At 37.2% G+C, this 72,089-nt stretch overlaps 1 protein-coding gene across 1 annotated transcript; it reads right to left on the reverse strand.

Moving 5' to 3' along the window:
• Positions 1-16,042: 16,042 nt before the first annotated feature.
• LOC114261921 (protein DETOXIFICATION 53) lies at positions 16,043-17,461 on the reverse strand. Its single transcript, XM_028202253.2, is given in 1 exon segment — positions 16,043-17,461. A coding segment is annotated over 1 exon segment (1,419 nt).
• Positions 17,462-72,089: the final 54,628 nt, after the last annotated feature.

The raw sequence follows: 72,089 nt of genomic DNA on the forward strand, positions 1-72,089 counted from the left end.
GGGAGTCGTCGCCCTCGACGAAAGCATGGGGGCAGGGACGTCAAGGGTCATCCAAAGTGATAAAAAAAAGAAGAAAACGATGAAAGAGGCGAGTAAGTAAGATCAGCGCATGGCTGGAAAAAAAATGAAGAGTTTTTTTTTTTTTAATGTAAATATTGTTATTTTAAGTTTGTTTTTGTTTTCTTCATTTCGATTTTTGTTTTCATGTATATATATATATATATATATTTTTTTTAAGCATGGAAGATGAAATTTCAAGTGCAGAAAATAATAAATAAAAATTAAGCCAAGTGGCAAAACAAAAAAATAATGGAAAAAAAATAAAATAATGGGAAGAAAAGAAAAAAAAATAAAATAAAAAAATAAATAAAGGAAATGAAACCTATTAGTGAAACGGAAAAAAATAAATAATAATAATAAAATAAATGAAATTAAGCGTAATAGCAAAAAAAAAAAAAAAAATCAATGTATGCAAAATTAAATTAAGCTCAAGATGCAGAACAAAAATACATAATTGTGAATAGCAATCTGTTAATGATAATAAATATATGAAAGACTTGACAACATTCAACTGATAAAATGTTTCCATATTAATGTAACAAAACACATAAATCATTTTAACAAAAATTCAAGTTTCACAGTCATAACAAAACTTTTTAAGTAGAAATCGACATTCCAAACTCGCTACGAATAAAATTAAAGCGATCTTCACTTAGGGTTTTTGTGAAAATATCCGCCAATTGCTTGTCGGAGTTTACAAATTCAAGTACAATATCCCCTTTTTGAACACGATCTCTTAAAAAATGATGTCGAATTTCAATATGTTTTGTTCGTGAGTGTTGAACCGGATTTTTGCTTAAATTGATGGCATTAGTATTATCATATTTAATAGGGATATGATCATAATGCAAATCAAAGTCCTCCAATTGTCGTTTCATCTAAAGTATTTGGGCACAACTTTCGGAAGCTATATATTCAGCTTTGGCCGTTGATAAAGCAACATAATTTTGCTTTTTGCTAAACTAAGATAGTAATGAGTTACCAAGAAAGTGACAAAGTGCCACTGGTGCTTTTTCTATCAAGTTTGCATCTGGAAAAGTCAGCATCTGAGTAACTAATTAAGTCAAATGCAACACCTCTAGGATAAAACAGTCCCAAATTTTGAGTGCCAACAAGATATTTAAAAATTCTTTTAACAACACTAAGATGTGATTCCTTAGGATTTGATTGATATCTAGCACACATACAAACACTAAACATAATATCGGGTCTACTTGCGGTTAAATAAAGAAGTGAGCCGATCATACCTCGATATTTTGTTTGATCAATGGACTTACCTTTTTCATCATTGTCTAGCTTAATGGATGTGCTCATAAGTGTTCCAGTTATTTTCGAGTCATATATACCAAACTTTTTGAGTAATTCTTTTGTGTACTTAGCTTGGTTGATAAAAATCTTTCCTTACATTGTTTGATTTGAAGTCCAAGGAAATAATTTAGCTCCCTCATCATGCTCATCTCAAACTCACCTTGCATACACTTAGTAAATTCCTTACACAAGGTTTCATTAGTAGCTCCAAATATAATGTCATCCACATATATTTGCACAATAAGTAAATCATCATTTTTAGTTTTAACAAAAAGTGTTATGTCAATCGTTCCTCTAGAAAAATTATTTTCAATCAAAAATTTACTTAATCATTCATACCACGCACGAGGTGTTTTTTTTAAACCATATAAAGCTTTTGATAGTTTAAAAACATGATTTGGAAAAGCATGATCTTCAAAACCTGGGGGTTGTTTAACATAAACTTTCTCATTTATAAAATCATTAAGAAAGACACTTTTTACATCAATTTGATAAAGTTTGAAATCTCTAAAATATGCAAATGCAAGTAACATGCGAATGGCTTCTAATCTAGCAACCGGAGCAAATGTTTCATCGAAATCAATACCTTCTTTTTGATTGTATCTTTGTGCAACAAGTCTAGTTTTGTTTCTTATAATTATGCCGAATTCATCAAGCTTGTTTTGAAAGATTCATTTGGTACCGATAATGGTATGATCTTTAGGTTTTGGCACAAGTTCCCACACTTTGTTTTTCTCAAATTGGTTAAGCTCTTCATGTATAGTTATCATCCAATGTTCATCGAATTTGGCTTCTTGAAAGTTTTTAGGCTCAATCTGTGAAAGAAAAGCCAAGTTACTACAAATGTTTCTAAGTGAAGAACGAGTTTCAATACCTTTTGTAGGGTCACCTAGGGTTAAATCCTTAGGGTGATTATGAACAAACTTCAATTTTCTTGGCAAATCGTCATTGTTTCCTTCTTCTTCTTGAGATGGGAGAATAGATTGTTTAATCTCTTTGTTCAACTTACATGGTTGGTTCTCTTTTTTGTAGATACTTGAATCTTCCACATTTGGTTCCAAATCTATATTATCACTAACAATTTGCTTTTGAGCAGAGATGTTACATCAAATGCCACATGTATAAATTCTTCCACAACAAGAGTTCTTTTATCAAAAACACGATAAGCTTTGTTAGTTAAGGAATAGCCAAGAAAAATTGCTTCATCAGATTTTGAATCAAATTTACCTAAGTTATCCTTACCATTATTATGCACAAAACATTTACAACCAAAAACATGCAAGTGACTAATATTGGGCTTTCTATCGTGCCAAAGTTCATAAGGAGTCTTTTTGAGATTAGGTCTAATTAATGCAAGATTTAAAATATAGCATGCGATGTGAACTGCTTCGGCCCAAAAATATTTAAGAAGATTATTTTTGCAAAGTATTGATCTACTCATCTCTTCTAAAGTTCTATTCTTCCTTTCTACTACACCATTTTGTTAAGGGGTTCTAGGTGCTGAAAAATTATGTCCAATACCATACTCATCACAAAACAATTCAAATTTCTCATTTTCAAGTTCTCTACCATGGTCGATTCAAATATTAGTAATAAGAAAACCTTTTTCATTTTGAATTTTACGACAGAGTTTTGTGAAAAAAGAAAATGTTTCATCTTTGTGTGCTAAAAACATAACCCATGTAAATCTTGAATAATCATCAATAATAACAAGACAATAATGTTTACCACTTAAACTAGATGTCTTTGAAGGACCAAATAAATCCATATGCAATAGTTGTAAAGGTCTAATTGTGAAAATATGAGATTTTGATTTAAATGATGTTTTAGTTTGTTTTTCTTGTTGACAAGCACTACAAAGATGATCTTTTTTAAATTTAATTTTTGGAAGTCTAATGACCAAATCTTTTCTCAAAAGTTTGCAATTAAATCCATATGAGCATGACCAAGTCTTCTATGCCATAACCAACTATTTTCATTATTAACCTATACACATTTAACATCACTAGCATAGAGATCATTAAGATGAAAATCATAAATATTATCACAGCGATTACTAACGAATAAAGCTTTATGATCATTTGTGCTTTCAATTGTGCAATGTGATTTATCAAAAATAATTCAATTACCTTTATCACATAATTGACTAATACTAAGTAGTTTATACTTAAGTCTATCAACAAGTAAAACATTTTCAATAGAAGGGTTAGGAGAAATATCGATGCTACCAATACCGATGATTTTTCCTTTCTTGTTGTCTCCAAAAGTAACAAATCCTCCCTCTTTCGATGATAGTTTAGTAAAGAATGATTTATCTCCGGTCATGTGTCTAGAACATCTACTATCAAGGTATCACTTCATTTCTTTAGCTTTGGACTTAAAACAAACCTACAAGATGACAATCAAGTGTTGGTTTTTGGTACCCATAGTTTGTTGGGTCCTTCTTAGTTAGTTTTGTTAGATCCCTTAACAATCAAAATCTTTTTAATTCCCATGTTCATATCCTTTTTGAATGGACAATAAGATATATAATGGCCTTTCTTTCTACAATAATGACAAGTAATATGAGGGTGTGTCATGAGAGACGCTTTTTCAAAAGTTGTATTGAGATTCTTTTGTTTCTTGATAGGGTCATATCCATTACCCGCTTTATCAAAAATACATTTTTGATTTCCAAGAAGTATGTTGAGATTATCTACATTTTACAAAATTTTTAAGTGTTTTTGTTAAATCATCAACATTGTTTTTTAAAGTAGTTTTCTCATTAGAGATAGTATCAAAATTATTTTTCAAAATAATTTTTTCTTTCTTTAATTCTTCTACATTAATAGATAAAGATGCAACAGATTTCTTCATCACATTATTTTTGGCACAAACTTTTTTAAATTTACTTGATAGTTCATGGAATGCACTTTCAAGCTTCATAAAGAGTAGTTACATCATCTTGAGTAAAGTCTTCATCTTTAAGAGCCATGAGACATAAGTTGGCTACTTCATTTTCAATTTCATCTACCACAACAAAAAAAAACCTTTGATAACAGACTGATTTTGTCTTCAAACATCAAATTTTCGTCACTAAAATGATCTGCAACGAAAAAAATTTGTCACCATGTTCGTGGCCTATACGTCATCGCTGAAAGTACCTGGTGACGAAAAACAGTTTCGTTGCCTATTTTTTATTTTTGGCGACGAAATGTTTCGTCTCCGAATGTTGAATTTTTCGTCCTCTATAACATCAATTTCGTCGCCAAAACTAAATACTAATTTATTTTAATTGTATTTCACGACGAAATATTTCGTCACCAAATAGATTTTAGTGACGAAAGTTTTCCTCACTAACGATATGGATTAAGGTGACAAAAAAATTGGTCACCAAAATGAGAAGAAAAGAAAATTCTTCAATGACAAAAAATATTTTGTCACCAAATTTTTCAATTTAGCGACGAAATATTCAGCAAATGTAATGAAATTATTTGTTTGGTATTATATCATTAGTGACAAAATTATTCGTCATGGTTTTGTGAAAACTAACAGCGACATTTTTTATTTCGTTACTAATAAAAATTAAAAAATTTGAAAATGAGAATACTATTTTCTTCTAAATTTTTTTCTTTTCAGTAACATTTCCCTACGCATTTCAATAACCTGTTCAATAAAATATCTATTACAAATCAATACAGAAATATGTTCATTTTCATAAACATCACAATCGAATTTCAGCAATATCCACAAAAATGCAATATGAACTGCATGCGGATTATAAACATGTCTCCTAATATCAACAGAAAACGTCTACTAATATCCACAAAAATATAATATCAACCGCATGCGGATTACCAAACACATCTCCTAATATCCAATAAAAAACATGTCTACTAATATCAACAAAAATAAAATATCAAGGGTGGATTACCCAACATGCCCTGTAATACCAACAAAAATAGAAAATTTACAACGCAACCAAAATACATGTAAGGTAATATGAACAAAAACACAAAATGAGCTACCATTCGCCCTCCAAATTACCAAACATGTCCATATCAAATCTCAAATCTGTAAAAAAGTGAAAAAAAAAAAAATACAAGTTAGACAATTATTATCTTATCCATAAAATATACAATTTAACATGCATTTTTTGAATTAGTTTTCAAACCAGGAGTCTCGTGCTAGTTCCGTAAGTTTCCACAACTCACATTGGTCCCTCTCGAGGTGTTTGAGGTGTTCCCCGGGCCGTCTCGTGGCTGTTGCACGATTTTCGCATCCGGTGGCTTATTTTCAAGCTTAAGTGTGAAAAAGCGCCTTTTTGGACTTAGTTTTCAAACCGGGAGTCCCGTTCTAGTTCCGTAAGTTTCCACAACTCACATTGGTCCCTCCCGAGGTGTTTGCGGTGTTCCCCGGGCCGTCTCGTGGCTGTTGCACGATTTTGGCATCCGGTGGCCTATTTTCAAGCTTAAGTGTGAAAAAGTACCTTTTTCGACTTAGTTTTCAAACCGGGAGTCCCACGCTAGTTCCGTAAGTTTTCACAACTCACATTGGTCCCTCCCGAGGTGTTTGAGGTGTTCCCCAGGCCGTCTTGTGGCTGTTGCACGAATTTGGCATCCGGTGGCCTATTTTTAAGTTTAAGTGTGAAAAAATACTTTTTTGGACTTAGTTTTCAAACTGGGAGTCCCGTGCTAGTTTCGTAAGTTTCCACAACTCACATTGGCCCCTCCCGAGGTGTTTGAGGTGTTCTCCCGGCCGTCCCGTGGTTGTTGCACAATTTTGGCATTCGGTGGCCTATTTTCAATCTTAAGTATGAAAAAGTGCATTTTTGGACTTAGTTTTCAAACCGGGAGTCCCGTGCTAATTCCGTAAGTTTCCACAACTCACATTGGTCCCTCCCAAGGTGTTTGAGGTGTTCCTCGGGCCATCCCGTGGCTGTTGCACGATATTGGCATTCGGTGGCCTATTTTCAAGCTTAAGTGTGAAAAAGTACATTTTTGGACTTAGTTTTCAAACCGGGAGTCCCGTGCTAGTTCCGTAAGTTTTCACAGCTCACATTGGTCCCTCCCAAAGTGTTTGAGCTGTTCCCCGGGCCGTCTCGTGACTGTTGTACGATTTTGACCTCCGGTGGCCTATTTTCAAGCTTAAGTGTGAAAAAGTACATTTTTAGACTTAGTTTTCAAACCGAGAGTCCCGTGCTTGTTCCGTAAGTTTCCACAACTTAGATTGGTCCCTCCCGATGTGTTTGAGGTGTTCCCCAGGCCGTCTCATGGCTGTTGCACGATTTTGGCCCCCGAAAGTCTATTTTCAAGCTTAAGTGTAAAAAAGTGCAATTTTGGCCTTAGTTTTCAAACCGGGAGCCCCGTACTAGTTTCGTAAGTTTTCACAACTCACATTGGTCCCTCCCGAGGTGTTTGAGGTGTTCCCCAGGCCGTCACGTGGCTGTTGCACGATTTTGGCCTCCGATGGCCTATTTTCAAGCTTAAATGTAAAAAAGTGCCTTTTTGGACTTACTTTTCAAACCGGGAGTCCCGTACTAGTTCCGTAAGTTTCCACAACTCGCATTGGTCCCTCCCGAGGTGTTTGAGGTGTTCCTTGGGCCGTCTCCTTGCTGTTTCACGATTTTGGCCTCCGATGGCCTATTTTCAAGCTTAAGTGTGAAAAAGGACATTTTTGGACTTAGTTTTCAAACCGGGAGTCCCGTGCTAGTTCCGTAAGTTTTCACAACTCACATTGATCCCTCCCAAGGTGTTTGAGGTGTTCCCCAGGCTGCCTCATGGCTGTTGCACGATTTTGGCATCCGGTGGCCTATTTTCAAGCTTAAGTGTGAAAAAGTACCTTTTTGGACTTAGTTTTCAAACTGGGAGTCCCGTGCTAGTTCTGTAAGTTTTCACAACTTACATTTGTCCCTCCCGACATTTTTGAGGTGTTCCCCGGGCCGTCCCGTGACTGTTGCACGATTTTGACCTTCGGTGGCCTATTTTTTAAGCTTAAGTGGTTTTCGAACCGGGAGTCCTGTGCTAGTTTCGTAAGTTTCCACAACTTACTTTGGTCCCTCTTGAGGTGTTTGAGGTGTGACCCGGACCGTCTCATGGTTGTTACACGATTTTGGCCTCCAATGGCTTATTTTTCAAGCTTAAGTGTGAAAAAGTGAATTTTTGGACTTAGTTTTCAAACCGGGAGTCCCATGCTAGTTCCAAAAGTTTCCACAACTCACATTGGTCCCTCCCGAGGTGTTTGAGATGTTACCCGGGCCGTCTCGTGACTGTTGCACGATTTTGGCATCCGATGGCTTATTTTCAAACTTAAGTGTGAAAAAGTGCATTTTTGGACTTAGTTTTCAAACCGAGAGTCTCGTGCTAGTTTCGTAAGTTTCCACAACTCACATTGGTCCCTCCCGAGGTGTTTGAGGTGTTACCCGGGCCGTCTCGTGGCTGTTGTATGATTTTGGCCTCCGATGGCCTATTTTCAAGCTTAAGTGTGAAAAGGTACATTTTCGGACTTAGTTTTCAAACCGGGAGTTCCGTGCTAGTTCCGTAAGTTTCCACAACTCACATTTGTTCCTCCCGAGGTGTTTGAGGTGTTACCTGGGTCGTCTCGTGGCTGTTGCACAATTTTGGTCCCCAAAAGCCTATTTTCAAGCTTAAGTGCGAAAAAGTGCATTTTTAGACTTAGTTTTCAAACCGGGAGTCCCGTGCTAGTTCTGTAAGTTTTCGCACCTTATGTTGGTCCCACCCAACGTGTTTGAGGTGTTTTCTGGGCTGTCTCATGGCTGTTGCACGATTTTGGCCTTCGATGGCCTATTTTTGAAGCTTAAGTGTGAAAAAGTGCATTTTTGGATTTAGTTTTCGAACTGGGAGTTCCGTGCTAGTTCCGTGAGTTTCCACAACTTACATCAGTCCCTCAAGAGGTGCTCGAGGTGTTCCCCAGGCCTTCTCGTTGCTGTTTCACGATTTGGAGCCCGATAGCATATTTTCAAGCCTAAGTATTGAAAAAGTGCATTTTTCTACTTAGTTTGCAAACCGGGAGTCTCGTGCTAGTTCCGTAAGTTTCCAAAACTTACATTGTTCCCTCCTGAGGTGTTTGAGGTGTTCTCCAGGCCTTCTCGTGGTTGTTTAACGATTTTGGCCCCCCGATGGCCTATTTCCAAGCCTAAGTGTTGGAAAAATGCATTTTTCTACTTGGTTTTCAAACCGCAATACTTTTTCTACACCTTAACTTCATGCATAGAAGTTTTTAAAAAAAATCTTCAATCCATGGAAACTTAAAAGAATCTAAATACCGAAACGCGTCTGAATGTTGAAGGGAACACCTTAACTATACTAATAATTTTGGAACATAAAATTCACATAAAGATGAAACTACACATTATAAACTCCATTTTTAATAGAGAAAAAGGACATGTATACTTACTCATGATCTACACTGATAAAAGTTGTTTTTAAATTCTTCTTCCGGTGAGGATTCAAACTCACAAAAAGAAATATTAGATTTGACGTATATGCTGCTACACATTTGCAGTCAATCACATGATATAAGATAATTATCACATAGAAACAAACAAGATAAATGGACTTTTATCTAGATCATCACAATTTTGAAAATCTTTCTGGATTTTAGTTTCGATACATAATGTTCTGCCATTTCTACCCTTATAACCTTAATTTTCCCAGCCCTAAGTTTTGCTAAACACCTGTTGATGTGGCAGATATAATGATAGTTTAGAGCTAGTGCTTGAAGGCCTATAATATAATCCATGAAAATGTCTCTAGAACTCCTATAAGAGAAATTCATATTGACCAATATTTGCACAAAAGTTCAAAAAGACATACTTTAAATCCAAAATTTGTGGAGACAAGGTAACATTGAGCTTGATTCAACAACCACTTGACATACTATGTCTCCTCAGACATGAGGATGTGTATCTTTAAGATAATTCACACAATGTAGTAAGAATAAATAAAATGCTCAACATATGTAAGGAAGAACCATCACTTTCTGGAAGGCCATTCTAAAGAGATCATTCTATGAAGGTATATATATATATATATATATCATAGAAACCATAATTTGAAAGTTAAAATTAAACACAAGCTGCTATCATGATTCACTAATGTTCATTCTGCTCAACTTCTTCCATGAAAACGTAGCTCATGAGGACTAACTACTAGAAAGAAGTTTCATACCTATGCAAAAAGCTTGGTCATCTAAAAGTTTTCCTTTTGCTCTAAACCAATACCTCAAATTGCAACAAAAATAATTGTGTTCCAATGAGGTGCAAATGTGTGGACATATACATGTACACCTAAAAATAACCTATATATCCAAGACATTAGGAAAAAGAAGTCAAAAAATGATACAGAGAACCAGGGCTAACCTTGGAGGAGATTTAGTTTGATTGTTAGCAGTATTAGGTTCACAAAATCTTATCTCTATGGGCCATGGTACAAACTTTGCAGTGGTAGCCTTGTTCTGGTAAGTTCTGTTACACACACAAGCACTATCTTGTAGATAGTTTACCAATACAAAAAAATTTTCTTCTTCTTTTTTATTTTATTTTATTTTTTTATTTTTTATTTTATTTTTCCAGCTTTGTCTCATCGATGGAGAAGAGAATACAAAACCATTCTTCTACACCTCTAGGGGTTCAGTGGAAACCAAGGTAGGTTCCCAAAAGAAACCAATTCAATAATATTATTCCTCAATAGAGCCAACAACACTAAGCATAATTTTAAGTTCATAGAAGTTTTAAAAAAAGTTCTTGAAAACTGTAGCATGCCCTAAGAGGCATCTTCAATTTGACCCACATTCCTATGGAAAAGGCTCATAAACTTATGTAGCTATAGGTGCAGTTTTGAAGGTACTATTAATTTTTTCTAATTGTGTACTAGACTTCCTTACTAAAGCCCAAGATAGTTATGCTTGCTCAAGAGGCAGCCTTCAGAAAACAAGAGATTTATTAGAAGACATGTATTTTTCTTAATGTAAAGTGCACAGGAGATGAATTGACATTCTTTTGATAACATTGAAGAGTCTATTCATCAATTGAAAGGCCAGTTTTTGAGTTTTTTGTTTAGTTGGGTGACAACAAGAACAATAAATCCTTCACTAGACAATTTAATGTATTTTTTAGAGAGTTTGGATTCTTTAGTTGATGTATATAGGTCATATGACTCATACAGGCTTTCTGTTGTACCAATTCTGTACACATGGTTTATGCTCCCTTCAGACCTTTAATTATATCATTCACTTATCCAAGATTTTGAATTAAAAAAAACAAACAAACATAAAAAACAAAACAAAGAAAGCTTGTCCAAATTAAAGTCCAAATCATATCTAACACAGACAATAGCAGATGTGTCAATGTTAGCATACATATGACTTGTTTGACAAAGGAAACTCATACGAAAGTGAGCTGGAACAAGCAGAGACCAGGTTGCAGACTCAACAGCCCAAGCCACAGTGGCTGCAGCCTAGGCCACAAGCTCAGAACAGAGCAATATCAACTGCAGCCTAGACCATTTCTCACATATGTTGCTTGAATGATTCATGTACAAGCCTCTAAATACACCACAAAATTATATAAGTACTCCTAAAAATTCATTTAAATTACAGTCCCCTTAAAGTACAATTAAGCGAGTTGGTAATTGAGTATGTTTCTAGTTCGAATCTTATTCTATTTGCTCACTAGTTGATGGTGTGACTATTAAACCTCAAATTTATCATATGAAACGAGTCTAGATGAGTTCTCAATTTTAAAAAGAAAAGAAAACTTAGGGTAAAAGCCCTTAATCCATAAGAAATCAATTGTTTCAGTATTCAATCATTCCATGAGAAAAAGCCCTTAATCCATGAGAATGAATGTTAAATCAAATTACCCTAAATCCATGAGAAAATATCAGTGTTAAATAAAATAAATCCTAATTCCATGAGAAAATACCCTAAATCCATGAGAAAATATGTGTTAAATCAAATAAATCCTAATTCCATGACAAAATGACATAAATAGATGTTTCAATGTTAAATCAATGGGAAGTAGGTGTTTCAGTGTTAAATAATTAAGAAGTAGGTGTTTCAGAGTTTAATTAGAAGATTCTTCAGATTATAGAGAAAAAAAATTGAAAGATTCATACCTTAAACAAACCAGATTCTTCTAAAGTACAACAATGGTGAGCCCTGAGGAGGAGCAGCGCTTGGGGAAGAGGCAGAAGGAATGCCGTGTGAGAGAGAGAGAGAAAGGCGAGCAAAAGAAATGAAGGAAAGTGAAAGAGGATTGAGGTTGAGCATAAAGAACTGAGATTGAGCTAATTCATGTGTAGCAACAATGCTGTACAATTCTGTCCACAACTTTTAGGACCAAAGAGAGAGAGAGCAAATACTACACACACAAAAAAATTTCAATAATCAAAAAGCTTCTATATTAATGGATGAGAAATAAACCAACATAGATGAGCCAAAATATCAAGCTAAGATTAATTAAGAATAATTTTTACTATATATTGTTGTAAAAGCCTGAAGGAAAAGAATTTTACTCTTCAGTTTTAGAAGCCATAGATGAACAGTACATGAACCTGCAACCTAGAAATGACAAAAGAAAACAATTTTAATTTGCAAGGCAGAAATAACATTAAAGGAAAGGTACTTTGAGAGTAATATTGAAACATAATTCAAGTGCACAATATTTGCAGAAAATAACCGTCTATACTGACAAAGCAACAAATCTCTTCAAGTAGTCTTTAGCTAGTTTGGGTTATAGATCTTACAATCTTTGCAATGACAACATTAGCATCACTTTCAAATGAAACAGCAACTTCATCCAAGATTGGAGCCAAGTTTTTGCAGTGATCGCACCAGGGTGCATAAAATTCCAACGGAACTGTGTAACAAAACCTAACCACATATCAGCATGAATTGACTGATAACATGACAATCATTAAGATCTAATAAATTTTTCTTGGTTTCTGAACTCTAAATCAATTATACAAAAACAATCCAGAATTCTAATTGACATAAGGACCACATAAAAGGCCAAACACCAATCCCAAGTTACTAATATGGATACGAACAAATAAAATGTTGAAAAAACTACAGTTAATACATACCATTTTCCCCATAGTTGAAAACATTGTCCTGAAGGCTGTCAGCAACAATAAATTAATCATTATTTATAACTATATAGTAGTTGAAAAAGATTTATTATTAAGAAAATTAAAATAAATTCAGTAATATATACAACCTATATGGAAAGTCATATTCATTAAAAGGATTTAATTAACACAACACTGACATACCTGCCTTTGGGTTGAAGTAATTTACTACCACAAGCCACAAACTCCATGGGAGAGATCTAAGATTGAACTAGTTTCTCCAACCAAAAAAAAGAACAAAAAAACAAAACAATAAAGAAAAAACCTAGCCATTGTGACATTTTATCAAACACCTAGCAAACACAATCAGAACATCATGAGACTTTATAGCGTGTAGAATCAACAACAATCCATTCAATTCAATGATTATATTGGTTATAATATGAATATCATAATCAGAATATAGAACATGATAATCATTATATTTTCCATATTTTTTTCCCAAATTAAAATCATTCAAGTTGTTCATGGAACCTTCAAAGTAGAGAAGTTATAGAAATGTTAGAAGCAATGAATGGAATGGATTTAATCTCATCTTGACCCAAACGCGTCTAAAGACAGAGTAAGGGTAGAGAATGAGAAACGAGAGGCCCGAATAGAGAGAGGGGTAGAGAAAGAGGAACAAAGACTACAACTAACCTGGATTTCGTGGACGGTGCTGCGAGTTGGACGGTGTTCATGGAATTGGTGAGGAATAGAATTTGTCTCCAAAACACAAAACTACGTAGTTTTATAAATTGAAATATTTTGTGACAAAATATTTATCTTCACTAATAATATTTTTAATAGAGACGAAATTTTTTGTCACTAACTTGGTGGCATAATTCCCCCAAATTTTTTAATAGCGGGAAAAAATTTTGGTGACGAAAAAAATAAAAATAATGACGAAAAATAATTTCGTCACCTAATTTTTTATTATGTATGTAGATTTGTGACGAAATTTTATTTTTCTCTCTAAAAATGGCACATTTGGAGACAAAATATTATTTTCTTCACTAAAGGGTAAGTCTTTCGTGACAAAATTTATTTTCGTCATTAGTTTTCGTCTCCAAAAACACTTTTTGTTGTAGTGATCACTTGAACTTTCATCTTCACTTTCTTTCCAAGCTACTACTATGGCCTTTTTGTTTCTTTTGTAGTCTTTTCCATGATTCTTCAATTTTGGACAATTCATCTTCATATGTCCAAGATTTTTGCACTCATAGCAAATAATAGGCTCTTTCTTGTTATCTTTGTTGTACTCTTTCTTGAAAGGTCTTCTTCCTCCATAATTGTTTTTTTTTTTAAGTGCTTTTTGAAATTTCTACTAAACATGGTATAGTTTTCATCCTTACTGGAGTTTTCATATCCTTCTTCATTTGATGAGGCTTTGAATACAATTTCACTTTTCTTTTTGTTTTTAACATCTTTCATGTCCTTTTATGGTGATCTCATAAGTCATAAGGGAACCTATAAGCTCATCTAATTCAAGTGTGGAGAGATTTTTGGCTTCTATAATGGCGGTGACCTTTGCTTCCGAATTCTTTGGTAAACACCTAAGAATTTTTTTTACCAACTCACTGTTAGTATAAGTTTTGCCAAGAGATTTTAAAGAGTTTACAATTTCAGTAAATCTAGTAAACATACTTGAAATAGATTCATCAGAGTCCATTTTAAACAATTCATAACTATGAATAAGCGTATCAATGCGAGATTCCTTTACTTGGTTTGTACCTTCATAAGTTACTTTAAGTTTGTCCCAAATTTCTTTTGCCGAATCACAACTTGAAATTTTATTATACACCTTAGAGTCTAATTCACAAATAAGAGTGAGTTTGGTTTTAGCATTGGCTTGCAATAATTTGTGATCCCTCTCATCACATTCATCTTCAGTTTTAGGTACACTAATATTGTCTACTAATTTGATGGGAATTTTTAAACCTTTAGTGACAATAATCCATATGGCATAATTAGTGGCTTGTAAGTATAAGGTCATCTTATCCTTCCAATGACTATAGTTGTTTCCGTCAAACAATGGTGGCCTATTTGTGGCTTGTCCTTCAGCTAAGGTTGTCATGGATCGAAACTCCCAGTTGGTTAAATCTAAAACAAGAGTCTAAGCTCTGATACCAATTGTTACCCAAAAGATAACCTAAGAGCGGAGGGGTGAATTAAGTTTTTACAATTAAAAATTAATAATACCCTAATAAAAATTATGACTAGCATAATAAATAAATATAATTAATGAAATAAAAATAAATAAAACAAGTGTTTTAACAACTATGTCAGTTAATGATTTTAGTACAGTGAAAATGTGAAATATAATAACACCAATTTAAATAAAATAAAGAGATAAGGGAGAGAGAGACAAATAAATTTATAGTGGTTCGGTTTCAACTCGGCCTACGTCCACTCCTCAAGTTTCACTTGAGATTTTCCACTATACTCTAGTTTCACAGGGGTGCTAACAACCTCTTTACAAATGGAGCAATCCTCCACAGATTTTATACAGACTTTCTACGTCAAGAACACTGAGTGTACTACATTCTTACAAGGTTGAAAAGAAGGTGTTTTTGCTTTCACAGAAAGCTACAAGAATTATTTCTCATAGATAGATATAAAAATGAAACTCTGATTTTTCTGTAAACCTCACACAGGAAAGATGGGCTTAAAGTTATACGTCTCAGTGTATAATTTCTGAAAGAGGATGTAAACAAAAATTGAAGAACACTTCTCAGAGAATTTTTCAGAAAATAGATATGAGTGATTATAGATTAAAGAATATTTTCTAATTTTTTGTAACTTATTTACATTAAAGGCTTTGGTATATATAATGAAACTTATAACCGTTTATAGCCGTTGTATTCATTTGAATTTATAACTGTTTATAGCCGTTGTATTCATTTGAATTTATAGTCGTTTATAGCCGTTGTACTTCCATCATTACTAATTTGAATATCTTCCACTCCATTAATACAAATTTGAATATCTTCCACTTGAACCTTTTGAATCTTTTGAACTGCTGCTATGCTGGGCTGTTTGAACCTTTGTTTTTGGGCTGTTTGAACTCCTGATTTAATCAAATATTAAATACATTCTAACAACATTTAGGATAAAGGTTTAGGTGAAAAATAATGAGACAAAATAAATTTGATTCTATTTTTCTCTTTCAAATAAATTAAAACATAAAATCATCAAAATAAATGTTGATTCTATTTTTCTCTTTCAAATAAATCATCAAAATAAATTTTGATTCTATTTTTCTCTTCCAAATAAATTAAAAATATAATTAAATAAATCATCAAAATAAATAAATCTAACAATTTTATCTCGACCACCTTAGAATTTTTTTGAATCTGCACACTAATGAAAAATTGTACACTTCTTTGGCACATGATTGAGGAAAAAAAGAAAAAAAACACCAAACCAAACCAAGGCCTTTGCTTCCTAGATCATGAGTTTAGAACCAAGAAAACTTTAGACAGCTATGACTCTGCAATTTTCTTGACAAAAAAGATGATGATTTACACTGAATTATGTGTTGTACTTATATGGAGATCGAGAGATTAGGCGGCGACAAGGTCAGTTACCACATCCTCCTCTCCAGCAGCCAGGGTTAACTCCTCAGCCCTCTTGGCTTGGTGCCTCCAATCTGTTTGATACAATGTGTACAACATCATAAACACACATGAATATTGTGATGCTACTAGCCCCCACCATAGTCCCTTAAAACCAATATTCATATGGAATGCCAAGAAAACAGCAACTGGCAATCCAATGATGTAGAATGCGGCGAGATTTATGCGAACACCCATCTTGGGTCGAGCAGATCCCATGAGAGCTCCACAGGCAACTGTCTGGGGCGCGTTCCCAACTTCAGCAAGGCCTAAGATTGGAAGCGCTTGTGAAATTAATCCAAGGGTTTGCGAGTCATTAGTATACATCTTCCCCCAAACATTTCTTATAGGAAAAGACACACCCAAAGCGGTAAGTCCGTAAACAAAAGCAACGATAACTCCAATTATGGCTGCCCTTTGGGCACGACCTGCTTCGCCAGCACCCAACTCATGACCAACACGTTGTGACACGCTTAAACTTATAGAATATGGAATTACATAAATTGTGCCTGTTGTTTGAATTAACACCCCCATTGCCCCCACAGAAGATTGTGGATTGCTCAATAGGCCTCCTAGAAGCAAAATGATCTCATACCACCACCACTCCAAGCATACAGAACATACGCTAGGTATCGCGAGGCTGATCAATGGCCACCATCCTTGAAATGTAGAGATAAAAGTGGCGCCAACCCATGGTTTTAGAGCTACTTTTGACAAGGAAACGTAAATTAACAACCCAATGTTCATGTTGTACATATAACAAACAGAGCTCAAGGCAATACCTTTCACCCCTAATTTCAAGTAGGTGGCGAAGAAATAGTTAATGGGAAGGTGGAGGATTGTAGTACAAGTGGCAACTATGGTTGCCGGTGAGTTCAAGCTCTGTGTCCTTAAAAAGGACCTCAATGGGTTGACATGGGCATGGGCTATCAACTCTGGAATGGAGAACATGAGGTAAACCTTGGCGACTTTGGTGATAACACTGTCTTGACCCAACCAGTGGAAGACATGCTCGACATTAAGCCATAGTAGTGATATGGGAAGGGTTGCGAACAAGAGAAGGATGACGGTTTTGAGGTATGTCTGGCTAAGAACTGACCATCTTTTGGCTCCATAGGCTTGGTAGCAAATTGGGTCCATTGCCATAGACAGGCCTTTGATGACTGAGAAGCCTGTAATATTTGCAAAAGAAATTGCAAGAGAGCCTCCTGCTAGCTCAATTTTGCCCATCCTACCCAAGAAAACCACAGAAATTATTGATTTGGAGAATAAAAGCAAGCTTGTCATCAGTACAGGGAATCCAATCTTCCCAAGCATTAGCAACTCTTCTACCACCTACAAGGTATTAAGGAAATTTGTCACTAACATCATCAAAATGTTACATATACACACACACATGAAGACACAAACTGCAAACATGTAGTTAGTGAGTGTGGAGCCGGGACTATGTTATTGGGGTTGGAGGTGCGTAAGAATGACATTCAGGTTGGTGGATCGGGTTGAAGAATATTATCAAAGAGTTTATAGTAAATTTTAAGTTGATTAAATGATTATTAAAAAAAATTATTTTTTTGATAACTTGAAACTTTGTTTATAGGTTAGTTTAATCTATCTTTTTGACTCTTAATAGTTGTTCCAAAATAATTTCATCAAAATTGCATAATGAGCTTGCATTATTAGTTAGTTGCTTAAATAATTATTAAATATTATATTGTTATTTATATAACAACAAATATGGAAGTACTGAAATTATAACATTACCAAGATGACAGTTAATTGTAAAAATGTTGTTATGTATAAGATTTTGTATGAATTTTTTTGTAAGAATAAATTTTTTTAAGCAGGACCAGCATGACCCAACTCTATATGGGTACTTTTTATTGCTTTTTTATGGGCATCTAAGTTTAATTTAAGACATGAATAGTGTACTTGTATGGGTATAAAGAAAGACTTTAAGAACATGATCACTTGCACAAACATGCTTGAAGAAGACAGAAAAGTTATGGTCCCTTGCCATTTGAGGATTCCAACATCAAAATAAAAATCAGAAGTTCCTAAAATATTTAGTCTAAACTTTATTTTAAAAAAAATTAAAATAAAAATTGGGTCTTAAAGTCTGTAACCATTACTTCATTGTCGGAAAGCCTTTCACCAGATGCATTTATATGAAAGTAATGATGTGATGATCAAATTTTTATACCAAAAATTACGTATTAAATGCAGTGTTGTCATTGTATTAGTACAGTGGTATGCTTTAATGACAAATTAGAACATCTCCAATAAGGTGTTAAAACAATTGCCAAAATTAAACCTTGGTTAAGTCTTTCTAAAAATTTAATTCCAGTTTGTCAAACCTTATTTAAAAAAATGACAGGTAAATTATGTAATTGGTTCTTGTAGTTTATATGATATGTTAATTTGGTTCATGTTATTTTAATTTGCTCGATTTTACCCCTTAAGTTAACGGATTGTGTCATATTAGTCCAATAAATAACAATTGTAAGGTTTGGTGGACGAAAAGTTCTCGCGTGCTCAAACGATGTGTTAATTTGGTCCATATAGTTTACACAATGTGTCAATTTGGTCCCTATTATTTTAATTTGCTTGATTTTGACGGGGATCAAATTGACACAATCTGGAAACTATAAGGATCAAATTGACACATCGTTTGATTTTCTGTCCACCAAACTTAACCGCTGTTATTTGTTGGATTAATATGACACAATCCGTTAAATTAAGGGCAAAATCGAACAAATTAAAATAATATAAACAAAATTAATACATTATATAAATTACAAAGATCATTTACGTAATTTATCTAAAAATGACAATACTAAATTTGACATAAGATTTAACAATGTCGTTTGTGAAAACTCTGCTCACTGAAAAGATAGTTTTGATTCAATGTTAGACATTTAATGGACCAGAGAAGGTAATGGTCTCAATGTGCCCAAATGACATTTGCATCGGTAGAATAATATAGTTAAAATTTGACATTGCTAGTTTGACAATAACTGGTAGAGTTACTCTAATTTAATATAAAACTATGATCATCCTGACATGGAAAAGAGAATTAAAGAGAATCACTTGACTATTCTCTCAAAAACAGACGGAAGATGAGATAAAACTCAAAAATAACACTATATAGTAATATAATCACATGAATTTGTTACACATGCATAACTCTGACAAGCTTTAACCAGAACACATATTATATTCTTGATCATAAAACTATTTAGCGAATTACCACTAGTTAGTAATTTCGTCTTTTTTAGAAAAAAAAAAAAAAAAGTCGCAAGAAAAAAGAAAACTTAAATTGTTAAGAGTAAAAATAACAAAAAAAAAAAAAAAAAGAGAAAGAAAAAAGAATTTGAACAAATAACGATATGGCTGTAAACCTAGCATTTAAAAATAAAAAAAATCATAAAGACGGCTTTTAATTATAAAACTAACATTGCCACATTACTGAGAATAATTATGCACAAAAAAATTGTTATATATTTTTACTGTTTATGGTTTGTTTGGTTAGCGATTACATGGCAACCTTTTGTTCTATAATTCAATATTATTGTGGTTATGGAAAAAAAAAATTAATTTCAGAAAAAATAGTTCAGTGACTAGAATCTATAAGTTTTATTAAAAAAATTATAATATATATACTCAGTGCACCTTGGGTGACAAAAATTGGTGGTGAAAAATGGTGTCCTAAAACAGTAAACACATTGAGAGGGAGAGAGAGAGACAGAGAGAGAGAGAGAGAGAGTTACCTCGCTCGCCGGCAAATGATATGTAATAGAGGGGAAGAACTTATTTACACTTGTTGTCGTTGTTTCTTGATTGTGCTCTTCTTCCTTTGAGGCTATGTGGTTATCACCCTCAATTTCTAAAGATTCACTCATTGCTCACAATCTTGTTTGAGTTAGAGAGAAACACAGAGATGGAGAGAGAGAGAGAGAGGCAAAACTAGATAAGAGTTGTTGAATGAGGATGAGACATTGAACAACTGCAAGAAAAAAGAAAGAAAGAAAAAAAACACCCAATAAATAATGAGTACATATATAACTTAATGATTTAACCAAATTAAAAAAAGAAAAAGAAAAAAAAAAGTGCAAACCTTAATTTCTTCAAAGAAGTGTCCATGTTATTGTGGGGGGGGGGGGGAGGTTGGTCTTCAAGACTCCTCGAACATGGCATAGGAACAAAGGAAGACAATGAGAGAGAGAGAGAGAGAGAGAGAGAGAGAGAGAGAGAGAGAGAGAGAGACGATGCATTGGACATGGAAATCAATAAGCCTTTGATTTATAAGTTTATAACACAAACCAAACAGTACTTTGATATTATAGTGATCTCTCAAGTCATGGCCAATACTCTTTTTTTTTTTCCATTATTATTATTATTATTATTATTATTATTATTATTATTATTATTATTATTTTCTTTTTTTGCATTTGTATATACACCTCTGATTGAGATTGTCCTTTGTAATGGCTGGTTTTGAAAAGAAATGATAGATATATTAGGAGTTGCACAGTAAAATAATTACTCTACCGTACCATATCATAATATCATATTAATTTGCCCACTGATTGAATGCACTATGTTTGGATTTGTTTGTGATAAGCTGTAAATACCCTTTTGGACAAACATCAATAGGTTTTAATTTTTTTCCCAAATTTTCAAAAGCTGCCTATTCAGTCCCCTTATCCCACATCTTTGTTCATGAACCCTGGTTTTCTTAAGTATAAATGCCAGTCTTTTCTAGTTCAACTTTTATCGTGAAGAAAAACTATGCATCTCGGAATGTGCATGATTAGATTTAAACTTGGTTAGAATATAAGTATTGCTGACTTTGAATATGTTTTCGTGAACTCTCAAACCATTTTTGGTCAATTTATTCTTCTTATTATCATTATTTTAAAATCAATAGGAAAGTAAGATATATCACACAAGAAGTAAAATTTGAACTAAAACACTGTACTTAATCAGGAAGAACCTTATTTAGTAATACTAGAGACCAACAACTCAAACACAACAAAGCACTCAAAAAAATAATATGTAGTTTAGATTCATTTTAAATATAAATCTCAGCACATAAAATTCATATAAAAAACTTGATAAGAATGATGTGACATTGACATTATTATAAATAAATTCATCTTCAATGGTGTTTTATTGTGAAGTAAATGGTCCATAATGAGTCACATCATTATATATGAAAATTATGTATAAAGTTTTTTTGTCTGTATAGCATTACTCTATAATAATCGAATCTAAACAACATATTATTTCTTTATGATACTTTCCTATATTTGAATTCTTACTCTTTTCTTATTAATTATGCCATATTTTTGCTCAACCTCATAAATTGCATTCATATATTTCAGTATGGAGATTAGGAATGATAGCAATAGCTTAATTGTTTCCCAATGGCTTTGCCAAAACCCAACCTTTTAGTCCAAATTCTCAACCATCCTTTAATTTATTCCCAATTCTTTAAGGAAAATGCTAGAGGTCCCAAATTTTCTACCAAATAAATGACCAAATATCTCACATGGGTGTGGGACCCACAAAATTGCGGACCCCACACCCATGTGAGACATTTGGTCATTTGTTTGGTAGAAAATTTGGTGTCCCTAGCATTACTCATTCTTTAAATGTGCTAATTAATATTGACCCCTTTACTATGCAGTCCACTTTATACTATTATTGGCAACCAAATCAAAGTTTTTTTTTTTTTTTGTAATTTTTATTTTATATTATATATATTTGCATTTGCATAGTTTAACTATTAATAAGGAGGAAGAAGGAGAAGAAGAATTATACAACATAAATATTGGTGTGTTTATAGGTAACATCTTGAGGAAGTGTTGGGTACTTAACGACACACTATTAATACATTCTTTTGGGAATCCAAATTTCAACGTTCCACCAAGTCAATATGGGTCCTACTAACTATGGCTGAGTCAACCTTAGTTAAGGTTCAAATAATATTTGAAAAAATTAAAAATTTGATACATATTTTGTATATTTTCACACATTATTCATTTATTTCAATATATCTTTGAATACATAAATAAGGAAAATGATTGGTGGCCCTAAAAAATTTGCCCCTAATGCCCCTAATTTCCATTTTTGGAAACTGTTTTCTTTTTTTCTTTCTTTTTTCCTTTTTTTTTTTTTTTTTTTTTACCAAAAGTGGAATTTCGGGGCATTCGAGCCCCGAAATTTAGGGCCCTCAAGCAGCGCTGCATAAATAAATCTTAACCAACACCTAATGAATAGTGATTGATATTTTTTATTAACATAAAATTCTCGCACTATAGAAAAGTTATACCAAACAAACTCTATATATTTGAGCGAAAAACTAACCATTCATACAAATCTCAAACACTTTCAAAAAATCCCATTCAAGTCAGTTAGTTGCATACTTTGGTATTTATTATTATTTATTTTATTTTTTGCACCCTCGATATGGCCTTTAATTGAGAAAATGGAACCTTAAAAGACAAATGTGCTTCTATAAATTTGTGGACAGAGGCTCCATTTGGTAGAACTGTGGGAAAGTGATTATAACTTATAGCATAACAACTTGTAGCTGTGAACATAAGCTGATTTTTAACTTATAAATTAAGCTTCTCCTTCCCCACTCAAAGAATAAGTTGATTTTTAACTTACAAAAAGTTATAAGCTGTATTGTTAAATCGAACCAAACACATCAAAATAGCTTAAATTAAGGTAAAAACTGAAATAAACTGAAAATAAGCCCTACCAAACAGGGCCAGAGAGAGAATACTTTGATTTGAAAATCCTACTCGAATTAAAAATCACTTTGTCCCATAAATTTTCATATGTTTGTTTGTTTATGTTACTCATAAACATTGTTGAGTTGTATATTGTCGGTTGGGTCGGTTTGAAATGTAGATTGGGATTTTTAAGAGAAAAAAATTATTGTATATTTATATGCTTTTGCTAGGCCTTCTCCCTAGCTTATGTGCCTTGTTCCCTAAACCTCTACCCTAATTATTATGGGTTTCCTATTTTTCTTGGTATTTCCTTATTTTAAGCTCTCTCTCTTACCATCTTCCATTTAATGCAATATACCTAGAAAGAAAATTTGAAATGGAGTGATTGAAATTTTGAGTGAGTAGGAAAGATTTTTATGATTCTTTCATTGAATGAAGTTGGAATGAGATCTTAATATTCAAACACCTAAATGAAATTATTCAGTCATCATATTATTAGAAATAAGATTCTTAATGAAATACTCATTCTTGACCTTTGATTTCTAAATACAACCTTAATAAATATGATTAGCTAGATATATTGTTTTATTAGACTATATATATTTTTTCAAGATGATTAATCACTTTTTTAACCGTGAGAGGGAGGTTAATTTATTTAATTTAATAATGTAGCAATACATCATCAAAATACAAAATTAATGATCTATAAGTATCATGTCACTATAAGTTTCATAACTTCCCTTATTTTATTTTGAATTTAAATCAAGATTTGTTGATGTGGATTATTTATGATCATTGATAATGAAATAAAAAGATCTATTTTCTAAAGTTAAACCAAACCAAACCAAGCCTTAATCCCATCAAATGGGATCGACTATATGAATCATTCTTCTCTATGTGGTTTTATTAAAGGCCGTTACGTTAGTCAAATTAAACAGATCTATATCTCTATTTACAACGCTAGGCAACGTTAATTTAGGCCTATCCGGTTCCCTAACACTTCCATCTACCGTCACTGTATCGCATCTCTTTACTATTGTCTCTGTTAGACTTTGTTGAACATAATCAAATCACATAAATAGACGATACATATTAATTTGTGACGTTATCACATGTGAAATGAAATAATTTCATTTCATATTAGTCATTGAGTTGTAATTGTATATAATCACATTTTAAACCACATGCCGTACGGATTTAGTTCCAATGCAAGGTGAGAAAGAGAGAATCACATGGATTCTTTTTATACTATATATTAAGTGATGCTCACCTAGTCGCCTTCATTTCTCATATACTAGGTTGTTTCTTCACTACATTTCTACCCAAAAAAAGAAAAAATAAAAATAAAAATAAAAATAAATTGTCTAGACTCAAAACGGTTGACTAAATTTTTTAATTAGTAAGAACAAAAATTTGACCATATGAAATTAGATGTTTATAATCATGGATGCAATCGAAACAGAGCAGAATGATTCTCTCATATGAGAATTAGAGTTAATTTTGTCATTTATTGGGAGAGCATGTGATTCATATTAATTAATTTATGTCAAGCACTTGTCTTATTACACCTTGTTATGTGGGTAATTTTTTTAAGTTTTCTTTCTTCGTATTTTCGGCATCTCTCATTATGTGGGAATTCTATTATATTATTTATGCCTAGGGAGATGATCACCTTTAATTTTTCACTGTTTCTTACTTCAGTAAAATCATTAAACAAAAAGGATTGCTTGCTGTTTGCTAACAGGGCACCACTGAGGACAATCGTGTACCCATTCTATAAAGCACGGATACGAATACAACTTGGTGTGTTTGTAAAAAATTGTTGAAAATGGTTATAAATTTTGGGTAAAAATTAATTTTTTTTTTTAAGTTCGGTCTATTTTTTAGGTGGGCTCCGAGTGTCGATTTACTCGGGTCAAAGTGGTAATGCGTTCTATGCCGCGTTGTGATTCACGTGGTATATTTGATTGCTTAAAACTATTACCGAGTGAATGGAAAATTGAAGCCAAAGTGTGCTCCATGGAAATGGAGTTTTGGTGGAAATTCCTTAAGGTGGTAAATTGGCTTGTCCCACATTGATTTGGTGGGAAGTTTTGAAAGGATTTATAAGACATAGGGTGAGATACTTGGGGTGTGCCCCAAGGGGTACCCAAGTGTTTTAGAGGGAGAGGTTATGGGCTAGACCCATTGGACCCAAAAATCACCACACGCACGCCGCCGCTACCCGTTGGGTTGGGCTTCTAATCTTTTTGGGCAAAAAACATTTGAATTTAATTTTATTTTTTATTAAAATAAAATCCAGAATTCAAATTAAACTGGTTTGGATTTATTGTTCATCCAAACAGGGCCCTTCCTGTTTTTCAAACAGAATTAAACTGTTTTGGATTTATTGCTCATCCAAACAGGCCCTTCCCGTTTTCAAACAAAATTAAACTGTTTTGGATTTATTGCTCATCCAAACAGAGCCCTTCCCGTTTCTATCTGTTTGAATAAACAGATTCAAATCTGTTTAAATTTGAATCTAACAGGTTTCATACCTGTTCAATTCAAAACCAAAAGCCACCTTTACATCTATAAATAGACTAGCCTCCCATTTGGATTTCATTCCAATTTTCGTACTCCATCCTCTGCAAATTATATTCTTCATCTTGCTGCATATTATTTCCGAAAGAAAGAGTGTAAACACTTAGTGTGTTCGTAAGGCAAACAATTAGTAGTGCTGCTATTGTTTGTGGTAAGATCATTTCATCCTGGGAGATAGACGTCCAAATTCTGAAAGCACCGTGGAGAGGACGAATCTGTCTTAAGGACACAGTGTTAAACACTGGACTTGATCAGTAAAGTTATTCAAATAAATTAACCAAGTAAGTTGTTTAATTTTATTCTGCTTTTTATTTGTTTATTTAATCAGATTTTATTTTTGTTTTTGTAACAAAACAAAATCTGTGGTTTTATTTATTTATTTTTTTTATTTCGAGTTTGATTTTTGTAATCAAACAAATTCTCTCATTTTCTCTATTTCTTTTATTCTTGTTGTTGTTTTGTACACAACAGAATTTAATCTTTTTAAATACAGTGAAGATTGTCCAATAATCTTAAGACAGATTCCTTTTTGGGTATCTTCATTGTATTTAATTTTCTGTATTTTCAAATTAATATTCTGGTTGGAAAAACAAATAGTGATTTATGCTATTTGATAGATAGTAGTAATATACTGTCTCTTTTCTTTGACAACAACTAGTAGTACGATACTGGTGTCATTAACAATTCAGAATATTATTTGGTATTACAGAAAATTCTTGTGATATTTTATTTTTCTAGCTTTAGTAACAAGGAAAATAAAATTATTTTGTTGTTATAATTTATTTTCTGGTTTTAGTAACTAGAAAATTAATTTGAGTTTTAATTTTTTCTGATTTTTGTAATCAGAGATTATGGCTACTACAACTGAAACTGCATCTTGCAGTGGTACTCCTATTGTTACACCTATATCGGTCCCTATTCAGAACCATGTTCATGTACCAATCAATCATGGAGAAAAACCGGAAAAATTTAACGGTACCGAGTTTAAGAGATGGCAGCAGAAGATGCTGTTCTATCTTACAACTCTTAATTTGGCCCGGTTTCTCCATGAAGAGGCTCCAGCACTTAAAGAGGGTTAAAGTGATCGGCAAGTTGTTGCCGCTGTAGATGCTTGGAAACATTCAGATTTCCTGTGCAGAAACTACATCCTAAATGGCCTTGACAATATGCTGTATAATGTATACAGTCCTCTGAAAACAGCAAAAGAATTGTGGGATTCTTTGGAGAAGAAATACAAGATAGAAAATGCCGGCACGAAGAAATTTGTCGTTGGTAAATTTCTGGACTTTGTTATGGTAGACTCCCAAACGGTAATATCTCAAGTTCAAAGTTTTCAAATAATTTTGCATGATATTCATTCAGAAGGTATGTCTCTTAGCGAGTCATTCCAAGTCGCTGCTTTAGTGGAAAAGTTACCACCCGCTTGGAAAGATTTCAAAAATTATTTAAAACATAAACGCAAAGAGATGACTATGAATGAATTGATTGTAAGATTAAGAATTGAAGAAGATAACCGAAAGGCTGAAAAAAGGAATGGGAAAAATCCCATTGAGTCCAAGGCTAATGTGGTAGAACAAGTTCATAAACCACATAACAAAAAGAGAAAGTTTACTGGAGATGGTCCTAAACAAGGCGATAGTAGCAAGAAGTTCAAAGGAAAATGCTATAACTGTGGCAAAACTGGACATCGAGCTTCTGACTGCCGCCGCCCTAAGAAGGATCATGGAAGTACAAGTAAGAAGACCACCAATCAGACCAATGTAACACAATTGGATTACATCTCTGACGGAGTGAATGACATCAACCTTTCTGCTGTGGTGTCTGAGGCTAACTTGGTTGGAAATCCCAAAGAGTGGTGGGTTGACACTGGAGCAACTCGTCACATTTGTGCGGACAAGAAGATGTTCACTACCTACAATGAGGCTGCAAATGGTGAACAACTTTTCATGGAAAATTCTTCTACTTCTACTGTGGCTGGACAAGGGAAAGTGATCTTGAAGATGACATCAGGGAAAGAATTGACCCTCAACAACGTACTGCATGTACCTGACATCCGGAAGAATTTACTTTCTGGGTCTTTGTTAAGTAAAAATGGTTTTAGACTTGTATTTGAGTCTGATAAATTTGTATTAACAAAGAGTGGTATGTATGTTGGTAAGGGATACATGAGTGATGGTCTCTTTAAGTTGAATGTAATGACAGTTGTACCAAAAGTTGCTATGAATAAGAATAACACATCTTTTGTTTATATTCTTGAGTCAAATTTATGGCATGGTAGATTAGGACATGTGAATTTTGATGCTTTGCGTAGATTAATTGGTTTAGATCATATACCAAAGTTTGAAATTAATCCTAATCATAAATGTGAAATTTGTGTAGAAGCGAAACTAACTAAGGTTCCATTTAAATCGGTTGAAAGAAAAACCGAACCTCTAGAATTAATTCATACCGATGTATGTGATTTAAAATTTATTCAAACTAGAGGTGGCAAAAAGTATTTCATAACATTTATCGATGATTGCACAAGATATTGTTATGTTTATTTACTTAGAAGTAAAGATGAAGCCTTAGAAATGTTTAAACTCTACAAAACAGAAGTTGAAAATCAACTTGGTAAAATCATTAAAATGGTTAGAAGTGATAGGGGTGGTGAATATGATGCACCATTAAATGAATTTTGTGCACAACATGGCATTATTCACCAAACTACAGCCCCTTATTCTCCACAGCAAAATGGAATTGCTAAAAGGAAGAATAGAACCCTAAAAGAAATGATGAATGCCATGTTACTAAGTTCAGGCTTACCACAGAACTTGTGGGGGGAAGCAATATTGTCTGCTAATTATGTTCTTAATAGAATACCCCACAAAAAAACCAACAGCACTCCTTATGAATTGTGGAAAGGTCGATCGCCTTCCTACAAATACTTAAAAGTGTGGGGGTGTTTGGCAAAAGTTGAAGTTCCTGTTCTTAAAAAGACTAAGATTGGACCAAAAACAGTAGACTGTGTGTTTATTGGTTATGCTCAAAATAGTAGTGCTTATCGGTTTCTGACTTATAAATCAGAAATACCTGATATAAGTGTGAACACTATTATAGAGTCAAGGAATGCTGTGTTTTTTGAACATGTCTTTCCTTACAAGAAAGGACAGGAATTAAGTCCATAGAAAAGAACTTATGATTGTACACAAAGTCAAGAAACTAATGACAATCAAACAAAAGAGACTAGTAATAGTCTCGACCAACAGGATTTAACTAATGATGAACCAAGACGAAGTAAAAGAGCGAGAACATCAAAATTCTTTGGTCCAGATTTTCTGACATACTTGTTAGAAAATGAACCTCAAAGCTTTAAGGCAGTAATGATAGGTCCTGAAGCACCTTTGTGGAAAGAGGCTGCTAATAATGAAATTGAATCTATTATGCAAAATCATACTTGGGAATTGGTGGATCTTCCACCAGGTTCTAAACCTCTTGGATATAAATGGATATTCAAGAGAAAAATGAAAGCAGATGGTTCAATTGACAAGTATAAAGCAAGACTTGTAGTTAAAGGTTACAGACAAAAGGAATGTCTGGATTATTTTGACACATATTCCCCTGTGACAAGAATAACATCCATCCGCATGCTTATTGCTATAGCAGCGTTGTTTAATTTAGAAATACATCAAATGGATGTTAAGACAGCTTTCTTAAACGGTGATCTAAATGAAGAGATCTATATGGAACAACCCGAAGGGTTTGTAGTATCAGGGCAAGAAAAGAAAGTTTGTCGACTTGTAAAATCCCTTTATGGATTAAAACAAGCACCTAAGCAATGGCATGAAAAATTTGATCATGCAATGCTTACTAATGGGTTTAAGATAAACGAATGTGACAAATGCGTCTATGTTAAAAACACTGACCAAGGATATGTCCTAGTTTGTCTTTATGTGGATGACATGCTTATCATTGGAAGCAGTCAAAACATGATCAAATCAACTAAGCAGATGCTTAACAAAAGATTTGATATGAAAGATATGGGGGTCGCAGATGTTATATTAGGAATGAAAATTACTAAAACATCTGACGGATATGCATTATCTCAATCTCATTATATTGAGAAAATTCTTGATAAATTTATCAATGATGATTTGAATTTAGCTAGAACACCTGTAGACATCAGTCTTTATTTATCGAAAAATAAAGGTGATGCAGTGTCTCAGTTAAAATGCTCCCAAATCATTGGAAGCCTAATGTACCTAATGAATTGTACTCGTCCTGATATAGCTTATGCTATCAGTAAATTGAGTAGGTACACTAGTAACCCTGGAGAAGACCATTGGAAAGCGATCATTCGGGTTCTTAGATATCTAAGATTCACCCGTGATCTTGGTTTGAACTTTACTCGATATCCAGCGGTACTTGAAGGTTATTGTGATGCAAATTGGATATCGGATGCTAAAGATTCAAAATCCACAAGTGGATATGTCTTTACTTTACGAGGCGCTGCTGTTTCTTGGAAATCCACTAAACAAACATGCATTGCACGATCCACAATGGAATCCGAGTTCATTGCTTTGGACAAAGCAGGAGAAGAAGCAGAATGGCTTCGTCACTTCTTAGAAGACATTCCAATGTGGCCAAAACCTGTGCCAGCTATTTGCATTCATTGTGATAGTCAATCTGCAATAGGCAGGGCACAGAATCACATGTATAATGGTAAGTCACGACATATTCGTCGTCGACATAACACCGTAAGGCAATTATTGTCAAACGGAATAATCTCAATAGATTATATAAAATCTAAAGAGAATATTGCGGATCCGTTAACAAAAGGTTTGACAAAAGAGCTAGTGTATAGTTCATCGAAGGGGATGGGATTAAAGCCTATTACATAAGAGTCGTCATAATGGTAACCCTACTTATATGACTGGAGATCCCAAGAACTAAGTTCAAAGGGACAACTAAGTTATGTATGGCTCACCAGAAATCACCAAGGGATTAAAAATTCCCTACCCATTCCTATGGTGAAAGTGATATCTGCAACATATGTTATATGCAGGGGTATAAGGATAAGCTTTGCTTTTAATGATTACTTATATCTTGGTTAAGACATAAAATCAAGATGAGTATAAGGAGATACTCACAATAAGAATCACCTATATGAGTGTTGAACTGGGGCCGGTTCTATGAGAATGAAGAGGCTAAATTTTCTAGACACACTTATGAAAACCAGGCGCGTTTAAGGCCAAAATGAACACAACAGTGAGAACCACGATGTGTTAGAAGATATTTTGTGTGAAATCTATTGTCTTGGCTTACACAAACGGCTGAACAATTCAAGGCATCGCGTCCATTGGTTAGCCAGTAAGTCCGATAGGTTATCACTAGGGAAGGTTCAAGGCCGAAAACTACCTATCCTGATGCAAGATATTTTCGACTTATACTCTTTCGATAAATCTGCATATTGTTGCATTTCCGTTGTCATCAAATTCTATTCATGTGGGGGATTGTTGGAAATGGTTATAAATTCTGGGTAAAAACCAGAATTTTTTCTTAAGTTCGGTCTATTTTTTAGGTGGGCCCCTAGTGTCGATTTACTTGGGTCAAAGTGGTAACGCGTTCTATACCGCGTTGTGATTCACGTGGTATATTTGGTTGCTTAAAACCATTACCGAGTGAATGGGAAATTGAAGCCAAAGTGTGCTCCATAGAAATGGAGTTTTGGTGGAAATTCCTTAAGGTAGTAAATTGGCTTGTCCCACATTGATTTGGTGAGAAGTTTTGAAAGGGTTTATAAGGCTTAGGGTGAGATACTTGGGGTGTGCCCCAAGGGGTACCCAAGTGTTTTAGAGGGAGAGGTTATGGGCAAAATGGGCTAGACCCATTGGACCCAAAAAATCACCACACACGCGCGCGCGCCGCCGTCCGTCCGGGCGGGCTGGGCTTGGGCGCGGGTGTGTGGTTCTAATCTTTTTGGGCCAAAAACATTTGAATTTAATTTTATTTTTTATTAAAATAAAATCGAATTCAAATTAAACTGGTTTGGATTTATTGTTCATCCAAACAGGGTCCAAACAGGGCCCTTCCCGTTTTTCAAACAGAATTAAACTGTTTTGGATTTATTGCTCATCCAAACAGAGCCCTTCCCGTTTCTATCTGTTTGAATAAACAGATTCAAATCTGTTTAAATTTGAATCTAACAGGTTTCATACCTGTTCAATTCAAAACCAAAAGCCACATTTACATCTATAAATAGACTAGCCTCCCATTTGGATTTCATTCCAATTTTCGTACTCCATCCTTTGCAAATTATATTCTTCATCTTGCTGCATATTATTTCCGAAAGAAAGAGTGTAAACACTTAGTGTGTTCGTAAGGCAAACAATTAGTAGTGCTGCTATTGTTTGTGGTAAGATCATTTAATCTTGGGAGATAGACGTCCAAATTCTGAAAGCACCGTGGAGAGGACGAATCTGTCTTAAGGACACAGTGTTAAACACTGGACTTGATCAGTAAAGTTATTCAAATAAATTAACCAAGTAAGCTGTTTAATTTTATTCTGTTTTTTATTTGTTTATTTAATCAGATTTTATTTTTGTTTTTGTAACAAAATAAAATCTGTGATTTTATTTATTTATTTTTTTTATTTCGAGTTTGATTTTGTAATCAAACAAATTCTCACTTTTTCTCTATTTCTTTTATTCTTGTTGTTGTTTTGTACACAACAGAATTTAATCTTTTTAAATACAGTAAAGATTGTCCAACAAAAAAAATATTTATTTTTAATTTAGAATAATATAAAAATTAATTAAATGATTTAAATTGTTAAAAATCAACCTATAATTAACATTTAATGTCAAAAGTAAATGTATAAATTAAAATTAAATGTCAATATATTAAATAACTTACAAACCATAGTTTAATTTTAAAAACACGCTAAGTATAAAATTAAAAGTAAAAAAGAAATTTAGTGAAAGGAGTTCTATCTCTGTAGTAAAAAAAATATTCTTTTAACTAAGGTATGATACAACTTGGATATATAATAGGTACGTCTGGATATGTCAAAAATTAAGAAGAAAAAATTTAGGTACATATTTCTCGTATCCTGTACGTATGCAGAAGTATCATATGCGATATCATATGTGGGTAAATATTTAATACGGTTACAACATATGTTTTGAAATATCCATATTTCATATGCCCATTCAACTACTTCCTGTCTGGACAACAAAACCCTTTTGATTCCAGCTACTATATTTAGGAGGTCTGAAAAGGTAGGGCTTGTGTTATCGGAGACACGAATAATGCGGACAATAAACCAGAGAGAATAAGGATGAATTGTTGGGTGAGGGTAGGACAAACGAATTAAGAACGAACATGCAAACAACAAAGATGGCGGGATTTTTTTGAACACAGATGGCAGGGTTTGTCCTTTTGAAAATCGCTCTCTTTCGAAATCTGCCCTATTTATAAGCATTCCCTTAGTGCACAATTGACCAAGAGAGAATATTCCCTTCTCTGGTTGCCATACCTTGGTGGATGTATGCTTCCCTTTGTCAATCCATCTCAGGGCCTTATAGGTCCCCTGATAATCCTTCTTGGAAATGTAGCCTTTTACTAGTTAGATCATTTAGCCACCTCGGCAAATTCTCTGCTTTTGGTCATGATGTAGCCTTGGATTAGATAGACTATGGGGTGTTTTGAGAGGTTAGTAAAAAATTAATTTTTTGATTTTTTTTTATTTTTTTTATTTTTTTGTGAATAAATTATGTGAAAAGACTCCTATGTTATGGAACAAGTCTCAAGGACTTATTAGGTTCTACCATCATGAAGAGGGTAAATTTTATTGGTCTGTTTAATTTTTAAGAAAAATGGATGAGAGCACTAAAAGTGGTACTCTAATAGCCCACTGTCTATGCCTAGTTTTGTTTTTGTTTTTTTTTTTTTTTTTTTATCTTTTGACATTCCTAATGCATTAATATTATTAATGATCTTTTTTTAATGGTATGAATTATTGTTGAATTTTTAATTATAAAGATGATATTTTTTACTTTCGCATCTCACTCTCCCTAACTTTGAGGGAGTCATGATTCTGACACGTTCGTGACATTTTTTTGATAATCCTGAGCCTGTTGTCAACTCTAAACATACCTTACTCTTACGCTGTATTTGGTTAGGGAATTTGGGGAGGGATTTGGAAAGGAAAAGGGAAAAGGTGCATGAAACTATGTAAAATGTAGGCATGTTTTTTTTCACATTTCACATACCTTTTCCATTTCTCTTTCCAAATCCCTCTTCAAATCCCCCAACCAAACACAACATTAGGGGCACCTCGGAGATTTTTTTACTTCAAAGGCTTTTCTCACCTCGCCTTTTGGAAACATCACGTTGAGTTCGTTTTGCTGAAAGACTTGGCTTTGCCTCTCATTTTTTTGGACTGTTTTTTTAGGAGTTTTAAGAACATTCTTCTTGCCTCAATTAGTTCACCCTAATGGATCATGAGTCGATTCCTGAATTTTTTGAGGTTTACTTTTTGACCCATTTTTGTTAGGATTTAATCCATATTTCTTTTTTTAAAGGTATTTCTCCCACCAAGGTGAGTTCCGTGGTACATTCAAATTTTGAATCAAACATCTCCAACAAAAATATTACGTATTTTGAAGAGAAAAAATATTTAGAAACTGAAATTTATGAACTAGATTCTACTTCTCTCTTTCCAATTAATGTCCTTATCGTTTTTCGAAATGAATTTAGTAATCCATATACAATTTCTTGAAATGTAGCCTAAAGTTACTCAATGCGCCGACAAATAAAGTTGGTTCATATAATATTGTTGGTCCCAAACTATATGCTCTATGCCATTTTGGTAGTTAATATTTTAATTGTGTTTATTTGATCACCAACTTAACCAATTATTACTACAAAAAATTAAGGTTTTAGGAATTAAAATTTAGAGACAAAATTATTTTTTAGAAATCAAATATTTTTGTTACGAAAAGTGTTGTTATTATATTTTTAGTAACGAAAATTGGATATTAGTGAGGAATTATTATCTTTTTGAGACCAAATTTTTGTCTTAAAAAATAAACAATTTTGAGACCAAATTATTAGTGTATGTTTAAATGGTCCGAACCTTGTGTTCCTCAAATTTGAAACAAAATTTGAATGGTATCATGCTTGGACCATTTCAATTCAATACAAATTGAATAAGTTGAGATCAATTAGACATAATAAAAATGTCAAAAATTAAAATAAAACGTAATACATACACCAAATACGAGTTTTAGGGATTAATTTTTTTTTTGTTTGATTAAAAAGTGAAAATTTTGTTGCAAAAAATATTTAAGACTAATTCCTGTCGTCATGAGAATAGTCACTAAAAAAACATCTCGAAAAGTTTAAAAAAAAAATTAGCGACAAATTTTTAAAAATATCTGTGATAAACGCTCCTTTATGGACAAAATGATTTGTGAGCAATACTACATCTATCGAATTTGGTTTTGTCCGAATTTGTTGATACCGGTCGTTCGGTTGGTCATTCGGATGATACGGTGACGATCGCGGTAGACGAGGGTAAAGTCAATCGTCCAGCTAACTCAAATTCAGGCGATTTGGGTGACGACCAATTCGGTGTATAAATCATTTTTGATAATTTATTCCTAAAAGGATAGTAATTTATTATTAAATGTTTAATTTTGTCAGCAAAAATATAATAATGACACTTTTGATAATAAAAATATTTCTTCCCTAAAAGGTGATTTTAGTCTTAAATTTTTATCTCTAAAATTTTAATTTATTATAATATAATATGAGAAGTGACATTGTATCATGATGGTGTAATTCTTCTGTGTGCATTGCGTAAATTCATTCTTGTACTTGGTACAACACTTTCTGTAGGTCAGAGTTGCACCAAAAAAAATCTCATTTATAGAACAATTATTTTGTGACTGTCCCATTTATTTGTAATTTTTTTTTTAAAATAAAGGAGGAGAATCCCCTCTAGTTCAAATTGGATTGGAGGGCGCTTTCTTGGGCCCTCGGGGCTCATCACGGGCCAAATTTTGATAATTCAAACCGTTTATTTTGTCGGTACTTTGTGTATTTCATTCACACAAAAAATTAAGTCGATCTGATAATTGTAACTTATTTAATTTCTCATATTTTTAACTAAAAAAATTGATAATTTATTTTTAAAAACATAATTTTTTTGGGTTAAAAATATGATGAATTGAATAAGTTACAGTTATTGGATCAATCTAATTTTTTGTATATATGAAATAAACGAAGTATTTAACAAAATAAACAGTTCAAATTACTAAAACGGAACCATAATAAACTCCACAAGCACAAACAACGCTTTTAATTTAAAATCTGAATTGAAGGAAACATCATCTTAAAATAAACTACAAAACAAAGTACAAACATCATGTTTAAGGTGACTTTTTGTTTTGGTACATGTGACGCACTACTAATTAGACCCAATGAAGCCCAGTGAAATTTAAGTTACATGCAGCCTTTTGATGAAGATGTTGCAAGTTGTTGTGGGTTGGAATTTGGAATCATACATATAATATGTTCACACATGACACACACACTCACAAACCCAAAAAGTTAGCAGAGAAACAACCAAAAAACCAAGATTAACCTACTCCAAAAAACTCTTTTTTAATTAGGCTTTAAAACAAACATTAATGGTGTCAAATCAAATCATGGTATTCATTTTCACATGTACCTAATTTATCTACAAGTGGTGTGGTGATGGACTTTTAACCCACATTGCACATTGATACCTGGCACAAAACCAGGAAAAAAAAGAAGCTATAGAGCTAACCCTAATTAAAAGCAACATGAATGAACGTAAAAAAGTATATTAATTATGCAAAAATGCTTGAGACTCTTAAAGTTTGGAATTTTTATGACTTTCAAAATGACGTGGATCAATTATATGTTTTTATTTTATTTTATTTTATTTTTTCTTTCTTTCCTGGGCCAATCACAGGTAAGTAAGAGTTATAGAAATTGTATTTTTTTTGGAGTCTGTAACATTGTTGATTAATTATGTATGGCCTTTTCAGTTATTAACCAATCCCCCATTAGCTCAGGTGATGGAGCTTGACCTCCCCTTTTGAATCTCCCTTTTTTAAATTTTGTGTTCTTTTTAGAAAAGAACTGTTTTTACAGTAATTTTATACAAAATGATGATATAGTAGTGACATTTTTATAACTAAATGTTATTTTAATAGATATTATGTTTTAAAATTATATATTTCAAAGGATTTGTCGTGAATTTTACATATTAGATGTCTGATTACCTAACATATAACCATTTTCCTTCTCAACTTGGGACCAGAACACTAATAACACAACCATCTTGCTTTTTTTATTTGTATATCATTATTATTATTAGTATTAGTATTATTATTTTTTATTTTTGGCCACTTTGTTGGTCAAGTTTGAAGAACTACAATACATGTTTGAGAGTATAGCTGTTGCTATGTACGACCAGCTCTTTTGTCATATGGATGCATTATAAGCCATCTGGTTAACTCAACTAAGCCAGAAAGAAATAACAAATGCTAGGAACACAGAAAGTTTATTATAAAAAAAAACAATGGATGGATGAAATTCGTTACATTTTTTTTTTATCGACAAAAATTATTTTTATTGATGAAAATTATCAAGATTATACATCAATAAAGAAAAGAAAAAGGTGAATGTTGAATTGCATCATAGCGAGACAATCTTAGAGTTTAGAAAAAAAATAAAATAAAACCAATTATTGAGAGGTTGCAGAAAAAATAATTTCGACTTTTGCACTTAAATTATTGACTTTTATCTTGTCATGCATCCTTGACTTACAAATATATATATATATATATATATATATTATATTTTTAATTTCATGACATTATGTATCATAAATACATGGTTACATTATGATATGATAAAGATCATCTTTTTTATTATATGTGATTAGGTACAGTTTGTACATATACCATGTAGCGAGGGAGTAACTTATGGGAGTAATTATTGTCTCACTGAGCTGACATTGTTTTCTTATTATTATTTTTAAAGTTTTTAGAATATTTTGTAAACTTTTAAGCTTTATAACTCAAATCCACATCATACCATGGGAGGTTGCACTGTGAATCTTTTTTTTTTTTTTTAACAATGTACTGTGAATCTGTTTATTATTAACATATAATATATATATATATATATATATATGAAGATAAGTACCTTTGCTTTTAGGTCTCACCGTTTCCATCTAGTGTAGGTATCTCCTGTTGGATGTACGTAAAAGTAGCTTCACGTTGACATACATGACATGTTGATGCCAACAACGACAATAAAAATAAATTAATAGTTCTGTTATGGTCACAAAAATTAAACACATAATTAAATATATAATACAAATTTAAAGGTCATGTGATACGATTTTAGGTTGAGATGTCAAGTGAGAAATTTGTATTAGCCCAAGTATGAAAGTTCTTGTTAGTTGTTATTGCCTTGGCGAGTTTACCAACTTTGTTCTTAAATATTCCGAAAGAGTTAATCTTTTAAAATCTTATCAATTGTATAATTAGAATTTAATTAAGATTTTATAAAATTTATTAGTGAAATTCACTTTTAAATTATTTTTATCAATCCGTAAACATTCTTTTGTGACTAATTTTTGTATTTTCAAACTTGATTCATAAATTAAGGGGTTGTTTGGGATGAGTTAAATAAGTGCACTTTTTATCTTTTTAGGAAAAGATGTGCAGAAAAGTAAAGAAGTGATGTGATTGAAAAAAATAAAAAAATAAAAAAATGAATTATTTGAAATATGCCAAACTTACCCTAATAATAAGTGAAGTGATGACAAGCACAACACACTTAAAAAGTACATCTCTTTCCCAGGACCATATGTCCCGGTGATTCATTTTGAGAGACGCTATTATTGCGGGAGCAAGCGAGTGAAAAGTTGAGCTTTACTAGGTTTTTTTATTTTTAAATTTTTTTAATTTTCAAATGTATCTGGTTTGTGGGAGTAATGTTGTACATCATTATGAATGTATATTTATATAATTTGTATAGAAATATGAGAACTTCTGTCTACAAATTTACTTAGATAATGATCATGTGGTCCAAATTCAACTCTACTTTATATGTAAAATCAATCTCAGCCTTACATTAACTTTTTAGGCAAATATGAGTAGAAAAGTTATGGAATTCTAGCATGGTTGTAACTTTTATGTAAGAATTTAATTTTTCTATTATATTGTTATTTTTAACCATTTCTTGTTTCTATCAAAAGACTAAAAGAGTTGGTATTGAATTAGTTGAAATGAAAATGAGCTAGTTATCACTAAAAATTATGGGATAACTTATCTCACCTCGCGGGATAATTAATCTTCCTCTTGATTATTTTCTCTCTTTTATTGAATGGTTAAAAATAAATTTTCCAATCTCATAATATATTTTTGTGGGTGTTGATTTCTGATTATACAACCAAATGAGGAACTCAATTGAAGCGTACTAATAGAATAGATTAAGTCCGAACAACTTGTCACAAAAAGAAAAGAATTCGGTGGTGGTTTTTCCACCGGGGGCACTCCGACAATCAAGTCAGTAATCAAATATCTCTCAAAGATAGCAAATTGTGCTTAACTCACAAGAAAGAACTTACTGCTACAATATACCCACGAAGGTGTCCTACTTTTATAGCCAGTACTGACCTGATCCATTCAGAAGCCTAACTTCAATAACTTTGACTCAATGCTTACCTTGGACTCTCAACTGGATAGGGATAAACTCCCCAAGAGTTTTATCTTTATCCAAACTGATATCCTCCCATATTCTAGGACTCTTGTCCCTTATTCGCTTATCTCGGATTTTGATATCTCCGTAGACAATCTCAGCCTAGCCGAAATCACCTCGGCATCAAGACCAGACCACGTGACACCTCGGTTGACACTTCCGCGTCACTTCGGCCACGTGTTGTCATTCACAAAATATGCCCCCACAACTGCCCCTAGGTTCTATTACCTCGGCAACCTGAGGTGATGGAACCTACATCGTTAGTTTATTTACCATGTCGGCTAAAATTCGTTCTTTCTTCCACGTCTGAGATCATCACTCGTCGGCTTCATGTACCTAGGACTCAACTATCCACTCATCACAAACCAAGAACCAAAAACCAAGTTCTTTAAGTTTCCTCAACCGAAATCGTTGCCATAGCTGAGGTTTTTGCTTCATTAAATCAAGAACTACAAGAGTTTTGCGCATAAGCTGTCACGCACGGTTTTCTCAACCGTCTCCGCCACGCATCCTTCTCTCATTGGTTCATACCTGACACGCGCCATCAGGTTGCGTTGCTTCTGTGCATGCCGCCTGACAGACACGTCATCCAAGGCGTATTCACTTCGTTTTGCTGCCTTTTCAGTTTTTAACAAAAACCCTATTTCTCTCTCTTCGTCTCCTCACTTCACAACTTTGATTTCCCTCTTTGTCTCAAACTCTCTCACTCTCTACAAAAACCTCCATTTTCACACCTTCAAAGCTTTCTGCAACCGTGCTCCATTCCGCATTTCTGGCGAAACTTTTACGTCCGTCTGACTCCGGCGAGCCTTACTTCGGCGTCCTTGTTTTCGGCCCGATTCGATAAGTCCTAAATTTCTGTCTTTTAATGACTTCTTTCCTTTTATATGCTTCACATCGCATTTGTTGTCGTGAGACTTCTATTTGTATAGGTGTACTCTATTTTTTCATCATTCAGAATGCCAAACATGTTTGTTGGCGATTTGTGTTGTTCAATCTATCTCTGTGTCACTATTTATATATTTTATGTTTTAATAATTTGTCACTGCTCTTGACTTTCGCACATTTGTACACACCTACTCAATGTTCTTGAATCTCTGTTGCTTTCTTGATTCTGAATCATGTTTTTTCTTGCTTTTCTTGCTTTGTCTTCAGATTCTTCCCTTTGATTCTTGTTTCCGTATAGACTTAGGTTTGAGATTTGATTTAGAACCCTGTTCTTTAGGAAAACTAAAACGAGATCCCTTTAGATCTTCAAAATCCTAGCTCCGGTGCCAGTTTAGGGTTTAGCCGAGGTTTTCAAACCCATACCAAATATTCTTTTTTGAAATTTTGCACCAATCCCTCTAAGCTGACATCATGGGAATGTTTAGGTGGAGAGTTGAAACCCCTGCTAAGCTGGAGTACTTTAGGCAAGAGTTTTCCATTCCAACCGACGTTCAGATCAGGTTGGCTGGAGAGGAAGACTCTATCATGCTAGTTGGGGACTCCATATCGTTTCCTGTGGTAGCATTTATCGAGTGTGAACTTCGGCTTCCCTTAGACATCCTTTTTAGGGAAATCCTCCACTACTACAAACTCAACCTTGTGCAGCTGGCCATTAATTCCTATAGGGTCATTAATGGTATAATTGCTCTAGCTCGCCGAGAAAACGCTAAGATAATATTAGTCGACATCTAATATTGTTATACCATGTGTGGCCTAAAGTCTGAAAAAGGCTACAATTATTACCTTAAGTCGAGATCCACAACCTACAAAATCATAGCCGACCTCCCAGACTCCAACAAGGGTGTTGGAGATGGTTACCTGATTGTCTCAGGTAACTGGGAATTTGCTTCAGATGATGATCTTCATCTTTTCCCTCTATGCCGATTGGTGTTTAAAGAGGATGAGGGTAGGAACTAAGTGTTAACTTTTCTGTTTAAGATTTTACCACTTTATTCCCTTTATCTGTTCTAATGTCTGTTTTCTACCTTTTGTAACTTTTCCTCAACTATCAACGGACTTCCGTCAATCATTCTTCCCCAACAAAGACTTAAAGCGGCTGCTGAGCCTACCCATTGACCTCCGCAAAGCTCCCTTGCTACTCAACTATATCCCCACATACAAGTCGGCCTTGCCCGACGTTCCTAAGCGCAGCAAGACTCCTCTATCTGCTTCAACTTCTCCAACAGCTTCATCTCCAAGGCCAGATCAGGTCTCTACTTCTGACCTAGTTGAGCAGCCATCCACTTCTGTCCCTCAACTAATTCCTCTATCCCAACGCCAACGCTGAGGCCGAGCTCAAATTTTTTCTCATGCCAACAGAACTCGCAGCCACAAACGTCGAGATTGTGAGATATCGGCTTACGATCTATCCAATCCCCCAATCGCCTTTCCAGCAATACCCTTCAGCACCAAAGTAACAGTTGCTTCCACTGTCGATGAAATGGCCCGTGCAAAAATCATCCCGGATGACTTGCTTGTCGATATTCCCAGTGTGGTGTCAGTCTATTCCTTCTGTCATTCCCAATCTCAGCTAAAACCCAAGGCAAAAAAGGTCAAAAGGGCCAAGGCCAAACCTAGCGTCACCGAGGTGGAATTAGAGGACACAGTGCCAATTTCAAAATTGGTTAAAATTGAGAAGTCTGCATCTGCCGGGAAGAGACATGCCAAGGCCGAGGCGTCTAACCCATCGTAATCTAAAAAGCTGAGGTCCGACAGGTCTTCTGATCCCTCTAGTTTCTGCACCAACGCTCTTTGGACTCCATCTGTTATGGTCAGAGACCGACCTCTTCTAGCTGGGGACAGCGCGCTCGACAGTTTGGAAGTCGATGCTGCCATTTCCGCCGCCGTTCTACTCCCAGCCGACATCAATCGAATGGCCGATCTTTCTAAGTATGAAAATTATGCGATGATGATATAGTATTGTGTTTTGGTAAGTGCCAACACTTGTAACTTTTAGTTTAATTTCAAATCTGGTTTTCATACTTAATGAATTTTCTTCGCATTCTTGCAGGCTATCCAGCAGGGTCATTCCCTTGTAGTGAAGACTGATGAGTTCAAGAAAGAACTGACCCTAAAAACAAATGAGGCAGCCAAACTCCTTACTTCACTAAACAAAGCCGAGGCTTGTATCCGAGGTCTTTTGGATTAGGCCAAGGCTATTGACTCGGCCCTGAAGAAAGCCAAAGACCGCGCCGAGGCTGCGAAAAATGCTGCTGAGGTTGTTCAAGCCGAGACAAAAGAAGACAAAGAAAAGGAGGCCCATGCCCAAACTGAACTGCAGGCGACGCTTGCCACCAAGGCGGCCGAGATCAAGGAGATGGATGAGAAGGCTTATGTTAAAGGGGCAGCTGACGTCCGTGACGAATATAAAAAGCAAGTCAAACAGGCATGCAACAAGGGCTACACCCTTGGTTAGATGGCTGTTTTGAAAGAGTTGGCTGTCCCTGACGACTCACCCCTCTGGGACGAGAGTCGACTTGTCATGCCATTCTCTCCTACTCCAAGCCAATCTGAGGATGAGGCTGAGGGGGATAAAGAAGTTGAGGCCGACAAGGCTGAGGAGACTGAAGTTGTTAGGGCCAAGTCCCTAACTCTGAATGAGCAAGTCCTGGATTTGACTCAAGACGACGAGGACGAGATCCCTAAGAACACGCTTGAAGCCGAGGTTGAAAGCGCCGAGAAGAGCCTTGACAAGACTCTTCTAGAGATCGAGGCCGAGATCGAGGCTGACAAGGTTGCCAAGAAGCTTTCCCAACTATCTGCTGAGACCGAAACACAGCCAACTACCGATAAAGAACAGTCTGTTTAGAATCTTTTCTTTGTTTTGAACAGTGTTTGTTTTGTCTGGCCGATGTGCCTGTTTATGTACTTGAACAAGTTGTCTTTTTCTAAATGCAAGTCTTATATTTTCTTCCAAGTGTTGAATGTATGCCTTCTTTTCCTCTATGCATGTTTACTACTTTCTTTCATGCCTTTCATGCTTCTATACTTAGAATATTTTTGTATTTCTACAAAGTATACCTTAACTGTATAATAATTTCGGGATATAATACCTCGGATACAAACCTTGATTGTTTTCCTTAGCCAACCATTGGCATACCTCGGCTAACACTTTAAAAATATCAAAATATTTTTACAAGTGTTATTTAGTATTGTTTTTTTTACCTCCATACACTATTTTCTATTAAGACTTCATCCTTTCCAAGTTTGGACAACCTGGTTGGTCACCTCAGGTAATATGTATCTCGGATACTTTATTCATAATTACTTCGGCTAACTCCAACTTGTAAATTTTTCTGAAAATTTCAACAAGTCTGAAGCTCTTAAGTTTATTTATCATTCCTGCTCCCTGCCCCCTGATGTGAACCTAAGTTCCACTTAGGTTCACATTAAGCATGTGTCTATGGTCTTTCGCCGAAGTCAGATTCAAACAAAGACTTCCCGAGGTGTTTAAACCTTGGTTTATTTGTTAATGAACTTAGTTCCATTTTGAGTTTGCCTCTGCCGATATAGCAAATCCAGGTTAATTCAACTTAGTTCAACTCCATTATATGCAAGTATAATTCTACTCTGCTATATAATAAGTCTAAGTTATTTGTCACGTTTCATTCAGAAACATCGCCAACTTAGTTCAACTCTATTATATGCAAGTACAATTTCAACTCTGCCATAAAATAAGTCTAAGTTATTCGTCATGTTTCATTCAGAAATATCGCCAACTTAGTTCAACTCTATTATATGCAAGCATAATTCAACTCTGTCATATAATAAGTCTAAGTTACTCGTCATGTTTCATTCGGAAACATCGTCATAGGATTAGTTAGTCCTATTGCACAAATATCAAAATCATTAAAATCAAACTAGCATTTTATTATAGCTTCGGCTAATAAAATTATGACATAAACTTTTGAAAGACAAAAGACTAATGATTAAAAGACTTCAAGTTGCAAATGTTCCAGCGTCTTGGCAACTCTTTGCCATCACTATCTTCAAGCCGGTATGCCCCATTGCCGGCAACCGAGATGATTCTATAAGGCCCTTCCCAGTTTGGGCCAACTTTTCCCTCATTGGGATCCTTCTTATTGCCGACGACCTTTCTTAGGACGAGGTCCCCAACCTTAAACTCTCTTAGGTTGACCTTCTTGTTGTAAGCCCTAGCAAGTTGTTGTTGGTATGCCCCCAGTTGAATTGCTGCCCTCTTTCTTTTCTCCTCCAGTAGGTCCAGATCTCGGGCCAGGAATGCTTCATTAGTTCCATTCTCTACTCCTTGTGTTCTGATCCCAGGGATGCCGACTTCTAGTAGGATAACTACTTCAGTGCCATAAGCCATGGCAAAAGAAGACTCCCCAGTTGATCTTCTCGGCGTAGTCTGATATGCCCAAAGTACATTGGGTAACTCTTCCACCCACTTTCCTTTTGTTACTTCCAACCTCTTCTTGATCCTATCCAAGATAGTTTTATTGGATACCTCTACCTGACCATTGCTCTAAGGGAAACTTGGAGTGGAGTAGTAGTTCTTGATTTTGTACTTTGCACAGAAGCTTTTGATTAGCTTACTGTCAAACTGTGTACCATTATCATCTTTTATTGCCCTCAGGATCCCAAACCTAGTGATGATGTTTTTCCATATGATGTTATTCACATCAATGTCTCGAATCTTTGCAAGGGGTTCAGCCTCTACCTACTTCGTGAAGTAATCGGTTGCTACCAGTAGAAACTTCATTTGCCCAGTCGCTTGGGGCAGTTGTCCAACAAGATCCATACCCCACTGGACAAATGGCCAAGGGCTAGATACTAGGTTCAAATCTGCTGCTGGTTAATGTATCAAAGGTGCAAACCTCTGACACTTCTCGCACTTTCTGACGTAGGTTTCAGCATCCTTCTACATGTAGGGCCACTAGTACCCTTGAGTAATAATGGCCCTATAAGCCAGTGATCTGCCCCTGCATGGCTTCTACATACCCCCTCATGTATTTCATACAAGAAGTCTTCAACCTGAGAGGGATGCACACATCTCAAAAGGGGACCAGTGAAGGATCTCCTGTAGAGGTGGCTATCTGCTGTTGGGCTAAACCTGGCCGATTTCAACCTGGTCTTATGGGCTTCTTTTCGGTTGTCTAGCAGCTTGCCATCTCTAAGGAACACCACTATTGTATCAATCTAACTTGGGCCCATCTCTACATACATTGCTTCGTATTCTGTGATCAGTGGTTCCACACTTGGGCCTGACAAATAATCAACCATTATTGTCTTTGCCACCCCTGATTTCATTGTACTAGCCAGGTGAGCCGAGGCATTGGCATGACTGTTATCATCTCGGCTAACCTGCTGTAGCCGGCAATCCTGGAACATTGCTAACAGTCTAACAACTTCTTTGACATAATCTATCATTTTTTTATCTCGGGCTACGTACTTATCCGTTGTCTGATTCACAATAAGTTGAGAGTCACAGAAGACTACCACCTCGTCGGCATCGTTTATTACTGCTAACTTCAACCCTGTGATCAGTGCCTCATATTCTGCTTCATTGTTTGAGGCCTTGAACCCAAGCAAATAGATTGCTCTAACATTCGCCCATTTGGTCATACTAACACTACTCCTTCCTCCGCTCCTTACTGGTTTGAACTTCCATTAACAAACAAGCAGAATGAGTCGTCGATGTAGATGTCACAGGGCTTTGGTTTTTCTTCTTTCTTCTATTTTGCTTGAGCGAGGTTCTTGGGCCCCAATTGGGTTTCTTTTTGCTCCTCTGGGCATCCTAAACCTTGGCCCACTGGAGTCCGACATGAAATGGCACCAAGGGTGAACTCGGCCACAAAGTCGGCCAAAACTTGGCCTTTAATTGCTGTTCTGGGCCTAAACTGTAAGTCATATTGGCCCAACACTACTGCCCATCTGGCTACCCTGCTTGTCAGATCTTTTTGCTGTAATAGGGACTTCAAAGGATGCTCCGTCAGTACCACAATCTTTTGAGCTTGGAAGTAGTGATTCAGTTTCTTCGAAGCCACTACCAGGGCTAATGTCAATTTTTCCAGGGGTAAGTACCTAGTCTCTGCATTTGCTAAGGTTTTACTCACATAGTATACTGCCCTTTGTTCTCCCTTCTCTTATTTGATTATTACCGCACTCACTACATGCTCTGAAACAGCCAAGTATAAGAATAGTTCTTCTCCAGGTACTGGATTTGACAGGACTAGAACTATTGTCAGGTACTTTTTCAAGTCGGCCAAGGCAACTTCACATTCCTCTGTCCACAAGAAATCTGTGGCTTTTTTCAACAATTGAAAAATTATTTACACTTATCTGAACTTCTGCTTATAAATTTATTCAGGGCTGCAACCTTCCAGTCAACATCTGTACTTGTTTTGCCGATGTCGAAGGCTTTTCAAGTCCAGAATGGCCTTAATTTGATCTGGGCTTGCCTTAATGTCCCTTCTGGTAACTAAGTATCCCAGGAACTTACCAGACCCAACTCTAAATGCGTATTTCGAAGCATTGAGTCGGAGCTAATATGTTCTAAGGATATCAAAAACTACTTTTAAGTCGGCCAGGTGATTCTCAGGTTCTTTGGTCTTCACGACCATGTCATCAATGTATACTTCCACTATTTTACCAATCAGATGTCTGGTTCTTTGGTCTTCACGACCATGTCATCAATGTATACTTCCACTATTTTACCAATCAGATGTCTGAACATCTTGGTCACCAACCTCTAGTAAGTTGCTCATACATTTTTCAACCCGAAAGGCATCACCCTGTAGCAATACAATCCTTTCGGGGTGATAAATGTAGTCTTCTCCTCATCAGGGGGATACATTGTTATCTGGTGGTATCCCCTGTAAGCATCCAAGAAGCTCATCCTTCAATGCCTGAAATGGCATCTACTAATTGATCAATCTTGGACAGTGGGAAACTGTCTTTGGGACAAGCTTTATTCAGGCTGGTGAAGTCCATACAGACCCTCCACTTCACATTCTTCTTTTTCACAACAACTGTGTTTGACAACCAAGTTGGGTAGTTTACCTCCCGAATGGCTCTGGCCTCCAATAATTTGTCCACTTCCTCCTCTACTGCCTCCACATGAACCAACGCCGATCTCCTTGCTCGCTGAATAACAGGTTTAGCTGAGCTGTCTACATTTAGTCTATGACAAGTGACCTCGGAATCAATGCCAGACGTCTCGTATGGTGTCTGGGTAAACACCTCTATGTTTGCTCACAAGAATGACTCTAACTCCTTCTCCTTCTCAGCCAAGCCTGAGCCAAGAAGGAAGAAGCGCTCTTCATCCCTTTGTTGGACCAGAATTTTCTTCAAGGCTTTCTCACTTTTGTTAGCCGGCTCTTTACCGATGTCATCCAGGATCCCCATGTTTTCATCCTTAATTTTTACTGTTTATGCCTCTCACACGTTACAGGTGGATTTCATTACTGTCATGGAGCAATTCTTTGCCTGCACCTGATCCTCTCTGACCTCCTCAATTCCATGCTTCGTTGGGAACCACAACAGCTGATGCAGTGTTAAGGGAACATCCCTCATTGCATGCAACCATGGCCTTCCTAAGATAACATTGTAAGGGGAGAGGGTGTCGATTACTGTGATCTCTGTGCTTACCTTCTTGGTGCTTGCCTGCACCTCCAAATTTATTGCTCTCAAGGACCAGGTCAACGTTCCATTGAACTTGACCATTGGGCTGTTAGACTGTTCCAAATCATCTTGGTGAAGGCCGAGCTCCTTGTAACATCTGACATACATGATGTCACAAGAGCTGCCCTAATCAATCAGAATATGCCTTACCTGATATTCTCCAATTTTGAGGGTCACTACCAAAGTATCGTTGTGTGGATGTTGCACCATGCCTAGGTCTGCCTCTGTGAAGGTTACCATTGGTCCCTAGTACTCGTTTGTCCTGGGTTTCTTTTGTTGGATTTGACACATATGCTATAAGTGCCTTACGCTCTGAGTCTCCCCACGCACGTCGTTTTTATTGACCCTTGAGTGAATCACATTGATCACTCGAGGTCTGTTTGCTTGCTATTGTGGTGGTGGTAGAAGTGGTGTTGCTAGTGCCTGGGGAAGTCTTGCCTGCTTTTCCCTCATTCTAGCCTCATCTACCAGGTCCCTCAAGTGACCCTGTCTGACTAGATCTTCCAAATATATCTTCAGGGCTCTACACCCCTGAGTTAGGTGCCCAACCTCATTGTGGTAGGCACAATGCTTCCCAAGACTTCCTCCCATGAATTTGCCAGGAATCTTTTCTGGCGCTCTACAATATAGCTGGTTCCTGATCCTTTCCAAAATTTTATAAATCGGGATCCGAAACATGGTGGTGATTGCTTGTATAGCTTTCAACCTTGTTTCCTGTCTATTATAACTTGTATTACCTCATCCCCGCTTCAGTGATTCATTTCTCTTCTCCTCCTTCGACGCCTTCGTTCCCAACGTATCCTCTTCTGCTCTGGCATATTTCTCAATCCTTGCCATGAGCTCTTCCATACTCTTTGGCAAAGTCTTTGCCAGCGACTTTCGAAGCATGCAATCATCCTCCGAGCCATTCTTAAAAGACACAATCGCCAACTCCTGGTTGCATCCTGGTATTCGGTTGAACGCCTCATAATACCTTTTGGCATAAGCCCTAAGGTTTTCACCCTTGCCAATTTTCAGAGCCATCAAGGAGTCTACCCTTAGTGCCTGCAATTTGTTTGTAACAAACCTGGCCACAAACATCTCGGCCAGGCTTTCCCAACTCTTCACAGTTCCTTTCAGCAGCTTGTGAAACCAATCTGAAGCGATTTTCCCAAAGGATGAAGGGAACACCTTGCACAGCAGTGGTTCGTTCCCAGTATATAAGGCCATGGAATTCAGGTATAAGTAGACATAAAAGTTCGAATCTGATTTACTGTCATATATCTAGAACCTCGGCATATGGAACCTTTTCGGGGCCTTAAACCTATGAAACTAACTCTACAAACCTATGAAACTCTACTAAGAACGGCGTTCTCGGCTTAATGGGTGATGTGACCTCGGTATCCTGCCGCTTCCTCTGGAGGTAGTCCCTCAAATTCTCCTTAGTCCGACTAGGAGCTCGACTGTTAACGGATTTCATCCTTTTTGGTGCGCTGCTCCCGGTGCCGTTATGAGTCCTTTTGGACTTCTCTTCATTCACTATGTCAAAACAAAGTTCCTTCCCCTGAACGTGCCAATGTTCTTTGACATAAGTTCCTTTGGTACGAGGCATTTTTTGAGACTTTCCTCTCATTGACTCTCCTCGCCCCATCTCCCGCGAATGCCGATGTGAATGCTCCTTTGCCCTATAATGTTGAGGGACTATTGGGACTGCTTTCTGCCCCCCTTTCTGGGCATCGTTCTTGGCCGCTGGAATCGGCGTGTCTTTTAATGGAAATGGTGGTTGCATGACATTGTTTTGCATCATGAAGTTGATAACCGATTGTAGGTCTGCCAACTTGTTTTCTATTCTCCTTATCTCGTCATCCCTCCTCAGGCATCTGTTTTTCTATACCTGGAGGTCACTTTCGTTGTAATACTCGTCTCGGCCTAATTTCTTCTGTGGGTCTCTCTCTTGGCCAACGTCTTTCTTTACAGGATTTTGATATCGTGGTCTTTCATTAGGGTTTTCCTCCTCCATATTAGGATTAATATGTTTACCACTCTCACTAGGGATATCGTCCCCAATCTTCTCTTTTTGTTTGTCGTTGGCCATCTATTCTCCTTACATTTCCACAGACGGTGCCAAATTGTGGGTGTTGATTTCTGACCACACAACCAAACGGAGAACTCAGCTGGAGAGCATCGGTAGAATAGATTAAGCCCGAACAACCTGTCACAGAAAGATAAGAATCTGGTGGTCGTTTGTCTACCTAGGGGCACTCCGACGATCAAGTCAGTAATCAAATATCTCTAAAAAATAGCAAATTGTGCTTTAACATACAAAAAAGAACTTACTGCTACAGTATATCACACATACTTTAGACCCACGAGGGTGTCCTACTTTTATAGCTAGCACTAACCTGATCCCTTTAGAAGCCTAGCTTCAATGGACTTTGGCTCAATACTTACCTTGGACTCTTAGTTGGATAGGGATAAACTCCCTAAGAGCTTTATCTTTATCCAAATTGAGATCCTCCCCTATTCTAGGACTCCTGTCCCTTATCCGCTTATCTCGAATTCCGATATCTCCGCAGACAACCTTGGCCTAGCCGAGATCACCTCGGCATCAAGACCAAACCACGTGGCACATCGATTGACACTTCGGCGTCACCTAGGCCACGTGTTGTCATTCACAAAATATGTCCCCACAATTTTATTCTATTTTAACCTAGTTTAGTGTAAATAATATATATATATATATATATATATATAAACTTATCCAATATTCCTACAATATTTAATACTATAGGAAATTTATATGCAGAAATATGTAATCCACTAGACTAGTTCAATAGACCAATACCTACACTCCTATCAAGGAGGTCAATGATTGATTATTTTTTCTCTATTATAAAGGTTATATTGTGCGATTTAGGGTGACTGCTGTATTGGGGTACAACACCTACTGTTATCTAGTCCTATAGGTTTATTTTGAGATCCGTTTTGATGATTCAAACTGCTCAAATTTTAGAGTATATCGAGTAGAACATACCTGTAAAAAAATCAAATTAATCGGATATTGTTAACCCTTTCATCCACTCACATTTGTATTCATTTTAATAGTTTAAATTACAATTGTCCTTTATTTTTGTAGATACAAATGTAAATGGATAAAAGGGTTAACAATATCCGATTAACTTGATTTTTTGCAAGTATGTTCTTCTTGATATACTCTAAAATATGAACGGTTTGGATCATCAAAATGGGTCTCAAAATTGGCCCATTTGGCTGTAGCAGCCACCCTAAATTCTCTATTGTGTTGTTTATTTCTTCTCATTATGGGCTATTTATTGTAGAGAAATCTATTTATTGTAATGGTTGTTGGGTTAGAGTTATTTCTTTTATTTGGTTGTTGGACTATAATTATCCCAATTGATGTAATTTTTCTCATAAATTAATCTTCTATTGATTAACTAAAAAACAAAATTTGATAATCATGTTTTATAATGAAAAACACTATTCATATAAAATTTATCACCACAAAAAAAAAAAGAAGAAGAAGAAGATAGTAATATTACTACAATTAGTGTCATCTATATAAATACTTTGTTTTAAATGATAATCCAATACAGTTGCATCATTTTACATATATATTTTTTATTATTTATATATCATTAGTCTTTTATAATAAGAACCATTGTAGTGTATTTTTTAATTTCCAACAAACTAATATAACTATATGTCATTCTCTATATAAATTCTATTCTATAGCATTAGCTAGCTAAAAATGTATCAACCAGTCAACCTCTTTGGAAGGATTGAAATGGTTGATGATAGAGTTGAGTATTTGCTTCCATGGATGTTATTAAAAAAAAAAAAAAAAAAAAAAAAAAAAGGTCATAAAAAAGAATCCACTTTGCTTTTGTTTTTTTCCCCAAACAAGTCAAAGTTCTTATTTATTGGTTATCTCTCTAATTTATACATAAGCTGGTGAAGAATTCAATGAAAGGGAACAATATGTGGGAAGGCATTCCATGGGCTTGCTTAGTCTATCTTAGGCCTTGTTCGGAAGGAGAGTTTGATTAAAATAATTCATTAAAAAATAAAATAGGTTATGTAGACACCCCATTTTTAACAGTCCTTATGACTTGGACGTCATCGCTTACACATCCAATGATGAGTCTATATGCTTGTCAAGTGCTCAAAGTCCTCAGCGGAATGCCACAGTTTTGAGCCTTTCAAACTTTACACACTTGTTGCCTCATTTTTGGACCAAACCTAGAGATTTTCAAGCTTGCAACCTCTGGTGCCCTGCCGACCACTGCTATAGGCTGCCGGCCATTGCTTCTAGCTGCCGGCTGCCGGCTATCATTAGTGGCCTCCCGGCCACCAATGTGTTTTGCAGATATTTTGTGACAGCTATGCCAGCTATTTGTACATATGCTTGCATCTGCTCCCACGTATATGGCTGGATGTTTTTGAGGGATTTGATTGGTTTTCTATATATAGGAGACCTCTCCTCTTGCCATAGGTTAGAAAATTTTTGACAATTCTCTCTCTCTCTTGCAAATTTCTTAACCTTTGCCTATACACTCTTCACTTTTGTCTATACACTCTTAACCGAACCTCTCTATCTTTGAGCTGAGGTATCTTTGAGCCTTGTTGGAGTTCTTGAGGGTGTGTTTGCCTTGTTTTATTGCTTGGAAGTGATCTTCTCTTCAAGATGTATAAGGCTTTGCTTCTTTACTTGTTGTATCTACTCTTTTTCTTACTATTTTCAACTGTTTTTAGGCTGTAAAAACTCTATATTTTTTGGTTGAAACTTGGGTTTTAAGGCCGATAAAGGTTGAGAGGTGGCTCACTCTTCTTTACACCTTGTTCTCAAGGCCTTTACCCTTGTGTTTCACACCTTTGCACTATCTTTTATTGAGCTTTTAAACACTGATTTTAAGAGTTATTTCAGTGGTTAAAATCATGTTTTGAAGTCCAAAATTGGAGGGGTTAGCCTCCTTTTCTTGTGTCTTGCTTACTAGTCTAGCATGATCCATGTTTTAGCTTATTAATCTAGCTATATTTTTGTCTTAATTCCAGCGTATTTTAGGACTATTTTAGGACCGTCTCTAAGTGTTTGTTGCATTTGAGCTTTGTTTTGCATGCTTGTAGTGTAATTGTTCTCATGAACTTGGTGTTTTAGGTATTAGACATCATCTTATTTGAGTTGATTGCATTTATTTATGGCTTTTCATACTTGTGATCATTCTTAATCACCTCTGCAACCTCCCTCCTTTCTTGACTTTTTGTTTTGCTTTGAAAGTGGCTTCAAATTACTTGTTTGTTTAAGCATGAGGTTGAGATGTCATGCTTAATGGTTTAATCCCTTTGGGGGTTCATTACCAACGATATGATGTCTCTTTCATGCCCAAAGCAACTCTTGGTTTGAGCCATCTTTTCATTAGAGGACTTAAATCCACGTTTGGACTCAATTGATTAAAGAATGGATGGTAATCTAAAATGAGTAATAAAATTGAGGCTAAAAAAAGTGCAAGATAATAACTTGTTTGGGTTCAATTGGACGTTAATTGAACCCTTGAGCCTTGAGTCATTTAATACTCATTAGTGATGAAAACGGTTCAAGATTCATTGTCAACTACTTCCCTTGATCTTTCATGATATGGAGGTGGTTTTGAGTGTCTTGTTTTATTGCATTTATTGAACTTGCACCCTCGATTCATAAGCCATCATGCAATGAAATTGCATCCATTGATGGTTTGTGAAGCAAGCTTACAACTCCTTTGAGTTGTTAATGATAAGGAGGGGTAAATTGTGCAAACAAACCCTTAAGAATACACTGTCTCTGCTCTATTTACTCTCTATTGCAATAGGACAACCCAGCCAGCAGTGGCCAGCAGGCCATCATCAGTGGATGGCAGGCCCTCTGTCAGCCACCAGTGCAAAATTCAGCAGTGCACTTCCCTAGCAGAACAGAGTTGGTCTGGAAGTGGAAATCAATGTAGGTGTTCTATTGTGCAACAGAGGCATTCAGTAACAAAAACAGTGACTTTTTGAGTGGAAATCACATTCATGCATGGGCCTTCCATCGAGCCTAGGGATCCGTGTTATAACAATATTAGTGTTGTGCTTAAAGTAGTGGCTTTGTAAATTAATTTGTTAGTATAGCTAATTTGTCTCGTGTTGTAATTATTTTAATTAGCTAGAATAGTTAATTAATTTGGTTTCTAATAATTAGTTAAGTAGTTTAGCTATTTATTTATTTCGTTTCATAATTGTTAATTAATTAGCTTAGCTTTAATTAGTTAGTTAGTTCGTTTATTTAGACTCTCCATCGTGAGAGCGCAATGTTATAATAATGTGTATGTCTTCCAACCCCACGTCTTTCTCCCTTTTATGTACTAGCTTATGATAGTTAGTTTAGGGCATCATGTTTTGTTTAGCATATTTCATGTTTGCATCCATTTGTCTTGCATGCACCGAGGCTCGATTCATTATTCTAACTTGTATTACTAGTTTAATGTTTTTTTTTGAATATGTGCTTAGACTGCATGCTATCAAATTGACCCATATGCCATATTAGTAGCCGAGCCTATTAATTGCATATCGCATGTGTTGCATTAGTCATATTGCATAGTTAGGGATCATGCATTGTTCTAACTCTTTCATCTTCTTTTTTTTGGCTTGGAGTACTACGTGAGCCTTTACTTGCTTTAGCATAATTGCATAAGTGTGATTGTTGCCACATCAACGTATGCTTGTCATGATGCTACGTGCTTAATTGATATAACTCTTGAATGCCTGTGGATGAAGGCTAATTTCTTAAATTGAAATAATTTGAGTAATGTTTATATGCAATCACTTTTTCAAGTGGTACATATTCGAAACAATTTTCAAAACAAACATGAATCAAATGTTCCAATTCTTGCAAGATAGTCTATACTTGTATGTGTGCACATCACATAGTAATATGAGCCTAATAACCGGAACAAGAGCATATAATGTAAATAAGATTCATATCATGATTAGTAAAGGCCGATCTTTGATTGGGCGAGCGGGGGTGTTCAATTGTCACGACCTAACCCCCGCCCTACGGGTTTAGAGTCTTAACCGGCCAGTAATTTATGATTACCCAAGGCCTACTTAATAGTAAATAGTAAGGGGATGGCGGAAGCCAATAAAATCACAATACATTGTCCAATGGGCTGTGAACTAAAATGAATAAACAAACTTTTATATGCATTACTGTAAAATTATCCTATACCATGTCGCATCATAAACATGTACCAAAACATACACATTATCCAAAAAGAGCATAAAACCAAAAGCTCTTAGTTGCAAGTCACTTGATCACTTTACAAAAGGGTGAATTCATAATCACCCAAAAGCCTTAGAGTTAGACCCAAAATGAACCTCGAAAGGAGGCACAACAGTTGGCTTGACAACCAGAAGGTAAGTTGACGCCCTTAACTCCTCTCTTGAGCTGGATCACCTACATGACAGATATAAATCGTGAGCCCAAGCTCAGTGAATAACAATGTGTAAAGAGATTAAGAACAATATCTATTTCAACATGTGAGTCAAGTCACGTAGTAGTAACATGTTCGTTAAGGCGTAGCAATCATAAGGATCAATGTGTAATTATAGCGGTCATGCATTCATAATCAAATATCTCAATATCTCGTACATATTGGGCCACAACATTATTACCCCCAGGCGTGGGCTATATAAATATAGGCCACGGTATTGTTACCCTCGGGGTAAGGGCCACGTGAACATATACCACGGTATTATTACCCCTGCATATGGGCCACATGAATAGAACCACAGTACTCTTACCCCCGGGTATGGGCTATATGAATATTTGGCATGGAGTGGGTTCACACATTCGGTAAATCATATTGTTGTTGAACAGAATTTAACAATACCAATAACAATCTAAAAGAATTATGACTCAAGCATAGCTTTAATACATTGTCACTCATCGTTTCATCGTTGGTTCCGTATAACACTTGGCCAGAATGCGGTGTCTGACCTACGCAGTCATATGAAGACATGATGGTTCAATACACAGACCTTCAATTAGAAAATCAAACCGAGCTGGCCCTGTTGGCCGCACGTGCGGTGGCCCCAGCCGCACGTGCGGTGTTCTGGCCGCTCGTGCGGGGGCCTATTCCACATAAGCAGGCAAACTTCAGAATGTAAAGTTGGCCAAAACAAGGTTTGCCGCTCGTGCGGTGGCCTGGTCTGCTCGAACAGTCTGGGTGAAAAATCAGTTCGAATTTCTGCTGAAAATGGAGTTTTTTCCCCTTTCAAAACCCAATCTCATTTTACACAAAAAAAAGCTCAAAAACACTTCAAAACTAGAGGAATTGATTACTTCCAACTTCAAACAAGTAAGCAAGGCTCAAGCCTCAAAGAAGACCACAAAATCATGAACCTTAGATGTATACAATTTTCAATGTATGCAAACTTGAGTGTCAAAGTGAAAACTCCTGCAAATTACTCTTCAAATCCCAAATTCCATACAAGAAGCAAGTGATGATGCAATGTATTACAAGGATAAGAGTTGACTACTTTCATTTCTTGAGTTTAGGGTTCCTATTATCACCTTACACTACCCAACTTCTCAATTCATCTAAATTTCTATGATTCCATGGGCAAACAACTTCAATTCTTGAAATTAGAGGAAAGTTTCTTACCTTAGATTGATGAATTAGTGAAGATTTAGATAAAGCTCTTCTACTCTTCTTCTTCCTCTATCTTCCTTCTACTCCTAAGGCTCTCTCTCAAGCTGTCTCTGCACCAACCACTATCTTTCCCTATTTACCCCTTTTGTTGACTTGAGTTATTGAGTCAATGAACTAGTCCTAATTATCTTTGGTCAAATTTTAAAATTAATCTAATTCACTTAATTAGTTCACTCTTATTCGAGCCTCATTAACTTAACCCAATCTTAATCTTGCTAAGGTGAATTAGGCTCTAATCACGTAGCTCAACATTTAATTATTAACCTTCTAATTTTCATATTGGTCCTTTAATTTAACGAATCAGACAGATCTTTTCACACAATACCATATCTGTTACTCAAAACATACATCAAACACTTCATGGCACATAATTTTAATACATTTTAGCAGATAATTCACATAAAGGCACATAATTAAAGTAACCTCTACTTTAGTTGGTAAGAAAGAAAGTGGATGTTACATTAATTCATGACCTTCTCCTCTCGTATCTAAGTTCTCGAGTCGAGACAATCTCGGTGATGACGGACACGTGGCCTTTGGCACGAGTCATGGTTTTCCTAAATATTTTCAAAAAATATTTAGGTGGAAACTCTATATCTGGCAAAGCAGTCCATTTTTTGGCATTTTTGATTCAAAATCGATTTTTCAAAAAGATTTGCCAGATTGGGACTCTTTGGTGTTTATCTATTTCACATTGCACTTATGAGATCAGATCTAGAACCGTGGGAGTCCGATACTGTAGGGCTTATTCGTCTTCCGAAAGGGGGCACAAAACGTCAAGCTAGAGTTTCTGGCGACTTTACTAGGGAAATTAGAGAACTTGGCTTGAACTTCATGATATGAAATTTTAGCTACACTTATATATTTCTTTGCATTGCATTTGCATTTGCATTTGCATTAGTGTGTCTAAGTCACTATGTTTGCCATATGCTATTCCTAGACGGTTTGCTAGAAGCTTGCCTAAAAGCTTGCCAAAAGGTTGACCGGTCATGGGCTCTGCCATGATGGAAACACAACCTTTGGATCTGGACTAGCGCTGTACTAATTGATCCTCCTTTCATTTCTCAGTGTTAGGTGTGAAAGGTATATTAGGTAGTCTTCCTGAGGTACCCTTTTGACCATTTGGCCTAGTTGTATATCGAAAAGCCATAGAGACTGTTCCAAACTAGGACACGATGCTCACTCAAATACAGGATTGCGTGAAAGGGCTTTATTTGAATAGTGAACCCTAGTTCCTGACGAAACTAGGACCGGCTAACCTGCCTCCTCATAGGGGTGTTTTGACTCTCACTTAACTAGTATGTGCTTTATAGTGAAACTGTACATGAATGTGCGTATCAGTTGCAAGTTTGGTATCTGTTTTGGAGGTAGAATTTAGTGTTGAGTGCAATCCTGCAGCTTTGATTACATCTGTGTTGGTAACATCATTAGCTGAGGTGCTGTGCAGTTTCTGATTACTGCTTTCTTTTGCTTTATTTCTTTTTGCTAGGTAGTTTAGCACCATAGCTTCAGAAAGTTCGAATATTCCCCAAGTGCTCTGGACCCGAGTCAGAAGGCTTTGCAAAGCCGGAGATCTTGTTAGGGGACAGCCCGTGTTTACTTCACTCTCACTGGTTACGAAACGGAGGAGAGTCAGGCAGAGTTCACTGATCCAGGTTCTACAGCAGTCATCCCTTAATTCATTTGCATCTAGTCAGGCTCAAGGACAGTGTTCTACTTCTAGTCTAGTATGAGATCATTCTCCTATTCCGATGACACAATATCCCCCATTCAGTATGGAGGAATTGATACATCATCTTCAACAAACAGTTAAAACCCTACAACAAGATGCTGTTCGTCAGGCCGAGGTTACAGCCCGTCAGGCTAAGGTAATAAACAGGCTGCAACAACAACAACCACAACCGACAGTGACTTCTACATCTCATGCACCTCCTACGGGAATCTTAGCACCTGGAGCCACTGCCCATGCTGAAAATCAGGGCAATCCGGCAGAGTCAATCCTACCACAAGCCTCCAAAACACTTGTGTATCAAATCGAGGCTCCGTTTGAGTTTGAGGTTGACCCAACTGTGCTTAAGGTCAACAAGCTGGAGAAGCTATTCAAAAGAGCACAAGGTGTTAATTTTATCCCCGACATAGAGGACGGGTACACCGACTCTGCAGTGACATTGCCAGATCAGTTCAAAATGCCGTATATCGATCGATTCGACGGCTCCGAAGATCTCAAGGTTCATCTACGGCTATTTTCAGACATCCTGCGGCCAATGGGCCAGACCAGATTGTAGAAGCTCTCTCTCTTTGACCATACCATGTTTGGTATAGCTGCTATTTGGTATGCAAAGTTGGCGGATTTTGTTAAGCAAAATTAAGAGAAAATGACCAAGGCCTTTATTGCTCAGTACTCGTATAACACACAAATCGAGGTCACAACTCGTGATCTTGAGGCAACGCGCCAAGACTTAAAGGAGGGCTTTTCAGAACTTGTGATGAAGTGGAGGGCTAAAGCTTCAATGATGACCATAAGGCCTTTTGAGAAAGACTATATAAGGATAGTAGTCCGCAATCTGTACGGGAAGTTGTTGTAGAAAATGATCGTCCTACCTCTGTTCACATTCACCGAGCTCCATGAGATGGGAGTTCAGATTGAAGACACCATGAAATAAGGGCTGATTACTGATGAGAAAGAGTAGGCAAAAAGGCCTTTTGTGCGTAGTTCCAATGCTACCACCAGTGGTAGCACAGTTGCGCGGCCGTTGGATGTGAGCGTTGTCACCACCACAACCAAGACCACCAATCCCTTTGCCAACACAGCTCCACAAACTTCAACTAACCCTGCCCGATCCCAGAGGACCTTTACCTAACTCTACATGACCCTATCTCAAGCCATAAAGGTGTTGGTTAAAAAAGGACACCTCAAACCATTAGAGCCTCGCCCATTACCTGATATTCTTTCACCCAAACACAACCCAACGAAGTACTGTGTGTTTCACCAGCAGCATGGTCACGATACCGACCAATGCTTCCGACTACGTCATGAGATTCAAGACCTCATTGACAACAAGGTGATTGTACCGCCCCAGAAACCAAATATAACTACCAGCCCTCTCCTGGCTCACAATCAAGTTCCCCTACCTTAAAATCTAAACCTAATCCATACACTAGCCATCCCCTACGACCCCAGCATATATATTACCCCTTCTCAACTACCAAGATCGATGGTGTTCATTTCTAAAAGCATAGATTTGTGCATGATGGACATGTCCGCACTTCAACCTGAGCCTGTGGTGTGACAGTTGCAGTAGAAGGGATGGCGACCTTAGAAGAAGGTACGAGTCCGTTGTCAGAGAGCTCTGAGGACTTACGTAAGGGTGTGTACGATCTAAGCTACTATATTGTGCCGATTGATCAAGTCAAGCTGGAATTTGTGTTGCCAACTCTAGTGGAGGTTAATGTGGTTAGGGAGGATTGCCCGAGCCAAGGTTTGGATTAGTTGGCAGAACGCGAGGAGGATTTAGACAACCTGTAGTTCTTTGACGAACAGGATCAAGGGGATATGCAGATTGGTTGGTTCGACATGAATGGATCGACGGACAACTCTGGGTGGCTGAGCGATGAACTGGACAGGGAGGAAGGAACGAAAATGAAATTGGAAAAAAAGAAAGCAGGAATTACTGTAGTGGCCGGAAGGGCTGATGAAAAAGAAAAACTGCCAGAGAACACCGGTGTGGAAAATTCAGCTCAGGAACTAGGCACTGTGAGCACTGTGGACACAAAACAGGAAGCTGCGTTGAAGCAGTTTGCACGAGAAGGGGTTAAAGACAACCAGAAAGCTGTAATGGCCCAACACCCTGCAGGGGATACCTGTGATGTGAAAGTGATCTGAACGGAGCCAGACAATTGTTTGTCGACTGCTGAAGGTGTATGGTGGGATAATGATGATCTACATCTGGCTGACACTAACAAAGATTGGGGTGAGTGCCTTCCAGACAACACGTGGTACGCAGAAGAGATCGATCACATGACAAGAAATGGGCGGTATTTTAAGCCACCACATTTAGATCAAGTTGAGGCATTTGGGAAAGACAGAAAGATTGAAAAATAGAAAGAGAAGCAACTAGAAGAAGAGGCAGTGTTAAAGAAGCTTAAGAAAATCCAAGTTGACATCTTAATTTTGGGTTTTCTTATGGCCTCTCGGGTACATCGATAGGTAGTACTCTCAGCAATGAACAAAGCTAAATTGTCTATTAACATTACCCTTGAGCAGCTTGTGGGATTGGTCTTTCTAGGTGGCGCTGGGCCAACCCTAACCTTTTCTGACAAAGAATTACCACCGGAAGGCTCAACTCACAACAAACCCTTGTACATATCTGTTGATTACAAGAAAAAATGCGTACCAGTGGTGTTGATAAACACTGGTTCGGCTATCAATGTCTGTCCTTCCCACACAGCTTATGCAATCAGCCTTAGACTAGTAGACTTTGTACCTACGGCTCAAGTAATTCGGGCATATGATAATATAAGCAGGGAGGTCATGAGCACGGTGCAAATCAGAGTCCAGGTAGGCCCAACTCAGCAGAATGTCCTGGATGTGCCTACTACCTTCAACTTACTGCTAGAGAGGCCCTGGCTGCATTATGTAAAAGTTATCTTTTCCACCCTCTCCCAAATGTTGAAGTACCCACATGGGGCAGGAGTGGCGATTGTTTTCGAAAATTTATCCATCCATCCCTCACCAGAGGTAACTACACTAGTGTTGGAAATCACTCATGGCAATGATGATGTATTCCTCTCAGGGTTTACTCTGGCTGAGGCTCGAGTAGTGTAGACCATTTTGGCGGCAGATGAGGGCATGTATGTCAATGCCCAATCTATCTATTTCATGAGCAAACTGCAGCATGTGCCAGGAATGGAACTTGGAAGAAGTGATCGGAAAGGCGTCGCAACATTGATAGACGTGCCGCACAATCCACATGCCTTTGGTCTGGGTTATGTACCCACCAAATAGGACTGGATTAGGATATGAGAAGAAATCAGAGAAAGAGCCAAGGCCAAGCAAGCCAGAAAACACTATGAGCTTATCCACAAGCCAATCTAGGGTACGCTGAACGGCCACTTTGTTCGGGAGGGAGAAGATTTCCCCTTTTGTGGCTTTTTTGAGCCCTGGATGAATTCCACAAAGCAGTCTGTCTCTGGATTCGAAACCTTCTTTGACCTGTAGCTGCAAGATAATGATATTGAGGCAAAGGCTGAACCAAGTACTAAAGCAGAACAAAACATGGAAAGTGACTCAGACAACAGTGAACTTGGAGTAAGGGCAGCACTGGCATGTCTCCTTACAGATCCTGCGGCTGACTTAGAGAACTTGGGGGATAACCTTACCATCTCCCTGATCAGGGAAGAACTAGGTGTGAACCCATCCAACAGCATTTTGGATGCATCAGAAGCACCATTTTTTATTTGGCAGCTAGAGGAGGGCTGTCTGTCTAGGTCTGAGTCGAGTGATGAGTTAGAATTTGATTCCACTGAGTCTGTGGGGTCGAAATTAGATTCCAGTTCTTTTACGTCTGAGTCTGGTATTTTCGGGGGTGATAACTCGGATGCCAAGGTCTTGTCCAAGTCTTCTTTCTCTTTTGCTTTTGAGTCGGTTGTAACAGAAGATCTGGATCTTATGAATAAGAACACTGCCAATTCTGAGTATTTCTCTATGCCGCTTATTTATTGTATTGACCAAGATTTTCAAAATTTTAATGAAAACAAAGAGGAAGGAATTCCTCTGGTTTTGAAAAACTTGATTAATCGAGAGGAAGAGAGGTTTGTTAAACCCTGCGCTAATGAAATCATTGCTATTAATATGGGTATTGAGAAGGATCCGCGCCTAGTCCAAATCAGATCCACGTTGTCTTCGGAGGAGCACAAGTGCTTAGTTGTTTTATTAAAAAAATTCAAAGATGTTTTCGCGTGGTCCTACAAAGACATACCTGGAATCGATCCTGAGATTGTACAACATCATATCCTTCTTGACCCCGAGGCCTGGCCCGTCAAGTAGAAATTGCAAAGAATTCGTTCGAATTGGGCATTGAAAATCAAGGAAAAGGTCACCAAGCAGATCGAGGTAGGTTTCTTGTTAGGATTTGAATATCCGACTTGGTTGGCCAATATCGTCCCAATGCCAAAAAAAAATGGTAGAATCCAGGTGTGTGTAAACTTTCGGGACTTAAACAGAGCCAGTCTGAAGGATGACTTTCCTCTGTCGCATATTGATGAATTAGTGGACTTCACTGCGGGCCATGCATTGCTGTCTTTTATGGATGGATTTTCCAGGTACAACTAGATTTTGATGGCTCCCGATGACAGAGAGAAAACCACATTCACTATACCATGGGGTACCTATTGCTACCGGGTTATGCCGTTTGGGTTGAAGAATGTTGGGGCTACCTATTAGAGGGTTGTGACCACCGTTTTGCATGACATGATCCACAAAGAGGTCGAGGTGTATGTGGACGACATGATTGTCAAGTCCAAAGAAAGAGAGGGCCACTACAACGCTTTGAAGAAATTCTTTCAACGGATCAAAGAATACAGGTTGAGGTTGAACCCGCAGAAATGCACCTTCGGCGTAACAATAGGGAAAATGATGGGCTTTTTGATCACACAGGGGGCATCGAAATAAATCCTTCCAAAATCAAGGCCATCCTAGAAATGCCACCACCAAGGACTGAAAAGGAGATGCGAGACTTTCTGGGTAAAATACAATTCATATTTCCAAATTAACCTTAACTTGTGAACCACTTTTTGGTCTCCTGAAGAAAGGAAAAAAATTCCAATGGGATGATCGATGTCAATTTGCTTTTGAGCAAGTTAAGCAGTACCTCCAGAATTTGCCTATGTTATCGCCGCTAGAGCTGGGAAAGCCTTTGATTCTGTACTTGTCAGTAACAAACACGACCATGGGATGCATGCTCATTCAGGAATCTAAAGATAGGGTGGAGAAAGCCATCTACTACTTGAACAAGAAAATGTTGGATTATAAGACCCGCTATACTCTATTGGAGAAAGCTTGCCTAGCCTTGGTATGGGCTACCAGGAAGTAGAGACATTACTTGTTAGCTCACTCTATAATCTTGGTTTCGAGATTAGATCCCATCAAATATCTCTTTGAGAAACCAATGCTTATGGGTAGGCTAGCCCATTGGTTGCTTCTCTTCTCTGAATTTGATCTCAAATATGTCACCCGCAAGTCGGTCAAGGGAAGAGTTATAACAGAGTTCCTGGAAGATCAACCTATAGAAGGGGATGAGGCGGTGGAATACATGTTCCCAGATGAAGCCATTTTGCAAGTTGAGGAAGAGACTTGGACGATCTACTTTGACGGAGTAGCCAATCAGTATGGTTAAGGGATAGATGTGTTGTTGATAACACCCGATAACGCCCATATACCTTTAGCCTTCAAACTCTGGTTTTAACAATGAAACAGAATATGAATCGTGTATCGCTGGTTTAGAAGCTGCCCTGGAACTAGGGGCAAAAAGATTGGATGTCATTAGGGACTCGAACTTAGTTGTTTCTCAAGCAAATGGAGACTGGAAAGTCAAAGAAGAAAAGATGAAGATTTATCATCGGACCGTGGATGTTCTGATTCCTAGGTTTGAAAAGCTGACTTTCACTCATCTACTGAGAGAGAACAACAGGTTCACTGATGCTTTAGCAACTCTATCTTCTATGGTAGACATCCCACTTAGAGTCCGGATATGTCTGATTATCATTGAGCAGAAATACACGTTGGCTTATGAAACTATCGCTGTAATAGATAAAGTGAAAGACAGAAACCCTTGGTACTACGATATTTGGAACTTTTTGGAAAAGGAGATTTATCACCAGGGGCAAATGCCAAGGACTAAAGGGGAATATGGTGAATAGCTGTCTAATTTATCATCTGCGGAGGCAACTTGTATAAAAGAGGTCATCTGGGAATGCACAAGTTGTGTGTCGAAGAAGAGGAATCAAACGCCTGATGGAGGCCATCCATGGAGGAGAGTGCGGAGCGCACATGAACGAAGTGATGCTAGCCTGGAGGATTCTCAAGCAAGGTTACTACTGGTCCACCATGGAGGAGGATTGTATTGATTTTGTTCGGCGATGCCACAAATGCCAAATTTATGCTAATCGCATGAACGTCCCGCCGTCAAAACTATACAACATGACTTCGCCATGGCCTTTCTCAGTCTGGGGAATCGACGTTATTGGCACAGTCACACCAAAAGGGTCGAATGGGCATGAATATATCTTGGTGGCAATTGATTACTTTACAAAGTGGGTGGAAGCTCAGTCCTATGCAGTGTTGAAAGCGTCACATGTGGCCAAGTTCATCAGAAACAATATCATTTGTCTATACGGAGTCCCAAAGGAGATCATATCAGATAATGGTTCCCATTTCAAGAAGGAGGTGATAGACTTGTTGGAGAAATACAATGTGGCTTTTTATAAGTCATCTACATACAGGCCACAAACCAATAGAGTTGTTAAAGCCACAAACAAGAACATCAAGAATATCTTGCAGAAGATGGTTGAGACCTACAAGGACTGGCCAGATAAATTGCCATTCGCACTTTGGGGTTATAGAACTTCAATCCGAATGTCCACAGGGGCAACTCCTTATTCTCTTGTCTACGAGATGGAAGTTGTTTTTCCAATTGAAATAGAAGTCCTGTCGTTGTGAGTTATGGCTAAGCGTCAGATAATAGAGGCGGACTAGCAACAGAGCAGATTTGAGGAGTTGATGCTGTTTGATGAAAGAAGGCTAAAAGCATTGTATCATGTTCAGGGCTACCAGCGCAGAACTACTAGGGCTTTTAACAAGAAAGTTAAGTCCCGAAATCTCAAAAAGGGAGACATGGTACTGAAAGACAACTGAGCTCCCATTTATGACCCTAGGGGCAAGTTCAGACCCAATTGGATTAGCCCTTATATCATCAAAACTATCTAGTCGGGTGGAGCTGTTATTTTCATGGACTTAGATGGTCTGGAATTTTCACAACCAATCAATATGGACAAGTTGAAGAAATATTATCCCTAAAAGGCTCGCTAGGCCGAAAACCCGGAAGGGTAACCTAGGCAAAAGTTAGAGCACAAAAGAAGAGAGTTAATACTCGAGTGAACTTGAACCGAACTACGTAAGGCCTAATTCCCATCTTTGGGATACATAGGCAACTTTATCCTGAAGTTCGGCCATAATCACCTCCAACTCAACTGTCCTATGCATGTGTCTGATCAGGTCATCTTTGTTTGTCCTTTACCTGAGAGTTTAGTTGTGATCTTCACTCTGAGAAGAAGAGCTGGTTACAATGCAGAGTAGTGGTGTTCAATCAGGGCATTTTTGATCTGTTGATTCGGGGTTGTACATCTTGAGGGTTAATTCCGTACGTGTCGGATGGTGATCCTTTTCGAAAATGGTTTTGAAAAGTTTTAATAAAAGTTGATTTTGTTCAAAATTTTACCTTTCACAACTTAGACCATTTTTTGACCAAAAGTAAAATTTTCAGTGCTCACAACTTTAATTTCATTAATTTCGCCATAAAGTTCTCTAACTCTCTGATATAAATCAAAGTTGTTTTTATTACATCGAAAAAAATTGAAAAGAAAGGTCAAAGCAATAGACTAGGGGCATAGGTGAGTCAGGTGCTCCTGTGTCCTCTGCTTGTTCTTGTGGAAGCTTCTGATGCCAAAGTAGGCCTGCTTTGTGCCTCATCCTTGAGCCAAGCCAAGCATTTGCCAGAAAGGGCATAACTGAAACTGGGGACAAGGGCCAGAAGTTCTCTCATCCTCTAAGCAGTGAGGTACCTAGCTAAGTGTAAACCACGGATGAAGAATGAAACCGGGTACTCTACCCCCTCCTCTAGACGGGTCTGGTCATGCCCGAATTGATGTCTGAACCGGAAAGGGAAATAGAACACACAATGCGTGAGGCCGATCAATTGTATGCCAAGCTGCCGAGCTATGTTGTAACTCATCTCTGTCAGATTAAGTCAGGGGCAATGCCTATGTCAACAGCAGACCTGTTGCACATCCAGTTGTACCACCATCCATTATTCGGGAAATCCATTAGTCGGTGGCAGAAGAAATAACCTTGAGCTGAGTACTAAGGGCAAGAGTCCACTACCTTCAGCTTATCCATAAGCCACTCCTAGGAAGGGATGAAAGAAAAGAGAGATGAAAGAATAGAGAGATATATGTTGAAAGAAAAGTGAGAAAAGGGTTTTGAGAGAAAAATAGAGCATGAGTGCCGAGTGATGTGAGCAACACATTTGAGAAATGATAGAAAACAATACCTGAAGAAGTAGTGAACTCCCCACGAATCTGGTAGTCTCTCGCCGATGAAAGGTGTCTAAGCCCATCAAGGTCTTGGCCAGCGCCAAACCAATGCAACTCTTACTTTCTTTCAAACCTTAGGCCACTTCGATCAAACCAATGTTGGACCCGCCAAAACTAGGGGTAAGAAGGAAATGAGCAAGCATACAAAAGCAGAGGGCATGTTGTCGAAAATCTCGCTAGAAAAGGTCGCCTCTGTCACTGATGTCTGAAAATCGATGAATCAAGCTGGGAATGTCTAGCTCTTCGTTGTGGGCTAGAGATTGAGCCTCGTGCAGAGTGAGCCCACACATCCGTCCTAAAGCTTGGGCGTGGCCAAAATGAGGCTAAGGCATGATTTTCTTATCGCGCCGGGATTCCATTAGTGCCTAAAATTCTTCAATTGTCGGGCATATTTCTTGTCCCCCAAAGCGAAAGACGTGTGTAATTGGGTCCCAGCATCAGGCCGCAGCATGGAGGAACGGAAAACAAAGTGGAGTACGGCTCAACAGAAAAAGTGCATTTATGCCGAAATCCCAGAAATTTACCTTTTCCATGTTGTCTAAAGCAGCTGTCCAATCCAAGCTTTTCGGAAAAAAAAATGGTTCCATTTGTGGAAGAAATTGTAGCTAAAATGAGGTTTTGGAGAAGAAATCATGAAACTGAACCTTTTGTAGAAGATAAGATTGTGAGTGGAAGCCAGCTGTCAACAATCTGAAGGTTGCTCACACTGATGGCCTGCAGGCCACCCTCCTTTGGTCAACAACTTCTCTTTATGGCCAGTAATCTTCCTTTCTGGTCTGTCATCCATTTATATACTGGGCAGTGCTGGAAGCATGTATTTCGTCTTGGTCTTCGAGTGTTTTAAGGTCTTGTTTTGAGTCTTTTTGGTTTTAACAATGTTTGTTTATTTGAATTTGAGTTGTTTTTGCTTCGATTGTTGGTCGGATCATTACCCGGCTAAGAACATTATTTCAATCAAGCGCTCTCTCAGCCACTTCTATTCGATGTTCATTTCCATGCAAATATAGTGCTCATGATGCAAAAAAAATAACACTTTTCATAAAAACTATGAGGTTTTATTCCGATCATGTTTTTTACAAAAGAGGAGTATAAGTTTCAAAAGCAAGTAAACCTATCTGAAGCTATACATGTGCTAATGCTACCAACAAAAAAGAAACTAAGCATAAAGTACAATAAAAATCAGTACCAGTCACCTCAGGCCCGAGAGGCCCTATTTATCCTCTTCCTCGGATGGGAGGACTTAGGGGCACTATCTCCGTCGGCATCGCTATCTGAATCAGTCTCTAAACTAGAACCTGAGCCGGTATCATCTCCGCTCTTTGCCTTAGAGCCCGCCTCGGCAACACCTTCGTTTTCGAAACTCAAGCCCGTATCATCGTCTCCACTCTAGGATGACTCAGAATACCGACTCACTGCCTCCTCGGAGTCACTAGTCTCAGCATCGTCATCACTTAAAATGGGCTCTAAAGGATTGTTATGGCCTTGGGTGCCCCTATCTCTACCTCGACTGTGGCTCACATCTCGGCCACGAGTAGGGGCCTGTCGCTTTCTCTTCCCTGCTGCTAGAGGAGGTGCTGTTAGTGTTAGTGCTGTTGCCGCTGATGGTGCCATCGGTGCAGATGGAATCTGGAAAAAAAAGTTGTCAACATATCAGTTACAGTGTGTGTATCAAGATGTAGACATAGTATGCAAAATAAGTGCTATGCAGAAATCAGATACGGTATAAGTACAGTGTGTGAGTATAGTGCGCCAATGTAGTGTGTTAGTGTAGTTTGGGAAAGACTACAGTTGAAATGCCAATGTATCAGTGGAAATATGATAGCACAAAACGCAAACTGAAAGAAATTACCTGGATACCGTGGAGACCAAGCAGTGTCTCCCTCTTATGTACCATACCCATCAGAGAGGCCACCAGCTCGAGGAGGCTTCCCGTATACTCTATAGATGCCTGCAAATGCATTTGGATAATTAATGTCTGCAATAAACATATCTAAAATGGTAAAGTGTGGTCCATACCTGGGTCGAGTGGAAATGTGCGATGCAAATGGTAAAGTGGAAATGTGCGATGCAAATGGTAAAGTGTGGTCCATACCTAAAATGGAAATGTGCGATGCAAATGGTAAAGTGTGGTCCATACCTGGGTCGAGCCTCGAACACCGACAAGCTCATGTCTAGCCTCTGCCGGCTCAATTGGAATCTGATAAGCAGTCCTAGTCGGCCTCCAATACGTGAGCGCGGTGGAAAACTCTGGCCAACGGATAGCCTACCCAACAGGGGAGCCCCTCTAGCATGGGCCCTAGTCGTCCGAGTCGCCTCGCCTGCCGTAGGAGCCCTTGTCCCCTCGCCTACGTAAGCCTCTGTCAGAGGAGGCATAAAGTGAGTCTAAATAAAGGTCATGTAATCGCCTTCTCTTCTAAAGAAATCAGCGTCCAGGTCTACCATGAATTCAATGACTGTATCAACAGATAGGCTGTCCGCTGTCTTCATAGACTCTAAAGGTGGCATCAAAACGACCAGATCAGGCAAGCCCATGGTCTGGCGATCGAATCTCTCGCTCAAGAACCAAGCTTGGCAGACTGGGCTGTCTAGTAGAATCCAAAAGCATGATGTGCCCCACGCTCCCATGTACTGGTCTCGCACCCTGGCCGGCATCATAGCCTAGGGCTACCACGTGGTCTGCAAACAGGGGATGTACAGATTATTAGTTGTCGTCAATTGCTAAAATGTGAATTAGAATAGTTATAAAGCAAAAATGACTGTGTTTCGAGTTACCTTGTGGGCGGCCATAGTATCGAAGTAATGGCGGAAGAAGGCAAAGAAGTCGTGACTCTGACGCTGACACCGACCATTATATCGTCTCGAGTACAGAACTACGAGGGGGAGCTCCTCCATGGGCTCTGGGACGAGGGCCGGAAAATACGCATAGACCTATAGTTACAAGGAAAGTGTAGTGATATGATTAACAAAGCATGAATAGATATAGAAAGTGCAAAGCAGAAAGCACACAACCTAAACAGCTATAGAAAGTGCAAAACAGAAAGCATAAGTAGAAAATGTAAAGTAGAAAGTGTAAAGTGCAAAGAGGGAACCGAAATGCATACCTCCCACACTCGCCAGTAGCCCTCGATCCACTCTCTCCACTCTCTCCACCTGCAGGAGGTAGAGCTTATATAGTCGTATAAGGTGGCGAGACCAGCTTTGCCCTAATTGTAGAAGCGTACCCGGGGAAGGGTCACTAGGGTGCTTAACAGATATAAGCCCACGGTGTTCCACTTGTTCAAAAACAAGGTGGTACCAAGAACGAACATTAGGAAGCCCTGGGCATACTGCTCCATTTCCTCCAGCGTCTAGGGCTCGTTTCCTCGAACTTGCTCGGCAAACCAACTGTACCTCACCATGGCTGGCTGGTACAAAGGTGGGAGCTCTCCCAACAGATCGATCCAAGTAGTCTCCTACTCCTCTATGTCTGTGTTAAAAGGGATCGGATCACCCCCTACTTCTGAGCCTGTGATCATGGTGAAGTCGTAGGGAGTCATCGTCATTTCCTCGTCAGTAGAGAGATGGAAGGAGTTGGTGGTGTCCCGCCATCTCTCCACTAGCGCTCCTGGAAGGGGATGGGTCGCAATGACACGTGTCAGGCCAGAACAGAAAAGGTCGAATCCGGTCTTATCGATGATGTCATGAATCCCGGCAGGGAGCTTGTCATACCAATCCCTCACTGTCGTAGCTTCGTACCCCCTGTAGGCACGGGACTCCCTGTGGCAAAGAATAGATGAATCAGATGAAATGTAATAATGAAAGTATAATTAGATAAAAGGTAGTAATGAAAGTACAATTAAATGAAAGACAGTGCAAGAAATGTAGTTAAAAATAAGGCAAGAATGCATGAAAACAAAGAGTTCATACCTCAGCAGCGCTGGATGAAAGGTGGGAGATTGGCTCTCTCAGTAAAAGGTCATTTGGTACACCGCAAGCAAAGTCACTGAAACGCCTAACGCCTCCAGGCGGTAAGATGTGCATGCGGGGATGATATCTCGTCGGATCAAAAGGCTGAACTCTCAATGGTAATGGTTCTGGCTCAAACTCAAGCGCAAACTCCGCCTCAAGGTCAGCCTCAATGCCCTCAGTCGTCTTGCCAGCCTTGGCAACTACCGGCTTCTCTACCTTGGCAACGGGTGGCAATGCAGGTGGAACCTCTAATCTCATCCACCATCTGGAAAATGGGTGAAAAGAAGGTGAAAAGTGAATAAAAATGGAGAAAATAGGGTAAACTTGGAAAAATTCAACCCAGGAGAGAGAAAATGAGAGAAAAAGTCAAAGCCCGGGAAAGTTCACAAAACTGGAGAGAAACTCGAGGGGAACAAGCCTAAAGTGGTGAAAATCCGAAAAAAACGATGAAATCAAAATCTAATCGGTTCAAAATGAAGAGAACTAAGAGGGTTTTATGAAAAAAGTGTGCGTGGGGCGTTGGAAAATGCGTATAAAGCACGGATCTAAAGAGAGAAAGTGTCTAGAGAGAGGGGGGAGGATTTTCAGCCTTGGAGAAGTGAGGAGATGCAGCCTTGAGCTTTTTACTTAAAGACCCAAGGCAAAAAGTCATATTTGCCCCGAATCTGCCACAGGTGGCCAGCAGGCCACCTTGGTGGCTGGCAGACCACATTGGTGTTCAGCAAATGTTTTTGGTGGCCGGCAGGTGGTCGCTGGCTCTCAGGTGGGTCCTGATGCTGTTCTGTTCTTTTGCTTCCTGAGTAGTGTATAGAAGGTTCTATTTTGGAAGCTTGCAGCTGCGTTCCGGTGTGTGAACGTGTCCCACTTGTTACTATGAACGAGGTGTATCCTTTTGAACATGTTACAATTCCTCCGAGAGGTAAATCGGAAGTTATCGCCGAATATCGTTTTATTCGTTTTATCAGATTATGTCTTTATTCCCTTCCGTTGCATAGAATGTGCATCTCACATATATGTATGCTGCATGCGTGTCTTGCATCATTTTTGTTTCATGCATGGAACATGCTGTCAATTTTTGCATAGAATATGCTCTTATTTCATGCATAGAATATGCTTTTGTTTCTTGCATAGAACATGCCTTTAATTAACATCATATGCCAATTGACCACCTTGCATGGAATATGTGTTGTCACTGAATTGACTCGTTTACTTTGT

This window comes from Camellia sinensis, chromosome 10 (assembly GCF_055761805.1).
Source record: "Camellia sinensis isolate YWXY chromosome 10, ASM5576180v1, whole genome shotgun sequence".
Taxonomy (NCBI): Eukaryota; Viridiplantae; Streptophyta; class Magnoliopsida; order Ericales; family Theaceae; genus Camellia; species Camellia sinensis.